Source organism: Pogona vitticeps, chromosome 5 (assembly GCF_051106095.1).
Source record: "Pogona vitticeps strain Pit_001003342236 chromosome 5, PviZW2.1, whole genome shotgun sequence".
NCBI classification, from domain to species: domain Eukaryota; kingdom Metazoa; phylum Chordata; class Lepidosauria; order Squamata; family Agamidae; genus Pogona; species Pogona vitticeps.
This window is the reverse complement of record NC_135787.1, coordinates 131,062,534-131,134,622: the sequence shown is the minus strand read 5'-3', so window position 1 is coordinate 131,134,622 and position 72,089 is coordinate 131,062,534. Positions and strand designations below refer to the sequence as shown.

The 72,089-nt window shown below is 41.5% G+C and overlaps 1 long non-coding RNA gene across 1 annotated transcript; it reads right to left on the bottom strand.

The window, feature by feature from the left end:
- Window positions 1-24,725: 24,725 nt before the first annotated feature.
- On the bottom strand, window positions 24,726-59,580 carry LOC144583254 (uncharacterized). The gene is made up of 2 exons (XR_013536952.1): window positions 56,736-59,580; window positions 24,726-26,617 (listed from the first exon to the last, which is right to left on the bottom strand). It is a non-coding gene; the product is annotated as an uncharacterized LOC144583254 (long non-coding RNA).
- Between the last annotated feature and the right edge of the window lie 12,509 nt (window positions 59,581-72,089).

The following is a 72,089-nucleotide window of genomic DNA, read 5'->3' as shown; positions in this document are numbered from 1 at the left end:
CCGCATGTCATGCCACATTTTGGCCACTAGAAACAGCAGTTCATGCTCTGTGGATATTAGGGGTAGGAACTGCAGGGCAGTTCTAAGGTGAGATGATTCTCTTCCACTGTGTCAAAAGATGGAAATGATTACTTCTTTGGACAACAGTTCCCAGAATGCTCCAACTGGTCCAGCTAGTGGGAACAATAATCTGAAAGAAGTAGTACAAAGAAGAAACTTTCCCTGTCTTTACCATCACATGACACAAAGTATTAGTTGAGCCTAGCTTAGTTGAAAAAAATCTTTGAAGCAGTCCTAGAAGCAGTGAGAATAGCTACCTGTACTAGGCTTTTTATTGTGTAGTGGTTAGTGTTGGCCTAGAATCCAGGAAAATGTAGGTTTAAAATCCTTCACAGCTCTGAAGAGCACAGATTGACCTTAAATCACCTGCTACCTTTCAGCCTAACTTACCTCAAAGGATTATTCTTATTTGCTTTGGGAACCTTGCTTAGCAGAAAGACAATAAAGAAATACGTACTTCAAATACATAAAGGCTAAAAATCAATATTGCGAGGACAGAGTTGGGTGAGGAGGAAGGGCAATGTACATTCCTCTGAGATCCGTTTTCAGATGATTTTGCTTGCCCTCATACAGGAAGTGGTGAAAAGCACCATCATTTTCCACAGTGGCCTCTTCAACATGCCATTTCCCCCCTTTTCAAACTATTAACACTAGAGTAAAGTTTCTACACTCTATACTCCTCCCTTCTTTCAGATTAGCTTCAGGCTCCAGGACACTCTTCACATTTCAGACATTTAAAGCACAAGGGAACTGTTCTGAAATCCTTGAGCATATATGTTCAAGCTTAGGGGTATTCTCTTACTCAGACTGCCATAAATCTCAGGTCAATTCCATTGACATATTCCTCATAAACTCTTCCCATTTCCTCTGAAGTGCAGAGAAATTAAGTCTTACTTGGGTGTTATCCATCTGTTTACAGTTACCACAAATTTTGGGTGTGGGTGTGTAAAGGTAAAGGTTCCCCTTGACATTTTCAGTCCAGTCGTGTCCGACTTTAGGGGGCAGCACTCATCCCGCTTTTCAAGCCATAGAGCCAGCGCCTGTCCAAAGACAGTTTCTGTTGTCACATGGCCAGCATGACTAGGGAATGCCGTTTTACCTTCCAGCCGAGATGGTACCTATTTATCTACTTGCATTTACATGCTTTCGAACTGCTAGGTTGGCGAGGAGCTGGGATGAAGCGACGGGAGCTCACTCTGTCGCATGGATTTGATCTTATGACTGCTGGTCTTCTGACCCTGCAGCACAGAGGCTTCTGCGGTTTAGCCCACAGCGCCAGTAGACAATCAAAGTGACAATGGGTGTGTACTCCACTCCTATTCCCTCTATTTCTGGGGTTCACACTTTCTTAAATATGGAGAGCTACAGATTTGAATGGGAGATCCTCCATTACCCATAGAGGGATGTTTACATGAGCTGGGATCCTGATTTTCTGAGGAGGAAGGAGGGCTAGCAAGGGAAAAAGAGATGAGGGAGGGTTAGAGAATTTCCCTCTAGTGATCATGAGGTGTAAATAGATAATGCAAAGCATATCTATTCAGAAGTGGTTTCCATTGAGCGAAGACAGCTGACTCACAGGTAAATAAGTATGCATAGGACTGCAGCCTGTAATGTTTGGAAATGATTCTGTGGGGGAAAAGGCTTCTTCCTGATTTATGTATAGTTAGTCAAAAGATTCTCCCATCCTTGCAATGTGTGTTCCTAGGACTCTCTGCCATAACCTTCAGACAAAGCAGTCAACGACCATGCATTTTTCTTTGATCGGCACAAGCAAGCTCTCTCCACCAATGGAGCCATGTATCTTCTCCACACTGCATTTCTGAAAATGTTCTTTATGCATTCAGATACATATTTAGAGAGCTCCTACACACAAGAATGTGCCTAATATTAGCATGGCACTACCCTGAGTACAGGAATAATCTGCTTATACATGTGGATGCATAGATAACTCATTCTCATGAGTTTCTCCCATGTGTTCTCTAGGGAGGGTAAGAGATGTTGCAAAGTTCTAGCAGTGATCTGCACATTCTCTCAGCACATAGAAGAGAATTGTGTGTACATCTCCTTAATGGACAAGAGAGTTATATTCCTGGGAAAAGTCTCAGTCTCAGATGCTCTTTCTGATACAGAAGTCCTTCCAGTCATATCTATTCATTCCAATCATAGAACGTACACATTAGTCAGCAGGTAAATGTAGTTGAACTTACTTCTTAAGATCAAGACAGGCCTATCTAACCTTTAACAGGAACTCATCATCCTACTGTAAAGGGGTGTTTGTGGCAGGTACTCTGCTGTTCACTTTCTGGTAGGGATGGGCCTTTTGTGTTTTAATAGGCTTTCTTTGGTTTTTATGTTATTTAGCTGATTCCTGAAACAAAGGTTCTTAAATAAAAATATTTATATTAAGGGTACATGAACATCTAGCTTTTTTCATATTTCCCTCTTTAATATAATCTGTCTTTCACACATCCCCTACCTGGGATTTTTTCTTCTTCTAAGTACATTACAAGGGCTGGTGTCAGCAGACAATCAGAGTGACCCAAGAAAGTGAGAACTTTGAACCTCTCAAAGGGGCTGAATTAACTGGAACCCAGTGAAGAGTGCACCTTTGTTTCACTTGTTGTTCAGGGTGTGATTGTTGCCTGGTGCTGAGCTCATATAGCATGCCATCTTGAATTGTGCTGCCTGCCTGGAGGTAGCTCTTGAATTCAATGAAGAGGATGCAAAAGCAAGCATCAAGTGATGAGGGAGAGAAATCTTTCCATATTTTAGTAGCCTTGATTTGTGAGTGAGGGCATGATATTTGTTTGTTTGTTTGCTTGCTTACTTGCTTGCCTTTCATGCCTGCTTTTTGGGAAATGGGACTGGCTTGTTTTTTTTTTGTTGTTGTTGTTGTTCTGCTATTTTCCCCTGTATGTATGGGTGAGATGTTTTTTTTGTTTTTTTGTTTTTGGTTGGTTGGTCGGTTGGTGGTTTTAAAAAATTGTTCTTGGCTAATTTGCTGCGTACTGATTCTATTAAAGATATACAGTATATTTTGGTTGTTTTGCTTTGGGGATTATTGTGTGTCATTGTTTTGCTTGTCGCTTTGGTGTGTGCCAGGCCTTTTTGTCCTATTGTGCTGCTCATACCCAGAGTATCTATTCTACTGAGTGGGTAGCACTGCCACTCAAATTCATACTACTGTTTTGCCTTTTCTAATTTTTGGATGCTGTACTGCTTTTTGAATTGGAGGGAGGGTGGATGAGGCATTTCTCTGCTCTGTCTGACAATGGTGTTTCTTTCTCATGTATTGCTACCAGCTTTTGGACCAGACCGATTTTCTGTTGCATCACCTTCTTTCCTTTTTTTGGAAATGTTTTCATGTGTTCTGTACTGTTTTTGAAATGCCAGAGAAAGTACCTGAAAGAGGCTTTCCCTTTCATGTTAAACAAGAATACTAGCACACTGTGAAGTGGTATGCCTCAGCCAAAGGGTTGGGGACCACAAAAGACACCCCAATGTCATTCATCATCCCAATGAAGATTCAGGGACAGCAGTTAACTTAAAGAGCAAACATTTATTGAAAGCGATTTATAGCCCATCTTCACCATACTTTTCAGGTTATCCATTTTCGGTGGGAAATTAGCTCCAGTCCTACAAGTCATTTGTAGCAGGGAAATGTGGGATAAAATTCACCCCACTCCACTTGCAAACAGTCCAATAAACAGTCAGGGTTTAAAACTCTCACCCTCCTCCCTTGAATGGTCTTGGCCAGCTGACACAATCACTTAAAATGTCTTTTGTGAAGCAAAACATGTAGCTACATCAGGGTTTCTTCTGTCATTTTTTCAAAGTCCTTCTTCCTACTTTCAAATATGACCCTCAGTCTGTAATTAGCTCTGTCAGATTCCCTAGAATCCCTTAAGGTCAGTCCTTTTAGCAGAAAATGGAGAGGGTGGGGCCCAACAGAGGAATGTCTTTGGACGCTGTGTGTTCTGTGTATTTTGTGCGGTCAGCCTCTTCCTCATTCCTCTGTGGAGCATTGGCTCAATCATCTACATCAGGGGTGTCCAACCTTTCACCTTCCCTGGGCCACATTAGAAGATGAAAATTTGGTTTGGGCCGCACATACATTTGGTTTGGGCTGCATGGGGGGCAGCCTTAGCCGTCCTCCGCAGCCCTGCTCCAAGCGCGCTTAGCGGCAGCGGCGATCTCAGAAAGCAGAGGCTGCCAGCTTCGACGCTGACAGCTTTATGGGGCCGGGAGGGGGTCCACCTATTGACGGGGATGGCGCAATGCAGTGTTGCAGCCCCCCGTCCCCTCCCACTCCTTCCTTCCTTCCCTCTCTCCCCCTCTACTGTTGTGACATGCCCCGGCCACATTCCGGCCGCAAGCACCGGCAGTGTAACTTGAAACTTTGGAATTTCTTTAAAAATAAAAAATTGCACTGGGCTGCATTACGAGCTGACCTGGGCTGCATGCGGCCCTTGGGCCGCGGGTTGGACAAGCCTGATCTACATCATTGTCCTCCCTTTCCTCACCAACTGCTCCAGGTTCCTCCTCTGCATATACTTGTCTTAGTGAGAAAACTTCTTGGTGTCCCCACCCCACACTTTCCTGCTCCTTCTGGTCCATCCTGCCCCTTGGTTCAAGGAGAATGGTCACACTTGTGTAAAGGATCCACCTGGCAAATGATTTCCTTGGCAGGTGGCAATCCCATGGAAGACCAATGAGAGGTTGAGGTAAACCTTTCCTTTATGTCCAGGCTCACTTGCTACACCTGCTCTTATACACAAACCCACACATACACTCACAAACACCCCAAGAGGCACTTCTGAAAGAACCTGGAAAAAGAACCACTTTTTTGCTACATACATCTTTACTTACAGGATTCACCCAGGGTTCTACCTTTACTTAAAGAACCAGACTTGAAACTCCTGTTTATAACCTAATAATATTGTCTAACTCTCAACACTTTAATTCCAGCATTAAACAACAGCCGATTTACAGTTCTCCCTGCTGGTTCTTAAAAAGTATGAAGCTAGAAAGTTCATACAGCTAGCTGACACTGTTTCTGTCCTGTGTATCTCAGGGTGTGGATAGATACTAGCAGTTTTTAGCTTCACACACCCAGTGAGGATGTCAAATTTGACTCACAGCAAATCTGGCTGACTTTCAGGGAGACTCATATTTCAGGCTGATGAGTCTTGTCTCCTAGAAAATTCTGCACTGCCATCTTCCCAACTTGGCTTAGGGTCTTATTTATTTATTTATTTATTTATTTATTTATTTATTTATTTATTTATTTATTTATTTATTTATTTATTTATTTATTTATTTATTTATTTAATACCCCGCCTATCTGGTCATTGCGACCACTCTAGGCAGCTTCTAAACAAATAAAAATAACATATAAATATACCAAGATAGAGAAAAAATTATAAATCAATAAACAGATTATTCAAGATGGAAAAAATTAACATAAGTGAAGAAGGAAAAATTCCTATCCAAGTCCCTCCCTCTATCCCCACCCTTTTTCCTTAATGGATCTGTTTTTGCTGCCATGTAACTTGGTTGGCCTTTATTTCTCACAAATACATCCCCAAATCCATAAACATGCAAATTTTTAGGGCAAAGTCTAAAAAATGCACACTTTCTTTACATCTCATCACAGGATTTGCAGAATGGACACTTTCTTAAGGAATGCAACTCCAGCAATATTCTTTTCTGTCACCTACTCACCAGAAAGGACTTTATTCTGATTATGAAGGCATGTTCACACATTTTTGTGTTCACTACAGCATGAATAAATTACCACACTAATTATCTGTTGCCCATGAGAAGCTATGTGACATTTGGATTTTGACCCTATCAGATCTTGGAAATATTACTTTCTGAAGTACAAGCCATAGAATTCCCTAGCAAGAGGAAAGGGATGTAGTCCAAACACAAAACAAAACAAAAAAGCCCATGTGTTTTCATGCTTTGGGACTAATTTATGCAATTTATTTGGAAATGTACATTTTTAAAACCCTTCTGTTGAATACTTGCACAGTTATTTTCCTCTAACTTTCACACAGTTGTAGAAACAAGCCAAGAATGCCTTCAGGAAGAGATAGAAATAGACACCCTGTCACCATTATTTCTTTTCAAGCTTGAAGCCTAATAGCAAGGTTATTTAACAGCTGGTTGAGTTCTTTAAAGGTATTGTGTCACATTTTCCAAAATAGAGTGAGCCTGGGCCAGATCATTTCGTATGCAAGAACAAGGACATAATCTATGACATTCTAGAGAACACCTGCCACCCCTTTTTCATAACACATCTGTTCTGGGAATGTGTGTTCACCCATCCACCGTCCCTCATATATCTGTCTAGTGCCCCTTCTCCTCCTTTTGCAGAAAACAACACACAGCCTGCAGGTCAGATATGGCCCTTCCAGGAGATTTTTCAGGGCTTACCAATGAACAGCATATAAACATCCCTTTTCTATTTCGCTCTCCTTCAGAAAGGAAAAGGGACCTTCTGCCCAGCCTGGTCATCTGCTTGCCCCCTATACTCTGTGTCAGTGGTTCTTAATGTGGGCGATAATGCCCCCCAGGGGGCGATTTTATTTTTCAAGGGGGCAGTAGAACGAAAAGGGGCGGCGTGGGGGTGCTGGAGCAGAAGGGGGGCGGTAGGTGGGCGCTGGAGCAAACCAAACCTTTGAAGATGGCTGCAGCCTTTTTACAGTGTGCATGAATATATATTTTCCTCCAATTTTAATTTAGTTTCAGACTTTTTGTCTTGAAATTTTTAGTTCCTGCATTTGTATTTATGCCCTTTTTATATTTCTTTTTGCGTCTTAAAATTCACTTGCAACTAAATCATTAAATGTTACTTTTTGGGGGGCATTTCATTTTCTTGGAATTTAATTTTGTTTTCAGGGGTCATTGGATTTAAGTGTCTTAAATAAATAAATAAATAAATAAATAAATAAATAAATAAATAAATAAATAAATAAATAAATAACCGCGGGGAGGGGGGCGATGATAACTTCCTCAATGGCTCAAGGGGGCGTTTCTTTCAAAAAGGTTAAGAACCACTGCTCTGTGGTATATGTGCAAGAAATACACTCTGATTCTGCTGCAACTGGTGCAAAAATAGCATTGACTGACTGAAGTGTACATCATGAATGAAGTATACATCGTGCATGCAAAAGGTACAGCCCTCCAGAACCCCCAGATCAAACCAAGAACAAAAACATCCCCCCCACACACTTCATGTTAATTCTGTTCATAAAATTATAGTTGTACCTCTAGAGGGTTTGCCTCTTCTATAGAACAAAATGTGTCCCCACCTCTTGCTTAGCAAAATATCAATAAGTGATTGTTTTCAAATAATGGAAGGTTGTTCCTCCCCACAACTCATTTAGAGGGGCTGATGTGGACTCTTGTTTGGTTTGACTGCAGAGGGCCTGTGGATAGAGGACTCCAGATTTTGCTCAGCCCTCCTCAATGTGTTGAAGAAACACCAGACCCAATGAACCTGTGGTTGTTGAGCAAGGAGGGGAATGTTATGAGCTGAGCATAGACACATGATTTCTTTTCCTGGTCTGACAGAAAGCCTGCATGCTTGTGACAAGACAGAGAAGGGATTTTAATGCCCTGTGGGTTTTCTTCACGTGGGGACATGATGCCAGTGGGGAAGTTCTGTACTTTCTGTTCACACAAATGCACCTTGTACAGTTCTCAGGTCATGCTGTAAAAATGAAATAAATAATCAGAAGCAATAATACAGAACTACTTTTCAAGACTGTCATTCGGAAACAGGTTTAGCTCTACTGCATGACAGTGCTCCATAAGCAGAACAATTTTTACGAGGTGTCACAAAACTACCAGTATTCTAAACCCCAACAAGTTTGGAAGGCAGGCTAAGCCATTTCTTTCTTTACAGGGAATGCAAAGAGTGTCAATTGCTGTTCCACTTGCTAACAAGGCCTGCTTTTCTTGATTGATTCCCAGGCACAGGTTTGAAATCTCTCTACTCATGTGAATCATCATACTGCACAAGTAGCCTGACTTGAGATGAACAGTGCTCTTCACCATTGTTAAGGTATGCTGATTGTAAACTAGAATATTATTCCAGGGCTATCCCTATAGCAGCATGTTCTAAACTTGTGGTTTTCTAATCTCTGTAGTAGCAGTTTTCTAAACTTCCAGTTATAATTGGAAGCTAGTGTCACTCTTGTACTCAATTGCATGCCTCTATGCATATGCACGCGTGCGCGCACACACACACACACACACACACACATACACGGAGAGGATCAGCACCTACATGAAGGAGAAGACTTAATTTTTTTGCAATGTTAGGAGGGCCAAGTAAACCTTGTTTTCAGTCTTCTGCTGCTAAAGAGCACTTTCCTGGGGGACCTCCTTTGAGGAGCTATAAATCAGTTGTAACAAATCCAATCTTCACCAAACTTAAAGAGGGTGGGGAGAAGAGGCAGCTGAGGATTTGCAGCCAGATTGGCAGCTCTAACATGCACAGGGACCATTCTATTGCTCCCCAAATTCCCAAACATCTTGAACGATAAAACAGTCCACTTTGTCAGAAAGGTTGTAAAAGTTTGTGGTTCCATCACGAGGAACCATGAACCATCACACATGGCCGTTTTCTACTGTTCATACTCATCTCTACCCAGGATGATACTGTGACATGGTGAAGAAGCACTGACCTCAACTAAGTGCTCCTACCATCACTTTGTGAATGGAGGAAGGGTCACCAATGGCTAATGGAAGGAAAACCCCAACAGAAGACCACTAGGGAAATCTGAGCCAGAGTGGGTCTGCCCCCAGATGCCTGACAGTGTCTGTTCCCAATGAGGGGTAGCCTATCACAGTACAGGACTGTAGGTAACAGTGTATTTCAGTATACGTGTGAAGTCCCCAATGATATTTTATACCAGTTTGGCTGTCGCCCAGGTTAACAAAGACTGCTGTTTTGACTTAGCAGGTGAGCTACATTACCCCTGTGAAACAGCTGATGCCATCAAGCAGGAACATAGTCATGCTATTGATGAAGGCCAGTGCCATAAGGCAAGTTTAGATATGAGCAACCTCATCTTCCAGGACCCTGTGCTGGATTGACACAAGCCAGAATTTGCCTTCAGATCCAGGAGTTCCAAAGAAAGAGACCTTGGCACAAGGACAAGGAATATGTATAGCAAGGTACAAGAAATGGATGAAAGAAGATAATGGGGAGATGGTGCTCCTGTTCTTAATATTAATGACTATCAAGACCTAAAAAGAGTGGGATGGAGGCAAAAAGTACATGCAACTTATACAGATGCACACCAAGGCCACACTTTGTTAGAATAGAACATTGCAGGTCATAAGCATATCATATGGAAAAACAGTTACTGTACATCATGCAACTAGAAAGAGAATGCCTAAAAAAGGGAGGCTGAAAAATGTTTATTTGACCAAAAACATTCCCCAGAGGAACACAGCAATCCCTTAAACCATAATAAAAAGTACCCTGAAGCTAATATGGCAGAAATCCCTGAGGTATTTGACAATCCACAAAAAGCAACAGAGAATAAAGAATTTTTATGGAAAGTAAGAGGCATGTTCTATGGCAGCTGTGTGAAATTTGATGGGGTCTCCACAACTCACACACCTCTTCTTCCTAAAATAAATACCATTTGAGCAGTTTATCACAATTTCAAATCTCAATTGGATTGCTAGTACTTTTCTCTGTGAAAGGAATGCTATTCATTCAACTAACTTAGCAGTTTACTGGACCACCATTAGGTTTGTTGACAAATAGAAGTTATGGAATGGAGTGGTTGAAATCCTCAACAACAGTCAATGTGTCAATGTTTTGTTGCAGTTCCCATGGCCCACTGAATTTCTAGGCATCTCATCTTCTCCTTTGGAAGAATGGCATTGGCAAATACATACATAACAAATATATATGCAATTTAGTGCTGCTCTGGGCCCCACGTGCACCCAGCTAGAGTATAACAAGTTACTTTTTTTGGATAACTTCTTCAAGTATTCTTGGATTGCTGGTTCAGGAATTGGAAGTAAAAAATAATAACTGTGGAATGAATCTTGAGTTAGTCTGTGCAATTTTTACACCAAATTATGAAGAGCTCCATCTGAGAATTGCTTTAGAATGGTAAAAATGATGATTTACTAGCTTGTAAAACCATTATTTTGTATTGCCTGAAATCTGTTTGCATTTCACAATAAGTTCAATTCCCAAGAAAAAGACTGTATCCCAAGAAAATGCCATTAAGGTCCCAAAGAGAACTGGATGTATTGCTCGTACAAGGGAAATAATTATTATCAAACATGTAGATTCTACTGAAGCATGACTAATACACTTGGTGAAAGCAGAATGAATAAGCAAGGCTTTCTTATTTGCAAATATTTGTTTCTAACAGTCTATGTCAGGAGGGAAACCAATGAGCTCTGTTTCCATTCGTACCCCAGATTTAAATTAAAAAAAAACCACAATTATAATTTTGCCTAAAGAAAGAAGAGGCTAAGTATTCTTTTCACAATTATACTGTATTTTTCCTGTTGACTCAAGCTGCGAGTTTTGGCTGTTGGTAACACAATTTTGACAGTTCATTACCAGCATGACATTTTATGTATTAGCACCTCTTCTTTCTTTCTTTCTTTCTTTCTTTCTTTCTTTCTTTCTTTCTTTCTTTCTTTCTTTCTTTCTTTCTTTCTTTCTTTCTTTCTTTCTCTTCTTCTTCTTCTTCTTCTTCTTCTTCTTCTTCTTCTTCTGCTAGCTGTAGCATATGTGCACAATCCAACTCAAGCCACTAAAACTTTGTCAATAATAAAAGAAAACTCAGATCCTGCCATTGTGTTGTGCCTGTTCTACAGTAATGATACCGACATGGAATACCCAAATGGCATAAGTAATATTTCATTGTGGTTACATATATCCGAGCTTTCTAAGAAAGATCATGAAATTTAATCTCTGTGGCCAGCCAGAACTGTGTCATTAACTATTCAGTGTTCTGATATGACTGTCTGTGGTTAGAGAACACAAGGTTGGCATTAAGGGCACTATTTTAGCCTTTTGAAGATATTTCATGGGCTTTGAATCCCTACCATTGAGGCATCCTCTTGGGCAAAAGGATGCCAAGGCCTTCACAGCAGCATTGATTGCTGCATTAGTTCTAGCTGGTGAAATCGTGCTAAGTGATACTACTGTTTGATACTTGTACATCAACACAATTGTTTGCAAGGGATACTAATCAAAACCCAAAAAAGTCCCATTTCAGATTTCAAATTTCAGAATCCCTCACTTAGCAGCAAGGTGAAGTTCAAAAAGTCATTTTTCCAAACTTTGATATTTCTAAGCAGAGCTTAAGGAATTATGAGTAACAAAGTTACACCCTTTGGTTACAACATAATCAAGTTGCTTTTTCAGAAGCAACAATGGACTAAAGCCTCTTCCATGTTGTGGTGGTTATGTGCCTCCAAGCTGCCCTTGACTTATGGCAACCCCATTAATGAGCACTCTCCAAAATGTCCTGTCTGCAACTGCTCTGCTCAGCTCTTCTGAACTCAAGCCTGTGGGTTGCTTTATAGAGTCACTCCATCTTATTTTTGGTCTTCTTCTCTGCCTGCTGCCTTCTACCTCTCCTAGCATTCTTGTCGTTTCCAGATGATATGCCCAAGTAGGACAGCCTCAGTTTCAACATTTTTGCCTCCAGAGATAGTTCAGTCTTGATTCGATCTAGGACCCATTTGTTTGTTTTTTCTGGCAGTCCAGGATATTTGCAAAACTCTCATTCAGCACCACATTTCAAATGAATATTTTCTTTTTCCTGTCATCTTTCTTAACTGTCCAGCTTTCACACACATATATGATGATCAGAAAGACTATAGTGTTGATTATCTTGGTCTTGGTCTCCAGTGACATATCCTTACACTTGATGATCTTTTCTAGTTCCTTCCTTCCACATCTTGGTCTTCTGTTTTCTTCACTGAAGTCTCCATTTGGATTGATGATTGAGCAAAGGTATAAAAAAAATCTCTATTTCAATTTTTTCATTGTCAATATTAAAGTTGTGCATTCTTCTGTAGTCATGATTGTCGTCTTAATGTTCAGCTGCAGCCCTCCTTTGGTACTTCCTTCTTTTACTTTCCCTATACCTTGTTTCAAGTCATTGCTGTTTCCTGCCAGCAAGATAGTGTCATTTGTATATCTCAAATTATTGCTGTTTCCTCCACTAATTTTCACTCTTCCTTCATCTGAATCTAGTCCAGCTTTCCGTAAGATATGTTCTGCATACAGATTGAACAGAGAAGGAAATAAAATAAACCCTTAAGACCACCTAGAGTGGTCTTAAGTGACTAGATAGGCGGGATATAAAATAAATAAATAAATTATCTGACATCTTTTACTGGAAGAAACAATTCTCTCTCTCCATATCTTGTCCTAACAGTGGCTTCTTGTCCACAAGATAAGTTACATATTAGGACAATCAAGTGCAGGCACACCCGTTTCTTTCAGAATAACCCATAGTTTCCCATGCTCCACACAGTCAAAGGCTGTCCTATATATAAAGCACACAGTGATCATCTTCTGAAACTCTTTGGTCTGCTTCAGTAGCCAACGTCTTCAATAGCAATGCAAACTGCATAATCTTTGGAGGCAAATTGCCCCTAGTTAAACACACACACACACACACACACACACAGAGAGCAGATGTCATCAGCTGCATGCTGTGTCACACAAACTAGGCTGAAACAGGGATTGATTTCTTCACATAAGGTAATTTTCCTCCAAACATTGTGCTGCTTGTGTTATACCAAGTGGGCAACCAACTGGACAAGACAATTTGATGGGTGCAAAGTACTTTATTTACGTAATGAGTAATGTTTTCTAGTTACTTCTTAAAGTTGGTTTTTAAGGGCTCTTTGAATTTTTCCCCTTTTATGCTATTCTGTTATTGATCCATAGTTGTTGTGGTTTTAAATTAAGGACAAAGAAAAAAGAAAAAGAAAACTGAATAAGGCATCAAGCCGTGCAACAAACTATCTCATTTAACACTGCAACAAGCAATGACAATAAATTATTTTTTTCAAAATACTATATTGAGTAGCAGGAATGACTTATTCTTTAAGAGTAATTTCCCAAACCGTGTCCTTAACATTGCTGAACACTGACAGAGAAGAGTGGAAGGAAGCAGATGACTAGCACATCTGCTGTACAAGAAGAAATGGACCTTTTCAGTCACCTGCTTGTGTAGCAGTGCTACAGCCCTTGAACAATAGCCTCCTAAGGTAGAAAGAAGGAGAATTTAAAGCAGCAGTCAAACCATAGCACCACTGACTGCTGCTTTTGATTCTTATTCTTATATACACATACACATACACATACACATACACATACACATACACATACACATACACATACACATACACACACACAGAGAGAGAGAGAGAGAGAGAGAGAGAGAGAGAGAGAGAGAGAGAGAGAGAGATGACACTGTACCTCCCTGAACACATCGGTGTTTTCTGATTTTGGAAGCTCAGCAAAGGCTGCTCTTCTTTTTCATTGCAGAGTTATACTGTAGGAATACAAGCTACTTACTATGGAAGTCTTCACAACTATATAGATGGGGATGGGGAACATGTGGCCCTCCAGATGTTGCTGGACTGCAACTTCCATCAGCCAGTATAGAGATGTTAGGCAAGTATTTCCCAGCCTCAGGTCCCAGATGTTCTTGTACTACAACTCCCTGAAATTCCTGGCCAGCATAACTAGTAACATATGTTTCTGGAAGTTTTCATCCAAGAACATCTAAGGGCCCAAAGTTGGGAACCACTGTGTTAGGATATCAAGGACATGAAGTGTTGTCACTGAGCTTGATGGCACTACATGGCATCAGGCACTTTTCCCTCCCAATCACCCACAATTTTCTTCTGCACCTATTAAGTGGAAACTCGAATGCAAATATTCTTTTATATGGTTGTTGTGAGTCTTAATCACATACCTCTTTGCCCCTTTGAAGTACCATGTAAGTGATAGTAACATAAATATGTGGAATCACCCTGGGCCTCTTCTTTATTACACATACATCTTCACAAATGAAGGGCCAGAGCATGCAATGGGTACACTGAGGTACAATGAAGCTGAAAGGAAGCAAAGTTTATTTCTGCATGTGGAAGAGCACTTGCTCCATAAGCAGAAAAGCTTTGAAAATTCACTGGCTGGGAATCTGGATGCCGACTAGCTATCAAATGGCCGCTCCATCAGCCACAAATGTCTATGGAGAGAATTAAAAGCCTTACCTACCAAAGTAAGGCTTTGATATCAGAGGAAAAGAAGTAACATTACAAATCTGATTTTAATTGCTGTGGTCAGTATCCTACTGTGTTAGGCAATCACAGAAGGGCAATGCCATCAGTGTTTCCACCGCCCTGGCAGGCTCCCCTTTGCATGCCTGGTCAAATACTGCTTCTGCAACCCCTTGTATGATCAGTTGTGCAAAAGGCATTCTCCAAAGCATGGAAAGGCTTATGGAGTTACCTTTATGCTTTGAATAGGATACTTATCCAAATCTAGGGAGTATATAACAGAAGATAAACACAGGAAACTCCATATTGCAGTTAAACAAAACTTAGAACATTATTTCTTTATTTTTCTTATTTATTTTTTGGACTTATATACTGCCCCATAGCGCTACAAGCACTCGCCGGGCGGTTTACAGTTTAATTATACAGGCTACACATTGCCCTCCCAGCAAGCTGGGTACTCATTTTACCGACCTCGGAAGGATAGAAGGCTGAGTCAACCTTGAGCTGGCTACCTGGGATTTGAAGCCCAGGTCGTGAGCACAGTTTTAGCTGCAGTACAGCGATTTAATCAAGGATAAAGAAGCAGACAAACAAGATAAAGAATATTTTTACAAGGTTTATTTTTTAAAAGTTTACTTACTGTTTATGGCTTCTTTCAAATATGCATTTTATTTTTAATCTTTATGATTATCCTAATGGGTGGCCCCTGCCGGATGCCCAGAGGAAGGCGAAAAACCTCCAGGATCTCAGGCCAATTTGCCCTGGAGGAAAATTCCTTCCCGACCCCAAACGTGGCAATCAGTGCTACCCTGGGCATATCAGCAAAGACCATAAACAATCAAATGGCCACTGGCACTCTACTGGTGAATAGATATGGATATACATGAGGAGCTGAGAACTGCTTTAACTCAGTGGGATTCTAAACTATGCATTTTAGCCTACAACTACCATAATCCTTTAACAAAGCCATGCTGGCTGGAGTGTCTGGGAGTCAGAACACAGGAAAATGGGATGATACTTATTCAGACCCTTGGTCTACCTAGCTTTGTATTGCCTACTCTGGCTGGAGATTTTTCTTTCTTTCCCTTCCTGGATTATTTTCATACTCTTCCTGGAGATCCTAGGTATTTCCTGGTGGTTTTCCATTAAATGTTAACCAGGCTGTTCCAACATAGCTTTCCAAATCAGACAAGGTTTTTTTTTTTCTGGATTGACCATTGGTCACATTTCACATTTATGGATATTTTCTTTCTTCAAACTAAAAGCTAAACTGAACTAAAGTAATGCTCTGTCAAGGTTTCTGAAAAAGGGATCTTATCTCCAGGTGAAAAGTGATCTGTAATATAAAATCCTGATTTAGAGACTTCATTATGTGGGGGCTAGTTCTTCTGGAATTCCACTTAATCCAAGCAGTGAAACCTAAAGAAGAATTGGCAGAGAAATTCCAAAATTAAAATTAGAAGATTAGAAATGTACCACAGAATTCTGCATCCACCATGCTAGGGGAATGTGGAAATTTAAATTGCAAAATATAACAATTCTACTCTGCCTGGAATACTAATCTTCATTATTTTTTCTGAAAAACATTAGTAGATATAAAATGAATTCATTACCTGTTCATTCCTTGAAGGTGATTGAAACAGTTCAAAAATTTCAGCCAACATGTTAATTTCTATTTGAGATTCTTTGAATGCTTCACTCAGCATGTTTTGGCTGGAAACTTCCACATTTCCTAGTGGTCCCCTGAATAATTTGGGGGTCAGGGGAAAAAGCATTTCTTACCTGAAAACAAAAGTGAGTGACTTACCCCAATATGATGCACAAACGTTAGTCTCTCCACCAGTTTGTACCCAGAAACGATACTAGTTCCGTATTACATTCAGGTGTTTTTCAATCTTTCCCTTAGTTTCAATTTTTTCGTTGGAATCTAAGATTTATTTTGATTTAAAAAGATGTGGACCAAGCCTAGTTGAATATACTCACAGCCACTTCCTGATTCTTGAAACACACAAACATTTCAGTCCAATTTGAAATACAGGTTCTAGATTCTTTGTATGTTTTTTTCAGCATCAAAATTAAAACTTAGGAGAAAGGCAACAAAACAATTAAAAACTAGATTCACTGTATGAAATTCAAATAGTATAAAGAGATAAAAAGGTTTACCACAGCTTCTGGAGAGTGAAGGCAACCAGTATGGATGTTAAAAATAGAGTCATGATCCCTTTGGAGCACACTGAAATTAGTTTTCCTCCTAGTTTCTTCTACTCTTGATAGGTTTTGTTTTGCTTTTTTAAAATAATAATAATAATATTCTGTATCCTTCAAGGTTATTGAAATCATGCAAACATTTCAGTCCAATTTGAAAAAAAGATTCTAGATTCTTTGTACGTTTTATTCAGCATGAAAATTACAACTTACCCGTATAAAGAAGCTTCAGGCATCATTATTTGCCACAGGAACAAAAGGTTTTGCTGATGGTCTGGTGCATAATTTGGTGGACAAGGAGAGAGGTATTTTTCTTACCTGATTACAAAAGTGAGTAACTTACCCCGAGATGATTCGTGAATGTTTCTCCCAATACTAGGTTTATGTATTATACTTGGAGAAGATCCGTAGGATTGCAGATTGTACTTGGAGAAGATCTTAGGTCCTTTTCACTTTCAGATGTATTTCAGTGTTTGTCATTTTTTTCCATTTTCAGATTGGAATATAAGGTCTGTTGTCATGTAAAGAGGCATTAAAAAAGCCCAGCTAAATATACTCATAATCACCTCCTGTTTCTTGAATCATTTGGACATTGGGAAGGGGAAGAGACAGATACACTCAAAGAGATGTTGGAACACTTACCTGATTCTTGGTTTGTCCTCAATAATCTAATTTAATTTAGGTTTTGACTTTTCCACTTAGATTAGGAGTTCTCACAAGGCTTCGCCTTGGATCGACCATTGGTCGTATCTCACATCGAAGGATGTCTCCTGATGCATCAAATATTTTCCATTTTCAGACCAAAGGATAAGTTTGTTTAATTTAATGATCAATCATTATTATTCTCAAAGATGTTATTTCTTACCTCAAGTTGAAAAGTGATGTAGTAAAAACCTGTTTTAGATATTTTGAGGCTAATTTGAGGTATAGTTTCTATGTTGCAATGACCAGTAACAGTAAGAATACAGTTATGGGGAGAAATGAAATGAATTAATTCAGCGTGTTTGATATTTTTATATCTCACCTTTTTTTCAAATCATGACCCTCAGGAGAAAGGCAACAAAACAATTAAAAACTAGATTCACTGTATGAAATTCAAATAGTATAAAGAGATAAAAAGGTTTACCTGAGCTTCTGGAGAGTGAAGGCAATCACTATGGATGTTAAAAATAGAGTCATGATACCTTTGGAGCACAATGAAATTAGTTTTCCTCCCAGTTTCTTCTACTCTTGATAGGTTTTGTTTTCCTTTTAAAATAATAATACAGTGGTGCCTCGCTTAACGAGTGCCCCGTTTAACGAAAAAATCGCATAGCGATGGCTTTGTTGCCATCGCATTTGCGATTGCACAACGATCTTGCCTATGGGGAAAAATCGCTTTTTCCCCCAGCTGAGCGGCGGGAGCTTTGAAGCCCCACTGCTCAGCTGGGGGAAAATGTCGGCAGTGGGCTGCAGCCTCGGAAGGACCCCGAAGCCACCGTCCCCTGCCGACAATTCCCTTCCGAGCTCCGGGGACAGGCTGGGGGGTGGACCGGGAGGCTTGAAGCCTCTCCGCGCCGCCTACCCCGGCCGTTCCCGGACTTCCAGAAGTCCGGGAACAGCCTGGGTAAGCAGCGCGGGAAGGCTTCAAGCTTCCCGATTCACCCCCCAGCCTGTCCCCGCCACTTAAAGCCTCCTTGCGCCGCCTACCCAGCCCGTTCTCGGACACCTAGGTGTCCGAGAACAGCCTGGGTAGGCGGCGCGGGGAGGCTACCGGCATCAGAAACAGGCTGGGGGGTGGACCGGGGAGCTTGAAGCCTCTCCGCGCCGCCTACCCCGGCCGTTCCCGGACTTCCAGAAGTCCAGGAACAGCCTGGGTAAGCAGCGCGGGAAGGCTTCAAGCTTCCCGATTCACCCCCAGCCTGTCCCCGCCGCTTAAAGCCTCCTTGTGCCGCCTACCCAGCCCGTTCTCAGACACCTAGGTGTCCGAGAACAGCCTGGGTAGGCAGCGCGGGGAGGCTACCGGCATTGGGGACAGGCTGGGGGGTGGACCGGGGAGCTTGAAGCCTCTCCGCGCCACCTACCCCGGCCGTTCCCGGACTTCCAGAAGTCCGGGAACAGCCTGGGTAAGCAGCGAGGGGAAGGCTTCAAGCTTCCCAATTCACCCCCCAGCCTCTCCCCGCCGCTTAAAGCCTCCTTGCGCCGCCTACCCAGCCCATTCTCAGACACCTAGGTGTCCGAGAACAGCCTGGGTAGGCGGCGTGGGGAGGCTACCGGCATCGGAAACAGGCTGGGGGGTGGACCGGGGAGCTTGAAGCCTCTCCGCGCCGCCTACCCCGACCGTTCCCGGACTTCCAGCAGTCCGGGAACAGCCTGGGTAAGCAGCGCGGGAAGGCTTCAAGCTTCCCGATTCACCCCCCAGCCTGTCCCCGCCGCTTAAAGCCTCCTTGCACCGCCTACCCAGCCCGTTCTCAGACACCTAGCTGTCCGAGAACAGCCTGGGTAGGCAGCGCGGGGAGGCTACCGGCATCGGGGACAGGCTGGGGGGTGGACCGGGGAGCTTGAAGCCTCTCCGCGCCACCTACCCCGGCCATTCCCGGACTTCCAGAAGTCCGGGAACAGCCTGGGTAAGCAGCGCGGGAAGGCTTCAAGCTTCCCAATTCACCCCCCAGCCTGTCCCCGCCGCTTAAAGCCTCCTTGCGCCGCCTACCCAGCCCGTTCTCGGACACCTAGGTGTCCGAGAACAGTCTGGGTAGGCGGCGCGGGGAGGCTACCGTCATCGGGGACAGGCTGGGGGTTGGACCGGGGAGCTTGAAGCCTCTCCGCGCCGCCTACCCTGGCCGTTCCCGGACTTCCAGAAGTCCGGGAACAGCCTGGGTAAGCAGCGCGGGAAGCCTTCAAGCTTCCCGATTCACCCCCCAGCCTGTCCCCGCCGCTTAAAGCCTCCTTGCGCCGCCTACCCAGCCCGTTCTCGGACACCTAGGTGTCTGAGAACAGCCTGGGTAGGCGGCGCGGGGAGGCTACCGGCATCGGAAACAGGCTGGGGGGTGGACCGGGGAGCTTGAAGCCTCTCCGCGCCACCTACCCTGCCCGTTCCCGGACTTCCAGAAGTCCAGGAACAGCCTGGGTAAGCAGAGCGGGAAGGCTTCAAGCTTCCCGATTCACCCCCCAGCCTGTCCCCGCCGCTTAAAGCCTCCTTGCGCCGCCTACCCAGCCCGTTCTCGGACACCTAGGTGTCTGAGAACGGGCTGGGTAGGCGGCGCGGGGAGGCTTCAAGCATCGGGGACAGGCTGGGGGTTGGACCGGGGAGCTTGAAGCCTCTCCACGCCGCCTACCCCGGCCGTTCCCGGACTTCCGGAAGTCTGGGAACAGCCTGGGTAAGCAGCGCGGGAAGGCTTCAAACTCCCCGGTCCACCCCCCAGCCTGTTTCCGATGCCGGTAGCCTCCCCGCCCCGCCTACCCAGGCTGTTCTCGGACAGCTAGGTGTCTGAGAACGGGCTGGGTAGGCAGCGCAAGGAGGCTTTAAGCGGCGGGGACAGGCTGGGGGGTGAATCGGGAAGCTTGAAGCCTTCCCGCGCTGCTTACCCAGGCTGTTCCCGGACTTCTGGAAGTCCGGGAACGGCCGGGGTAGGCGGCGCGGAGAGGCTTCAAGCTCCCCGGTCCACCCCCCAGCCTGTTTCCGATGCCGGTAGCCTCCCCGAGCCGCCTACCCAGGCTGTTCTCGGATACCTAGGTGTCCGAGAATGGGCTGGGTAGGCGGCGCAAGGAGGCTTTAAGCGGCGGGGACAGGCTGGGGGTGAATCGGGAAGCTTGAAGCCTTCCCGCGCCGCTTACCCAGGCCGTTCCCGGACTTCCGGAAGTCCGGGAACATCCTGGGTAAGCAGCGCGGAGAGGCTTCAAGCTCCCCGGTCCACCCCCCAGCCTGTCCCCGATGCCGGTAGCCTCCCCGCGCCGCCTACCCAGGCTGTTCTCGGACACCTAGGTGTCCGAGAACGGGCTGGGTAGGCGGCGCAAGGAGGCTTTAAGCGGCGGGGACAGGCTGGGGGGTGAATCGGGAAGCTTGAAGCCTTCCCGCGCTGCTTACCCAGGCTGTTCCCGGACTTCTGGAAGTCCAGGAGCGTCCGGGGTAGGTGGCGCGGAGAGGCTTCAAGCTCCCCGGTCCACCCCCCAGCCTATCCCCGATGCCGGTAGCCTCCCCGCGCCGCCTACCCAGGCTGTTCTCGGACACCTAGGTGTCCGAGAATGGGCTGGGTAGGCGGCGCAAGGAGGCTTTAAGCGGCGGGGACAGGCTGGGGGTTGGACCGGGGAGCTTGAAGCCTCTCCGCGCCGCCTACCCCGGCCGTTCCCGGACTTCCAGAAGTCCGGGAACAGCCTGGGTAAGCAGCGCGGGAAGGCTTCAAGCTTCCCGATTCACCCCCCAGCCTGTCCCCGCCGCTTAAAGCCTCCTTGCGCCGCCTACCCAGCCCGTTCTCGGACACCTAGGTGTCTGAGAACAGCCTGGGTAGGCGGCGCGGGGAGGCTACCGGCATCGGAAACAGGCTGGGGGGTGGACCGGGGAGCTTGAAGCCTCTCCGCGCCGCCTACCCCGGCCGTTCCCGGACTTCCAGCAGTCCGGGAACAGCCTGGGTAAGCAGCGCGGGAAGGCTTCAAGCTTCCCGATTCACCCCCCAGCCTGTCCCCGCCGCTTAAAGCCTCCTTGCACCGCCTACCCAGCCCGTTCTCAGACACCTAGCTGTCCGAGAACAGCCTGGGTAGGCAGCGCGGGGAGGCTACCGGCATCGGGGACAGGCTGGGGGGTGGACCGGGGAGCTTGAAGCCTCTCCGCGCCACCTACCCCGGCCATTCCCGGACTTCCAGAAGTCCGGGAACAGCCTGGGTAAGCAGCGCGGGAAGGCTTCAAGCTTCCCAATTCACCCCCCAGCCTGTCCCCGCCGCTTAAAGCCTCCTTGCGCCGCCTACCCAGCCCGTTCTCGGACACCTAGGTGTCCGAGAACAGTCTGGGTAGGCGGCGCGGGGAGGCTACCGTCATCGGGGACAGGCTGGGGGTTGGACCGGGGAGCTTGAAGCCTCTCCGCGCCGCCTACCCTGGCCGTTCCCGGACTTCCAGAAGTCCGGGAACAGCCTGGGTAAGCAGCGCGGGAAGCCTTCAAGCTTCCCGATTCACCCCCCAGCCTGTCCCCGCCGCTTAAAGCCTCCTTGCGCCGCCTACCCAGCCCGTTCTCGGACACCTAGGTGTCTGAGAACAGCCTGGGTAGGCGGCGCGGGGAGGCTACCGGCATCGGAAACAGGCTGGGGGGTGGACCGGGGAGCTTGAAGCCTCTCCGCGCCACCTACCCTGCCCGTTCCCGGACTTCCAGAAGTCCAGGAACAGCCTGGGTAAGCAGAGCGGGAAGGCTTCAAGCTTCCCGATTCACCCCCCAGCCTGTCCCCGCCGCTTAAAGCCTCCTTGCGCCGCCTACCCAGCCCGTTCTCGGACACCTAGGTGTCTGAGAACGGGCTGGGTAGGCGGCGCGGGGAGGCTTCAAGCATCGGGGACAGGCTGGGGGTTGGACCGGGGAGCTTGAAGCCTCTCCACGCCGCCTACCCCGGCCGTTCCCGGACTTCCGGAAGTCTGGGAACAGCCTGGGTAAGCAGCGCGGGAAGGCTTCAAACTCCCCGGTCCACCCCCCAGCCTGTTTCCGATGCCGGTAGCCTCCCCGCCCCGCCTACCCAGGCTGTTCTCGGACAGCTAGGTGTCTGAGAACGGGCTGGGTAGGCAGCGCAAGGAGGCTTTAAGCGGCGGGGACAGGCTGGGGGGTGAATCGGGAAGCTTGAAGCCTTCCCGCGCTGCTTACCCAGGCTGTTCCCGGACTTCTGGAAGTCCGGGAACGGCCGGGGTAGGCGGCGCGGAGAGGCTTCAAGCTCCCCGGTCCACCCCCCAGCCTGTTTCCGATGCCGGTAGCCTCCCCGAGCCGCCTACCCAGGCTGTTCTCGGATACCTAGGTGTCCGAGAATGGGCTGGGTAGGCGGCGCAAGGAGGCTTTAAGCGGCGGGGACAGGCTGGGGGTGAATCGGGAAGCTTGAAGCCTTCCCGCGCCGCTTACCCAGGCCGTTCCCGGACTTCCGGAAGTCCGGGAACATCCTGGGTAAGCAGCGCGGAGAGGCTTCAAGCTCCCCGGTCCACCCCCCAGCCTGTCCCCGATGCCGGTAGCCTCCCCGCGCCGCCTACCCAGGCTGTTCTCGGACACCTAGGTGTCCGAGAACGGGCTGGGTAGGCGGCGCAAGGAGGCTTTAAGCGGCGGGGACAGGCTGGGGGGTGAATCGGGAAGCTTGAAGCCTTCCCACGCTGCTTACCCAGGCTGTTCCCGGACTTCTGGAAGTCCAGGAGCGTCCGGGGTAGGTGGCGCGGAGAGGCTTCAAGCTCCCCGGTCCACCCCCCAGCCTATCCCCGATGCCGGTAGCCTCCCCGCGCCGCCTACCCAGGCTGTTCTCGGACACCTAGGTGTCCGAGAATGGGCTGGGTAGGCGGCGCAAGGAGGCTTTAAGCGGCGGGGAGAGGCTGGGGGGTGAATCGGGAAGCTTGAAGCCTTCCCGCGCTGCTTACCCAGGCTGTTCCCGGACTTCTGGAAGTCCGGGAACGGCCGGGGTAGGCGGCGCGGAGAGGCTTCAAGCTCCCCGGTCCAACCCCCAGCCTGTCCCCGATGCCGGTAGCCTCCCCGTGCCGCCTACCCAGGCTGTTCTCGGACACCTAGGTGTCCGAGAACGGGCTGGGTAGGCGGCGCAAGGAGGCTTTAAGCGGCGGGGACAGGCTGGGGGGTGAATCGGGAAGCTTGAAGCCTTCCCGCGCTGCTTACCCAGGCTGTTCCCGGACTTCTGGAAGTCCGGGAACGGCCGGGGTAGGCGGCGCGGAGAGGCTTCAAGCTCCCCGGTCCAACCCCCAGCCTGTTTCCGATGCCGGTAGCCTCCCCGAGCCGCCTACCCAGGCTGTTCTCGGATACATAGGTGTCCGAGAATGGGCTGGGTAGGCGGCGCAAGGAGGCTTTAAGCGGCGGGGACAGGCTGGGGGGTGAATCGGGAAGCTTGAAGCCTTCCCGCGCTGCTTACCCAGGCTGTTCCCGGACTTCTGGAAGTCCGGGAACGGCCGGGGTAGGCGGCGCAGAGAGGCTTCAAGCTCCCCGGTCCACCCCCCAGCCTGTCCCCGATGCCGGTAGCCTCCCCGCCCCGCCTACCCAGGCTGTTCTCGGACACCTAGGTATCCGAGAACGGGCTGGGTAGGCGGCGCAAGGAGGCTTTAAGCGGCGGGGACAGGCTGGGGGGTGAATCGGGAAGCTTGAAGCCTTCCCGCGCTGCTTACCCAGGCTGTTCCCGGACTGCTGGAAGTCCGGGAGCGGCCGGGGTAGGCGGCGCGGAGAGGCTTCAAGCTCCCCGGTCCACCCCCCCCAGCCTGTCCCCGATGCCAGTAGCCTCCCCGCGCCGCCTACCCAGGCTGTTCTCGGACACCTAGGTGTCCGAGAATGGGCTGGGTAGGCGGCGCAAGGAGGCTTTAAGCGGCGGGGACAGGCTGGGGGGTGAATCGGGAAGCTTGAAGCCCTCCCGCGCTGCTTACCCAGGCTGTTCCCGGACTTCTGGAAGTCTGGGAACGGCTGGGGTAGGCGGCGCGGAGAGGCTTCAAGCTCCCCGGTCCACCCCCAGCCTGTTTCCGATGCCGGTAGCCTCCCCGCGCCGCCTACCCAGGCTGTTCTCGGACACCTAGGTGTCCGAGAACGGGCTGGGTAGGCGGCGCAAGGAGGCTTTAAGCGGCGGGGACAGGCTGGGGGGTGAATCGGGAAGCTTGAAGCCTTCCCGTGCTGCTTACCCAGGCTGTTCCCGGACTTCTGGAAGTCCGGGAACGGCCGGGGTAGGCGGCGCGGAGAGGCTTCAAGCTCCCCGGTCCACCCCCCAGCCTGTCTCCGCCGCTTAAAGGGTAACCGGCGGTTGGTGGGATCCAAGCCCGGGATGCCTGAAAGGCATCCCAATCCCACCACCTTCCCCCCGCAGCTTGGATCCGAGCCATGGCGGCTACCCCAGCCATGGCCGGACTCTAGGGTGTCCAGCCATGGCTGAGGTAGCTGCCGTGGGTCAGATCCAAGCCGCACGGGGAGAGAGAAAACCGGATAATCCGTTCCAATTGGAACGGATTAACCGGTTTTCAATGCATTCCTATGGGAAATGGTGCTTCACATAACGATGTTTTCACATAACTTTTTTTTTCTGGAACCAATTAACATCGTTATGCGAGGCACCACTGTAATAATAATATTCTGTATCCTTCAAGGTGATTGAAATCATGCAAACATTTCAGTCCGATTTGAAATACAGATTGTAGATTCATTGTATGTTTTTCTTTTGAGCATGAAAATTACAACTTACCCGTTTAAAGAAGCTTCAGGCATCATTATTTGCCACCGGAACAAAAGGTTTTGCTGATGGTCTGGTGGATAAATTGGTGGACAAGGAGAGAAGTATTTTTCTTACCTGATTACAAAAGTGAGTAACTTACGCCAAGATGATGCATGAATGTTTCTCCCACTACTAGGTTTATAGATTATACTTGGAGAAGATTCTTAGGTTCCTAGATTGTACTTGGAGAAGATCTTAGGTCCCTTTCAGTTTCAGATGTATTTCCGTGTTTGCCATTTGTTTCCATTTTTAGATTGGAATATAAGGTCTGTTGTCATGTAAAGAGGCATTAAACAAGCCCAGCTAAAAGTACTCATAACCACCTCCTGCTTCTTGAATCATTTGGACATGAGGAGGGGGGAGGCACGGATACACTCAAAGAGATGCTGGAAGACTTACCTGATTCTTGGTTTGTCCTCATTAACCTAATTTAATTTAGGTTTCCACTTTTCCACTTAGGTTCAGAGTTCTCACAAGGCTTCGCCTTGGATTGGCCATTTGTCGTTTTTCACATTGATGGCTGTCTCCTGATGCATTGAATATTTTCCATTTTCAGACCAAAGGATAAGTTTGTTTAATTTAATGATCAATCATTATTCTTCTCAAAGATGTTATTTTTTACCTCAAGTTGAAATGTGATCTATGTAGTAAAAACCTGTTTCAGATATTTTGAGGCTAATTCACGGTCTAGTTTCTATGTTGCAATGACCAGTAACAGTAAGAATACAGTTATGGGTGGGAAATGAAATGAATTAATACATCATGATTAATGTTTTTGTATATCACATTTTTTTCAAATCATGGCCCTCAGGAGAAAGGCAATAAAACAATTTTTCTTACCTGATTGCAAAAGTGAGTAACTTACACGAAGATGATACCTAAATGTAAATTCCTCTACTAGATTTGTAGATTGTACTTGGAGAAGATCCGGAGGTTCCTAGATTGTATTTGGAGAATATCTTTCATATGTACTTCAGTGTTTGCCATTTGTTTCTATTTTTAGATTGAAATATAAAAATGGGGGGGGCGGGAGGCACAGATACACTCAAGGAGATCAGCAACTATAAGAATTTAGTCATAGAGGAAAGGAAATAATTAATGGTTAATATTTTTAATATGTTGCATTTTTTTTCATATTACAAAACCAAACAATTAAAAACCAGCAGCAACGTATGACATTCAAATGGCATATATAAATATATTTACCTCATTTTTTGGAGAGTGAAGACACACTGTATGAATGCTAAAAATAGAGTTATTAATCCTTTCAAGCATGCTAAAAATTACCTTCCCCACATTTCTTCCTTTCTTGAGCATTTTTGTTTTGCTGGGCGTGGCTAGTATTATGTATTTGGTTGTTAATATCTTGATGGAGGCAATTTGCCATAGCTATTCCACTGGGAAAAATAAATTTCATTATTGTGGCAACAAGGAACATTCAATCAACTGATAATCCAGAAACAGTTTGGCTGACTTCTTCCTCCTTGGAAACACAAGGCAAGATGTGTTGCTTACCTTTTGGAAACTGTGTTGTTTAATGTGTGTCTTGTGGTACTTTCCTTCTATGTTACTGAAGCCTTCTCATTTCCCCCAGGTCAACTAGGGACCAGGCCTTGTCCTCTTCTCTCTCCTTGACCATGAGTTTCACTTACCTCTACATCCCAAGAAAATGGACCAGTAAGTTTTGCTGCCCTGCCCCCACCCAGAACAATAAGCGCATCATAATAGAGAACCTCAGCATGCATCAGAATCACTGTATTGTGATGATGAAGGGGAGGGGGTATCTGTGTTAGTGAAACCAGTAGTCAGCCACCAAAAAACATACTTGCAAAACCACAATCGGTTAAGAGGATGTTGACAGATCATCCTTCTCAGTCTTTCCATGGTTTTTTGACCTTATCTCTATAACACCTGAAAAATTATCATCACTCCAGTCCACACACATTTAAATCACTCCAGACCACACACTTATAAATATATTTCTTTGCTTTTAAGGGTCAAGAAGCTACCATCACATTCTTTGCCCTGGTGTGCCCAGAACTGCTGGTGTAACTACACAGGTGGTTCAATGCATTCCCATTTTACCAATTCTTGATAGCGCAAATCACTGTGATACCTATCAGTAGATCTAAATCTAGCTGATCCCCTGGTCTAATAACCTCATTATATTACTCTTTCCTGACTGATAAATTTTATGCCTATATTATAAGATTCATTCAGTTACCTCCATTTTGTGCCAAACATATATACAGAAGAGCCAAGAATACTTCATAGGAAAAGGCAGCTTTAAAGGGCACAACAATTCCACTTCAAAAAGCTCCGAATGGGACGCACAACTCCTCTTTGGTCATTCTTGCCGAAGTAATGTAATATATGTTCTTGAGAGATGTGGTTGCGAATTCACTCCGCCTGATTGCTAATATTTGGTCTTATTTTTACATTGACGATATTTCAGGACCCATTTTCAAATGCCGCTCAGTGTTTGTGCATAATCTGTAAAACGTGAAGAACTGCAACAGAGGTGTCCCTTGTTCTTCTTAATCAAAATTCACATCATGATCAGAAATATGGAGAAGCTGTCTTTCCAACATGTGGGTCAAAATTGGTGCTGTGCAGAACGTTTCTCCCTAGAGAATTTTGACCACTCTCATTCCATTTGATAAAAGAGAAATTCACTTAGGACTTTTTTATAAAATGAGAAATTTCAGCGAAATTCTCATGGTTGATATTCAGAATTTTTGCACTTTGCCTTGCTTACGAGTTAACTGAAGACTGTGTGTCTTTAATTTTTACTCTCATCTCTGTGGCAACCAGCAGCCTCCCCAGTTTCTCACTTTTGAATGAAGATTCAATGCCTGGGTTTTTTTTTTCAGTTGCAGCGGAAATTGAAGGACAAATTAAGACACAGCTTTAGTTGCCCCTTTTTGTCAGAGTTGGGTCAACACTACCTTCCCTTAGACATGTGACAAAGCAGTAAAAATATTAGAAGGACATGTTGTAGAGATCGACAGTGATCCTTCCAAAACATTATGTTTGAAAGGCCTGAGGAAGCCTGAAGAAGACAGGTCCTGATTGATTGATTGATCGATCTCACAGTTGATCCAGCAACTGAGCGGTTGATTGATCGATTTGAATATTACCACTACCGACTAGAAACCACCATTCACAGAAACCTGTCTCCAACCATTTCAACCTACCAGAACACAAGATTTGACAGCTGCTATTCTGGAAACGAAACACTAGAGAACAAGAATACAACTGAGATATAATTTATACGCATGAAGGAACCCCATATAAATGGACTGAATCGAAGTCAAAATCTCTGGGGACATTTTTTTAAACATTTTTTTATTATATAAATCTATCCATACTGATTTAACATTGTGTCACCAGGGTACAGCTTATAATCATTTGTAAAACAACTACTACACACATTACACTCCTAATCTATACAACATCCTTCTAACCATTGATAGAATAAGTCCCATGTTTGATAATATTTTGTATCTTCTTTTCCTTTGATTTTCAATGTTAGCCTGTCCATTTCTGCACAGTCCAATATCTTTTTATTTATTTCTTGATCTATAGGTGTTCCTTCATTTTTCCAGTACTGTGCATAAATAATCCTCACCGCTGTTAGAATATGCATTATTAAATATACATTCTGTCTATCAACACTTTCTGGTATTATACCTAACAGAAAGAGCTCTGGCCTAAAATCTACATGTTTTTTGATTATTTTAACAAGCCATGTATTAGTGTATAATATGCAAAAATATCAACAAAAGTGTATCAGCAGCTTATATAAAACCATCAGACAATATATGTTAACAATGTTTGGTCTGATACTAAGCAAATTATTATTATTATTATTATTATTATCATCATCATCATCATCATCATCATCATCATCATCATCATTGTTAATTCTATTTATATCCCGCCTATCTGGTCAATTACAACCACTCTATATGATAAACTTTTCCAGTATAAATATGTGCAGTCCAGTGTTCCTACTCATAAAAGATCAAAGTCTAAGGTCTGGAAGTGTTGAGTAAAAAGTCCATTCAAATGTGGTCTAATACCACAAAACGAGTGCAGTGGGCAATTATTTATGCTCGGAGCTCACCAGTTACCCCAAGGATCCAAGACTTTGACTACATTTTATTTATTTGCTTAGTTGTTGATACACTTTTGTTGATATTTTGCATATTATACACTAATGTTCTAAGTTTTGTTTAACTTCAATTCGGAGTTTCCTGTGCTTGTTTACCTTGAATAGGATACTGGCTTTTCTCCTTAATCATATTTGATTGTGTGAAAATAACTAGATACCTTCAGGTCAAGAAATGCTTTTTCTCTCATTTTGTATTCAGATTCACAGCATGGAAGTTATCTAATATCTAACAGCTGCTATTTCATACTGTTGGTTAAAGCCATTAAAATCTAGAGTGCCCTGTGTTAGCTGTTCCTGTCCCTATCAGCCAAGAGTGGAAATATCAGAGCTTTAAAAACATTTTACAGCTCCCCAAACTTCCCAGCCAGTATAGCTAGTGGAGATTTCTCAGAATTGTACTCACACACACACACACACACACACACACACACACACACACACACACACACACACACACACACACACATACACACACACACACACACACACACACAGAGAGAGAGAGAGAGAGAGAGAGAGAGAGAGAGAGAGAGAGAGAGAGGCAAAATATTTCCCATTTCTAATACTATATAGCAATGATGCAATTAATGATCTAAGTACTACAGGCTTTCCTTTTTCCACCACTGTAATTAATATTCTGTTGTGATTTTGCATGCTTGAGTGCAACTGTAGTTGATTTGAATTAACCTAAATACTTCTTATAAAAGATAATTACTTAAAATGATTGGCTCCTTACTATGAAAATGAAATCACGTAAATGTAATTGTGCCAAGTAGATTTTCTACAGCATTCATCTAGAAGTCAAAGAACATGACCATGTCATCTCTTGGATGCAGTAAAGAATTCTGGTTCTTAGTCATTATCAAGAGGGATGATAGAGAGCAGAGCCTTGTTTAGGCTGCAGTAACCTAGTCAGAGTGTGATCAGATGGCTGCAATGCCACATGTCTGATTGCATCAGAAAGGTGATCTGGCTTAAAGGTAGCCCCTCATTCTGCCCTGGAATTACTCCAGTCCAACCCTCAAAAGCAATAGCCCTACAGCTGGACCAAAAAGGTCCTGCTTGGTCAGAGATTGGAGTCAGGCTGGAGCGCATCTCCCCACATGTTGTGTGATTGCCAGGAAATAGATTGTATGAGATTGCTCCCCAAGTGGTTCAAATTATGATCTGTTTCCCCATGCAATCACATCCTCAGTTATCTGGAAAAAGCCCCATTCAGTTCAGTTGGGCATGCTCCAAAGTAAACATTAACTGAACCCGGACAAGACGGAGGTCTTGAGGGTGGGTGGTCCTTCCATCAGCAGCATGGGTGACTCCCTCTCTTTTGGGGGGTCAACCCTCACCACAAAGAGTGAGGTTCACAGGTTGGGGATACACCTGGACCCGGTGCTTACCATGGAAACCCAGGTAGCGTCCATGGTCCGTTCTGCCTATTTCCACCTGTGGCAGATTGCCCAGCTGCGACCATATCTTGATGGGGGGCCCCTCACTACTCTTGTCCACGCGCTCGTAATCTCGAGATTAGACCACTGTAATGCACTCTACGTGGGGCTGCCTTTAGAATTGATGCTGAAACTTCAAATGGTGCAAAATGCGGCAGCCAGGCTCCTTAGTGGGGTGAGGAAATATCAGCATATCTCCTCCACCCTGGCTGCTCTGCATTGGTTGCCCATTCATTTCCACATTGATTTCAAAGTTTTAATGATGACGTATAAAGCCCTAAACGGTTTGGGACCTCGATACCTGGCAGATCGCCTTCTCCCACCTAGGTCTACGCGAATCACCCGACAAAGCTAGCAGGGATGGCCTGGCTCCCTCGCTGGGTGTTTTTAAAAGCCATTTAAAAACCTGGCTCTTCAGGCAGGCCTTCCCTCCAGTCAATTAACTGTTTTGTTTCTTTAATTTCCCATCTTGATAATGTAAATATCCACTAGTTAGTTGCTTCTATTATTAAGTCTTAATAACTATATTATTTTATTGTATTTTATCATTTTTTGTAAGCCGCCCCAAGTAGACTTTGTCTAGAGGGGTGGGGTATAAATCTAAATAAAGTAAAATAAAGTAACCATTCAGTCTCTGCATACCTTGAACCATTAATTTAGCAGTTTCTCTGACTATACATTCAGATTCTGGGTGATGCTTGGTAGACAAGAAGTGTATTCTGAGTGTGAGTCAGATTGGGTATGCTTTGTGGTAGAAATGATGGACATGTCTTAGCTGAAAATTATTGGCAAGACCGCTGCTACAATTCCCAGACTAAAACTGGACCCCAAACCACTCATAAAGGACACAGAAACCTTCCTTTTTCATTATGATATATGTTTATCTGTAAGATTAGTGCTCCTTTCAAGGCTGTGCTCAATTACATCTTTGGTACATTAGTCAACTGAGCATCTTCCCATTTGGGCTGTTATGTGGCTTCACAGCTGTGCAGGTCATAATTAAACCTCTTAGTCAATTATTTCCTGTCAAACTGTATTCTATAGCACTGGGAGGAGGCTTTTCAGCTTTCAAAATTTTGGACTATTTTCCTTTCAGCCTCACCGGCATGACCCGGTGAGGCCTTTGTCCATCTTGCTTAGCACATCTATCGGTTCCGGAGGCCTGGAACTAGGATAGAGCAACTGGGATGTTGTTCTGAGGAACCAAAATTTAGAGGACATCAACATCTAGAGGTGAGATTATTGATGAATGTTAGGAAAAACCACTTTTTAAAAAATCATCATCACCATCTCTCTTTCCTTTTGGGGAGCACAACACTCTCGTCCTTCTTTTTCTGGATGTGGGTATCCCAGGCCCCACAGATTCCACTCTGGCACTCTACCCCCCCTTTCTCCTGAGCATGTGTGAGCCCTGGATGGAACAAACTGTAATACTGGCTGCAGAACCCACCAGCTTCCAGCATGCCAGTCCAGCTATGACTCGGCTGTGGCTACTAGGAAAAATCCACAAATCTGTGCAATTTGACAAAGCACACCAGACTTACTGCCACCACCCACATTTAACACCCAAAATTACTCCACCATCAGTCCAAGGGCAAGAATGGATTTAGCAGCAGGGGGCCCAAGTCAATGACCAGGGCATAATGTAAAGAAGATCTTGTATTTATTAAAGAAAAGGCAAAAATCATTATGAGAAACCATTTTAGGAAAAACTAGATCACATGACAACAATAAAATTAACTCGCCATGTAATGAATACTGTATATTCCAGCATAGAATTCAGTGTAGCTTCAGAGCATACACAGAGTGCATCCCAGAATAACAACACAACAGAATAGCAACTGAGCATAGTACCCTCCTAAAACATAAACTAAGCCAACTAATATAATTTCTAATTCCCTTTTATGCATTAAAGTCCATTTCCAGACTCTTCCACACACTTCACCAGTCAGGTTTCATCCTTATTCAAAGGTTCAGAAAGATAGATGGGGTTTCTTGCACCATCAAGCCAGCTAAAACCAGTTCTCTAATTAGCACTGCGCTAAACTGACCTTGAAGACAGGACATATGTTTTCTCCTTCTATTTGCTGGACAAAATTCTAACTACCACAGTAAGGACCTAATTTGCTCCAAACTCAGGCCTAATTCAAAATGGACTCCATATAATAAACTCCTCTGAATCTGTTTCTTGACAAAGGTGGTTTTTGGAGATTATTTCAACCTTGCATGCTGCCTCTAGCTTGTTTGACTGGGAGGGACCTTTCTAGCCAGGGAGAAACTGTCAGTCTGTGCAGCATTAACCAATAGTTCCTTCTTGTGTTCTAAATTAAAAGAGAACCCCACCTCTCTGCTGAGGGCTTTTCCTCAGACAATCTGTTGATAGTGGTTGGTAGGAAATGTCTGTAAAATATATTGAAGCAGAGTTGTTCAAAGCCATCATGTTGTTAGTTAGTATACTGTTGATATATTCACAATTTTAAAGTCAAACCAAATTTTTCTTCTTCTTTAGTGACTATAGTGAATAGTAGATTATTGGAGAATTTGAAGCTACTTTACTCTTTGAGTGCTTGCACTTCTGCTGTGTGGTTGAGGAAAATTTCAAAACTCTGCAACAGGGTTTGTGTCCATGAGTCAGAGCATAGTGGGTGGGTTGGGAATGAACTAACTCAATTGCTCCACATGCTAAAATTGCTAATTACAGCAGCTCTAAAGATTTGAAGCAATTCCTTCCCACCGCCTGGCCGCTGATCTTTAAAGCTGCAGACGTGGGGGACCAAATGTGGTATATTTTATATACTAAAATGTGCTTTAACACTGTTAGGTTGTTGTTGTTTTTTTGTAAAATAGGCAGCTATAGTGCCTTTTCAATTAATTAATCATTTCAGAATTAATTCTAGGCCCTGTTCTGCTGATATGGTACTTGTTTTACAGTGACTCCTCATAACTTTGCAACACAGAAAGGTTAATTTTTCAAGATTCTTTAACTACCTCATTGTTTCATGAGAGATGGCTTCAAATTATTTTCTAGTTCTCCAGAGCATTATCACAATGCCTTATTAGCCAGATGTTTTTTACTCTATACTGTGGTGCCTCGCTTAACGGGCACTCCGTTTAGCGACGAAACCGCATAGCGACGAAGATTTTGCGATCGCAAAAGCGATTGCATTGCGATGTTTTAAAATTTATTTTTTTTTGCTTTGCGATGATCGGGTCCCTGTTTCGCTTACCGATAATCGCAAAACGATGATTTTTTAACAGCTGATCGGCGGTTCCAAAATGGCCACCAGGTAAAAAAATGGCCGCCCGCTGTGTTTAGGGACAGATTCCTCAAGAGGCAGCGAAAATGGTCGCCATATGGAGGATCTTCACTTTAAAATCAGTTTTTTGCCCATAGGAACGCATTAAACAGGTTTTAATGCGTTTTTATGGGCTTTTTAAAATCGCATAGTGACGAAATCGCTTAGCAGCGATTTTTGCTGCACGGATTTTTGCACCACTGTATATTTTTCTCACAGTTATTATCATGGCTACATCTACCTTCCCAAAATCTTTCAGAGAGCAGATGTTCCCTTCCCCTTTTTTGCTTCACTATAATATAGGTACTCAGATTATTAAAGGGGAAATGGCTGAAAGATGTAAGCCATAATGGCTCCATATTAAGTCATCTTGTAAAAATCGCCTGTGGAACATATTTTTCCTCTTTTACTGTGCACTGGAAACCATGGACTTTCTGAGTTACTTTATAAATTGTTCTTGACAAAGTGAAATTTGGGCTTAGAATAACAGTAAATGCAGTAATTGTTCATTATCCCATTACTAGGGATTGTTAATCTTGTCAGGTTTGCTTTCTGAGACATCCAAATATTTTAAAATCTTTGATTCTTTCCATCCAGTCTATTAGGAAACTGTAGTGAGGGCTTAACTGGAAACAAAGCAAACAAAATTATCTACTATCTTCACTGGACAAATTCAAACTTTGCACCCACTATATTAGAAAAGACCCTGACATGTAGCTGTAAAAGATGAGCAGCCTTTTACAGCAGCTGTAAAAGATGAGCTGACCAAATTATCATCCTCCCCACTCCTTGTTTTCATCATTTCTCCTATCATCTTTCCAGCACTCTTAATGCTAGGGGTATTTTAAAGTTTTGCACAAAGGTTGTGCACAAGCACATATTCTATTAGCATAAATCTGGTTAAATATATGTATCCTGTTAAGGAACTGATATGCAGTCTGCTAAGGAACACATAAAATATCACCTGCAGAAAGAATACAAAAATGTTCGTTTTCCTATCTCCCTCTCTGACTTTTTCTCTCATTTTCTGTTACTTTGTTTTGGGATACAGTTCAAAGCAAGCAAAAAGATAATGAAAGAGAACCAGAGCGAGGTTTGGTTACAGGAATGTCATCCTCTGATCTCATGACAACCACAATAGAATGATAATTCTGGAAAGAAGCAGAATGGAGTGGGGAGAGAGTCTATAGGAAGAATAATGTGCAAAATTCTAAAGATAAATATAATTACATAGGGGAGAGTGGAAGAATGGAATCTACTTGTTAGAATAAAATTAGAACAGGAAGAAGATGGGAGCAAACACAGGACGCTGAAACCTTTAGTGAAAATGGAGAACCATTTTCATTCCATGTTCAGCTTTAGCTGATGACTCCTAAACTCCAGTACCATTTCATTTTAAACACGGGAACACTTTGAATTCATTCTTGTGGCAATACCCAAGTGAAAAACATGCTTACGCAAATGGTCAAACACGTTAGGGATGATGAGAAACCAGTCTTCCATCTCTCTTTCCTGTCTCTGACTAGTGGCTTATGCATCCTCATTTACAATGCTTTGGTCCAAAATGCTGTGTTTTCTCCTCTCGATTCACAATAAAATGCAGCTTATACTATTGCTCATTTCCACTTTTCTAGTTGGTTTCAAGACATCCTGGCTATGCTCATTTGTAAGCAGTAGGACGTGAACATTTCTGCACACCACGCATTTGGAATAAAGTATAAAATCAGTAAAGAATGTCCACTGCCCTTGAGCACTTAATCTACTGCCTTTCACATTTACCTGCTTGACCTGTTGCCTTGTGACTTAATTCCCAGAACTACTGCATCTGGAAGGTGATGTTTCCTGGAAACATATTTCAGGGCAGAGCAAATCAATGGCTTGATAGCTGAAATCTAATTTCAGATATTATAATATTTCATTCCAGAAACCATATGTCCATGAATGATAATGCAGCATCACAGGGAGCACATGCTATTTTCAGGCAGATATGAAAAAACTGGATATTTACCCCAAACTCAGCTTCCACTACTTCTTTTTCCCCCCATCCTGCCAAGTTGCATGTACCAATAAGATATCTCATTCATGATAAGACATTTGAAAAGTTGCCATGGGTATTGATTAGGGAGACTCAATAATACAAGACTGATTATCTGACATCATTTACTGGACTAAATTATGCTGACAATGGAGAATGCCAGCCTTCCAGTTATGCAGATGTCTTAATCAAATGGAATGCACTTAATGCTGTTTACAACATGGCAATACACTAAATAATTTGGGTTCTATGAAGATTATTTAAGCAAGATCACTCAGGTTCCTAGCCAAAATCAGCTAGCTCCTGATGTGTTTTGCTACCTTATCTGTGACAGCTCAGAGAAAGCACAACAACCACTGAGTAAGTATACTCCCTTTGAAATCACACTGATTCCAAAGGGAGTACAATACAGTGGTGCCTCACATAGCGATGTTAATTGGTTCAAAAAAACACATCGCTATGTGAAACCATCGCTATGCGAAACACCATTTCCCATAGGAATGCATTGGAAACCGGTTAATCCGTTCCAATTGGAACGGATTGCCGTCTTTAAGAGAAAAAACCCATAGGAAACATCGTTAAACGATACAATGTTTCCTCCATTGGAATGTATTGAAGCTGACTCAATGCATTTCAATGGCTTTGCAAAGTCAATTTTTTGCAAAATTAAGTGTGTCATAAAAGGGTCAAAATGGTTTTAAATGCTTGGATTAGCTTCTGCACCCTCTAAAACGGATGCAAAAGTTAATTTGGCTTTGATCTGACTTTTTGTTAATTTATGGTGAATTTCCCCCCCCCCCAGCTTTTGACAGCTGTCAAAATCTGACAGCTCCATTATTTCCTATGGGGGAAGAAAAAATTCACAAAAAATTAACGAAGAATCAGCAACTGTTCTAAATGCTTGGGTACGTTAGAGGACCCCCTAAGTCATGTGCAAACCTGATTTGGCTTTGATCTGAGCTTTCGTTAATTTATGGTGAATTGTTTTCTTCCCCCATAGGAAAGCATGGCGCTGTCAGATTTTGACAGGTCCATTGGTTCCTATGGGCCAAAAAAAAAAAATTCACCATAAATTAACGAAAAGTCAGATCAAAGCCAAATCAGGTTTGCACATGACTTAGGGGGTCCTCTAACGAATCCAAGCATTTAGAACCGTTTTTGACCCTTCTAAGACACTTTTTAATTGAAAAAAGAAACATCGTTAAGTGAAGCAGGGGACCTAAAATTGCATTCGTTATGCGAAGCATGGTCCCAAACTTCGCTAAGCGAAAATCGCCCATAGGAAACATCGTTATGCGATGCATATTATTTTCTAAAAAAACACATCGCTATGCGAATTCATCGCTAAACGAGGCAATCGTTAAGCGAGGCACCACTGTACTAGGAAAGTCCATCACTGTTGAGAGGGCCTAGCCAGTTTTCAGTGATTTTCAAGCATAAATCATGTAGGAGAATCTGCAGCCGTGCAGAAGAAGAAGAAATCCATGCCAACCATCCCAAAAGAAAAGAAAAGATGTTGTTGGACCTTATTTCAGATGTCATTCAGGATAGGATTAGAAACCCACCCACCCTACCAATTCCTTTTCCTGTTCCATCACTGAGAAAGTAGGAAGTTGTCAATAATATATGATCTTGTTGTTGCTCATTCTTTTCACTGGGACAGGCCATTTACATTCTGTAGTGTAGCAACAGATAGCACCAAAGCTCATTAGAACAGTCCCCATAGACATTTCTCCCTTGCGGAGTCCCAAAATAGAGGCAGCTCTATAAATCTATAGGTATTTGTGGGTGAGTGTGGGCACACACATACACAGAGAGAGAGAGAGAGGAGAGAGAGAGAGAGAGAGAGAGCAGCAGTATACAAAAGAATTCTCAATTTATTAAAATCAGCTGAGTGTGTCAAAAGATGTATGGTGGTTAGACAATAGATACTGCAACACAAGGAGGATAAATTATGCCTACCCATTAATCAACGATTGAGGGTCTTACAATTCTTTCATCATTCCAACATATGGCATACCAACAACAACTTTGCATGGAGACTTACCTATACATTTGGCCAGGTTTCATTGACATTTACATTCTGATTTATGCTGGAGTCTGGACTGAGGTTTTGTGGTTGCTGATGATGCTTTATTTGCCTTTTCTTTTCCTTTCAGAACAAGGCATTTGGTGGTTTTTCTGTTGTCATTGTTTTTCTTTGTTTATATGCCCAATAAAAATAAATTCATAGAACAGTGAGCTGAGGTTAGTATGCGGGACATTAGCTGAAAAGACTGAGACTTCCTGCAGAAGAGAAAGGGGGACATCGAACATGTCCACAAACTGATACACTGATTCAGAAGTTCCTTGGTGTTTCTTTTCTACAGCACCAAGAAAAAAAAGATTCTCCCCCCCCCCAACATTCAACAAAGTAGTTCTAGCAGTGTTCCTGTCCACTAGGAGCAAGGTTGTTTGTTTGTAATCAGTCTTATTTGTCCAGACAAGACTAAGCCATCCTAAATTGCGCCATATTAGTGCCAGGATAGCTCACAGCAGTATAGTGTTGCTGGGAAATTCATTCCCTGCCCCCAGCAACTGTGAAGGTTGCATTTGAACTCAGTGGGAACAAAGAATTTGGGAGGGGTGGCAGGTGGCTGGACAGCCTCTGCTCATCAAAAGTCCAAGCACTCCGAGCCCTGACTCCACTATTCCACAGTTTATAATACTCCAGCTGCCATTCATGCAAATGTATGAGTAAGAGGCATGATAAAGGTTGCTGCAGTTGCCCTAACCTCTGAACCAGTAAAACCCCTGTGGTAGTCCAGGTAGATTAATTATTTCTACAATAGGTTGACAGACATTCTTATGTTTTCACCCATAGAATTTGTGCCATTCTAAAACTCTCAGGGCTTGCTGCTATGCATTTCATATTTTTTGTTGGAGTCTCTCTGACTATATCCTGGTATCAATAGCAACTGTAGGAATTATGGTTTGTATTGCTGACTCCCATCTATGCATTCATTTTCCAGGGGCTGGCAATTCCCCTGGTGAACCTGGAAAGGCAATGCAATGACATTGCCATGGAGTCATGGTCCTTGAAAGCACAAAGAAAGCCTACCGTTGGGTGGCAAGGAAAGTTGTGGACAATTTCTGTTATACATCCAGCAATCCTTTATTATGCAAAGCGGTATGTGGTGCTGTCATATCAAGAACCCTCCTATCAGGCAGAGAAAGGCAGCTACCTTGGGCAGCAGTTGTGTAGAAACAGCTGCAAGATTCTGAAAAGTCGAGCTGTTGATGCCATTTGTGCAGCTCTGCTCAATGTTTTTCAGATTCACTCTTTCCCTTTCCATGTTGGCTGAAGAATTGTTGAGAGCTGTTGAGGAAAAACAACTATTATCAATACTGAAATAAGATTCACCTGGCAGCTTTAGGTGTAATTGGGAGTGGTGCCACGTTGTCTTCTATCTTACACAGCCCAAGATTTGGGGCCTAGTTGTATCCCACATAGAGCCTTCTGCTGCAGAGAATGTCAACAAGAAAACCCAACAGTTGATAGCAACCTTCATAATAACACGGTCAACTTTCATTTGGGAAAGTTCTGCTTCTTTGATTGTCATTTTTCATGTTTAACTGTATTTCACTTAATATTTTTTAGAATATTTACATAATATGCTAAGGCTCTTTTTCCCCCAGAAAAGTAAAAGTAATAATAGTATATACTAATTTGTATTTGGGTTAAGTTTTTGTGGGTTCAAAATACTAAAACTGAATCAATTTTGATGTGTATTCAACTATACAATAAAACAACACCCCTTTTCTACTTATCGTACGTAGCTATAAACTTCATAAGTCATGGCAAAGATGCATAAAAGGAAAATATCTTTGACCCAAGGAGCAGCTCAAATAGAGCAATAATCTTCAGGTGGGACAATGTTTCTTAGAAGAAAGAGAAAGAAAGGGATGAGAAATAATACCATTTTTCAAGGAAGTATAGGAAGTATTATTACATTTTTCAACAGTACTGTATTATAGCACTTGGGTACTTAAAATAGTGCAACAGGCATCATTCCAAGAAAATGAGAATTCAATATTTTGGAACCATCATTCCAAGATGTGGTGGGGCACTCTGGATACAATCTCTAGCACTGCTTTTGCCTCACAAATTGTCCTTCACTGTTCACATGCAAGAGGAATTTTATCGCAAAATCTCTTTCCCTCAACCTACAGCAACATATTCATTTAGAATATCCTCTTAGAGCATCCTGTTCAAATCAACAGGGCAGGTTATTTCATGAAGACTGAGGATCAGTTTCTGGAGCAGGATCTTTGTAATTAATTCAGGGGGGTTCCCCCCTTTCTGAGCACTCAATATTGCAAAAACAAACAAAAACAGGTTTGAAAATCTAGAAAGGCTTTGGTAACCTACAGTTATTCACTTCCTTAGAGCCAGAGAAAAAAGCAGTTTGATAAATTTGTAAGCATTGCTCATTCAGAGTACATTTAGAGTTCATTAATGACACGAAGCCCAATTTCCATCCTTTCTGTAAGGCGAGTGAATATCTCTGAGAATTGCAATATCCCTTTTCCCTCACATGTAAATATTATTTAGCTATTCACAAGCATAAACACTATCATTTCAAATCTCATTTCCATACATTGCTTTATGAAAGACTGCTACATTGCAATATTTTACATTCAAGTGCTCCATGACAAAGTTCATATAATATATAGATTCCTTTTAACCTCTAGCCTTCAGTGTTGACAACAAGCCTGGAGGAGAGATCATCAATATTTTCATTAAAGTGAAAGGTACACAGTTTTGATAATTTTGGGTTAGAACTGTTTCATTTCACGTGTGAAATGTTTACACGCCATTCCACATAGCCTCAATTTGAACTTGGCAATGTTAAAATGACTGAATTTTGTTGATACAAATTGAGTACAATTTCAGTACAGTACATTCTTTTACAAAATTACCAAAGCCCACAAATTACTCATTTTGGGGAGCAGGAAATACTTGAAGTTTAAAAAACATATGTGGGGAAAAAAAGCAAAACTGATAGGATTTGCCATTCCTGTCACAAAAAGGTTCTGCATTGTAGTTTTGCTAACTCCAGTTAAATTATCAGTCATATGATTTCTTTCTACCCAAACCTGAACTTAAAATAAAATGTTCTTCAGAGCACTGATCATGAACTTCAGTCCTGCAAGAAAATGATTTGTTAATGAAAATGAAATGTCCACAGACATTAAGAGTCATTAACAACTCAGGAATTGGAATTTTAGGGCCTAACAGGTGACTCATAATAATAGGCCATTCATTGAAGTCTAGATAGCCAAACTTACATCATTCATATAAAACTGCCACTACAGACAGTATTTTACAGAGTTTCAGAAGTAAAAAATAAAAAAGATGGCTGTGCTAACCGTATTAAGTTAAACTTGTTGGTGGGAAACACAGAAAAGGGGGAGAACTGAAAGACAAGATGGAAAAGAGATGTACAGTATATATGAGTGAATGTGGCTAAGGATATGGGTTGTACAATCCAAACTCAAACACAACCTTTAGTGAGTTTGGAATAGGCAGAAACCTCTTGTGCTGGCACAACATTCCCTGTGCCAGGACAACCTCTTCACACTGGCTGGTATCAGGCCTACCAGCACAACTTGGTCTGCTGGTACATCTTTCATGATGGCTGAGGTCTGTCAGTAGAAACACCAAAAAAAAAAGTGTGGAGAAAAGGAGGTGTGACAGAGGAGTAATAGATGGGATTAAGAATTACAAAGACAAGCCAACTTTTTGGGTTTCAGTGAGATCTATGTCTTATAGGAACTCCTGCTGGAGCATTGTTACACAGCAGACTGATCTCTACTGAACATGAGATAGTGACTTACCATATATCAGGATAGAGTATAAGGCTATCTATGTTGAGGGATTCTGTCTGGATAAAACAGTTCAACGTTTGGGAGGGGAGCGGAAACCTGCTGAAGATTCCGTTTGCCTTTGGAAAATCTCTCAGCACATAGAGCCCTAGGTAGATGTTGACAAATGTCTGTACACTATGTGACCATGGAAACAGCTCTTGCAGACTATTTTAGCTGGGAAAGTAATCAACAAAGATTCTTAAGCCAATTTCACTGGATTTAGTCTTCTATCAAATGACTTGACCTGTAAATAGTACAAAGAGCTAATAAACAGTGACTAAGTACAGATATATTACTGTTACAATTATCCTTGCCAGGTTCACCATCCCACACAGCTTTCATGCAATATTGCAAACATGTGTTGGCACTTTGTGTGCAATCCTTCAAGCCTTTGTCCTGCCACAATCCATTACAGACACCATTTGTACTGCAACCCCATAGAAATGCATTTGGTCTCTCTTGAGTAGCCATTCACAACCTTTGATTTTACACACTATCAGCTTTAGATCAGACATATTTTCCTCAGCCTATGGCTGCATTTGTGATAGATAACTCCTGCCTTGGCAAACCTTTCCCCCTGAATCAAAGTCTGACAGCTGGATTGGGGCCAGTTCCCATTTCCTGCAGTCATTTTGGAAGACGTTCACGGTCACTTATAAGGCTGCCTTTCTTTGGGGGGTGAAGAGTGGCTGACCACACTCTTACTGCTAAAATGAATTATTTAAATCCATTTAATGCAGATGGTGAGACATAACATCATAGATGAAAGACCACGTAGGTGGTTCCACTAGAATAAAAACTGCTTTGAAGAGCAATATACAGTAGGTTTCAAGTAAAAGATTTAGTTAGAAAAACATAAGAGATGAATGTTTTAATTTCAGTTATTATAAGATACTCTGGACATTGGCCTAAATTTTGCAGTCTCTCTCTCTCTCTCTCCAAAACCAATTAGTTCACTCATATAATCTTTTAAAAATGAAGAAACAAAACGATATTATAATTAACTACTTATTTGAGAAAACCTGCTCCATTGTTAAGCAAACTGAGGCAGCAGATGCTGGGTGGCAAAAATGGGTGGCAAATGGTTAATTATTAGCTTTATTATTGTACTCTTCTAGCAAGAGATAGATAAATTCTTGGCAGGTTGTCTGCCACCGGTGTTAAAATAATTTGGCCGGCTTTGGATACTAGGTCCCTTAACTTTGTTTGGGGAGAGGGCGCTGTTTGCTACCCCACCTCAGAGGCCAAAATATTTTAGGCCAGCCCTGAGGTGGTCCCTTAACCTACAATGGAGGATGGGTACTGGAGGCACAGAAGTGTAGGGTTCCCAGTAAACTGCATTCAAAGAGTGCTGTTGTTCAGTCTAATAAGTGTGTGTTATATGGCTTCTTTTCCCCCCAGTAAATGAGGCTTCATTAGAGTTTCTTCCCTGATGCTGCTATTCTAATGGAGAAAAAATCCTGTGAAACAGGATTCTGGAGTAAAAACCAAGAGACCCTAAGAGATGGTTCATGCTGGTTCGGATGACAGCCTTACAGATGCTCTGCCGTTCGGCACCCGGCACCCTCCGGCAGGTGCCCACTCAAAGGCAGCACCTGGAGGAGGTGAGGCAGGGAAGCCAGGATGCTGCTTCCAAGTCAGCATCCACCAGAGGAGGCAGTGCACTGAACCACGAAACACCTGTTGGGCCATCATCCAAACAGGCATGAACTGCCAGACCAGGAGTTCTTGTCCATCTCTAAACCTAACCATTAATATTTCACTGGATAAAGCAGCATTCCATAAAGTGATTTCACACTTGGTTGCACTTACTTCTGTGAGTCACCTGAAAGATTTTTCTCTTAGCTGGCCATTCTTCAGATTCTTTCTGGCTTGAGGAAAAAGCTCTCACTTCAGTTGTAGAATTTGTTCAGTATGCTATAGGTTCAAAATTCGGCGTCTCAAATTTTAAAGGAAAAGCACAACGGCCGGGCCTCATTCGGTAGAAGGCAGTTTCATGTTTTTCTCTCTCTCATGAGCTGAGCCAGCAAGTTGTGGTAGGGAGATAGAGGGGAAGCAAAGCTGCTTTTATGCCACCCCATAGCACTTGAAGGTGGTTCACAATTATGCACGCGACACATTGCTGCCGCCTCCCCCCTCCTCAGCGAGCTGCGTACTCATTTTACCAGCCTCACAAGAATGAAAGGCTGAGTGAACTTTAAAATGGCTACCTGGGATTGAACCCCAGGTTGTGGGCACAGTTTTGGCTGCAGTACAGCGGTTTAACCACTGCGCCACGAGGCTCTTAAACGAATTATTTTAGATGACCAGAATTATATAATTAATCAAGATCATTTGAGGAGGAGGTTGCAAACCATGTTTAAGCATCAGATCATAATTAGATATCAACCCAAAAATGCAGGTATAGATTATAGTTTAAATGATGAAGGGGGAAACTATACTGTACAGAAAATACTAGGGTGGACACTTGAAAATTCTGTTAATCCAACTGTGTCCAAATGAGATTTTTTTAAAAAGTAGACTTCACCTGTCTTGGCATACCAAAGTTTTGGTCTATAACTCAGTAGTAAGGTACATGCTTTGCATGCTGAAAATCCCATGATTAGTCCTTGGTATCTCTGAATAAACAGCTCAGCCTTGCTTGATCTGATTGCTAACAACTTTCAGATGTCTTAGGGACAAGTTCTTCTTTTTTAGCTGCTACCAAATTATTGCTTAATTACATTCAAGGCCAAAGCAATTCAACTGAGCTGTTTTGGCTCTTATTTGCAGTAGCACATTGGGCATCCCCACTCAATAATCAAAATTTTGAAAAGACACTCTAGAAGGCAACAGGAAACAAGGCAGACTGAAGATGATATGGAGTGGTTCTATAAAAGAAGCCATAGCCTTGATTTTGCAAGACCTGAGTAGCAGGGTGGTTAATGATGGATGGGGCTTTCTAAAGGTCACTAATTCCTAGGATCGCCATGTCTTGAAAGACACTTAATGACACATAACAACATAACAGCAAAAGAAGAAATAAAGCATTCGCCACCTCAATTGTGGCTTCTGCTAATGAAGTTTTGAAGGCATTCAGCTATTCCAAGCCATTAATTTTTAGAGTATTTTAATTGTATTTTAATTGTTTTATCTTTTATTGTATTTGAATTGAATTTTAATTGTTGTAAGCCGCCCAGAGACCTTTGGGTAGAGTGGGTGGCACATAAGTTAAATAAATAAATAAATAAATAAATAAATAAATAAATAAATAAATAAATAAATAAATAATTCGTTGTACAAATTTAAAATAGGCGTTGTCAATAGTTGAAAACTTTATTTTTACCTACCTTCCCATTTAAAAGGGCAACATTTTTTTTATACCACTTTACACTGAATGTAAATTGTTCCATGGCAGATGGCAGAAAAGAATGTGCATGTTAAAATAATATAGAAATGGGGAACTATGAACTTGCATATTTCATGTACTGTATTTTTGCATTCAGAGACATTTATGTAGCTTTTCCACACATTTATTCATGCAGGGAGTCAAAGAATGGAGCAGAAGGTGATGCAAGCGCTCTGGGAAATGAAGACATATGGTTTGACTCTTCCTGTGGAGTGATTGTCCATGTGGACAGATGTCTCTCTCTTGTGTGTGTGTTTTTTTTTAAACCCTAAAGGATAGGACTTCGAAAATACGAAAAAGCTCTACTCTTTAATGCTATTTTTAACACAGAAGAATAAAGTTATAAAGGTAGTATTAAGAGCAAAGAGGCTGTACTATTCTGTGTCAGTGTATTATAATACATTGTAAAAGATGAATCTATCTCAACAAGGCCACAGAAGCAGGAATAGACAAGATTTTATTTCATGGACAGGCCTGCCCATGGCTGTGATTTCCAATATCTGCCACAATAATAGCTGCTAAGAGGTATGTAGAATCAGGCTTCCAAAACTTGTTTTTGCTACATACTTTGCCCTCTTTGGTTTTGTTGATTCTGACTGAATCTGATCATATCTATAATTTGTTTTAAAGAAGAAGCAGGCTTCCCATTGGGCAATAGCAAAACTGTTTCTGCATGCCTCTGACCAATTGGAGTGAAAGGAGGGTGAATCTCAGCAAGGAGTCCCACCAGTAGAAACTCTGGAGTTGCCTGCAGTTGAACTACTTCCTTTTGGTGGTTGAAACAAAGCTGCACTGACTGTTCTGTTTGTCTAGAGCTGAAATGCACCTCATCTTAAAATCCCCTTTGTTCCTTTCCTGAGTGCCTATCCTTTGGATGCAATGAAGGCCAAGAAGAACAAATATGACTTTCTAAGCCTTGATGCCCTCCTGATGTGTTCGATCACAGAACCCTTCATGCCCAGACACTATTGCCCTAGTTCGAAGCCTGACCCATCAGAACAGAAGATGTTCTATTTTATACTGTTCCTCTGTGATCCAATTTTCTCTGTGACCTAATATTTGCATTCAGAAACCTAGTCAAGTGCAATGCAGTCTTCGTCTGCATTAAAATAGTTATACCTGTTGAATATTTTTGTGTGTGAGTTGGCAGGATATTGAGGTTTAAAATATTTGAATGCAGGACAAAGCAAAACTGATGGCTTCTCTCATCTCTATCTTTGACTAGAGGAAGACAGAGGTGATTGTTGATTGGAACAGTCATTCTCAGCCAGCAAAATGCATAGCACCAGTGGGAGACAGACATAGTCTAGACAAGATGTAGGGTTTTCACAGCAATCACTAATTGGTTTCCTTTAATCCCCATTCCCCCTGTAAATGTGGCACTGACAGGGTACTCTACTTTCCACAGATTATCCATCTGTCACATTTTGGTTATAGAGTGTATCAACTTTAGCCAAAGAGCAGTAGATTTGACCTGTCTGTTCTTCTGAATTCACCCTTCCCACAGTCCACCAGCTTTGTCTTTTACAGTAATGGTAGGGGTAGAATTTATATTCAACAGTTTCATTTCATTTTTTGTTTTCGAAAGATGGGGTTGTTGTTTTTCTGTATTCCCAGAAACACTATTTTTAAAATGCTGCCAGAATTTACTGTAACAGAGTGCTGGTAAAGATAAAAATGTTCTCCTTTGAAAAAGTAGGAGGTTTGTTTATTCTATGGTGGTATCCAGGTTCTGAGTCAACTTCATCACTGCACTTTAGAATCATCTGCTTTCTTCAAACATTTCTCATGCTTTAAGAAACCTGGTGACCTTACAACCATGGTAAAACAGGATTGAAAGACTACTTGGTGGGTGGGTGAGGAGATAGTTACAGACTACGATTACTTTTAAACAGATTATTAGGATTAATTTTTTTGTCATGGGTTGGTAAAGAGCACAGAGTGTGATAGATATTTCTTAGCCTTTAAATTTAAAATATTCTGGTCTCTGCGTTGTGAGGAAAGGTAGACAGTATTTTACAGTAACAGCTGTTTTAGTGCCTAGCATCTGTGAATATTGACAATAATCTTACCCAGGAGAGCTTGTATCATAGCAGTTAACATTGAGAATATTTTAAGCATTCCGTGAACCTGGTGTGCTGAAAAGCTCAATTTGGTGAGACGGCTGGAACATCCTGTTTGCGTGTGTGAAACTGACTTTCAAAATCTGTACTCAGTCCTAAAACTTATCAGTGAAATTTTGGGGAAATCACCATTCCTCAGCCTTGTCTACCTCACAGGGGTGCTGTGTGTATATTGAAAGCAATGCTATAGAAGTAGTTAAGGATAAGGCAGCATTGTGTGTGTTACATTCATAATATTCATAAGAGATTTCTGCAATTTTGCCTAAAGGGCTGATGGAAAAATATTAGATTCCTGAATGAAAGAGTTATATCTGAACTTGTTAGTTTCTGATTATATCAGATATCATTCCAGCAGTAGGCAGGTGACTGCATCAGTGCCTACAGACTCTATTCATAATAAAAAACACAAGTAGAACTTCTGCTAGTCTCCTTTCAATGAGTCAGAGTAACTAGAATCACTGAAGCTGCACTGAAGTCCACAAAAGCTGATGCCAAGTACAACTTGGTTGTTGTGGGTTTTTCAGGTTGTTTGACCATGTTCTGGAGGTTTTTCTTCCTAATGTTTCACCAGTCTCTGTGGCTGGCATCTTCAGAGGACAGGAGCTAGAATTCTGTCTGTGTTCTGGTGTAGTGTGTGGTTTTGTTGAGTATTTATAGCTGTGGGATCAGCTTTTTGTCCTTTTCAGGAGACTGGGTGATTATGTTGATCAGACTTTTTTTTATTATGGGTGTATTGTTGTGATAAGTGAGGGGAGATGATGTGTCACTGTGATTAATATGGTGTCTATGGCTAGTCTTTTGTGTGCAGTGATCACCAGTCCTTGTGGCTGGGTAGAGTTCATTGACCTTTTTGCAGGCTGTATATTTCAATGTTGGGAGCAAGACTTTGTTGATTTTTAAACTTTTTTCTTTTTGTTGAAGCTGTGCTGGTGTTTGTGGATTTCAACGACTTCCCTGTGTAGTCTAACATAATGATTGCTGGTGTTGTCCAGTACTTCTGTGTTTGAAATAGGATTCCATGCCCAACTTCTTTCAGGGCGTGTTCTGCTACTGCCAATTTTTCCGGTTGTTTTAATCTGCAGTATCTTTCACATTCTTTGATTCTGATCTGGATGCTATGTTTTGTGCGCCCAATATATACCTGGCCACAACTGCAAGATATCCAATATACTCCTGCAGTGGTGAACGGATTCCTTTTGTCCTTTGTTGACTGCAACATTTGTTGTATTTTTGTGGTGGGCCTGAATACTGTTTGTAGGTGGTGTTTTTTTCAACAGTTTCCCCATGCAGTCCATGACCCCTTTGATGTATGGCAGAAATACTTTATTTGTGGAGGGGGGCTGTTTTTCTTCTTCAATTTGGTGTTGTTTTCTTGGTTTGATGGCTCTTTTTATTTCATTCTTGGAATAGCCATTTGCCTGTAGGACTTAATTCAGGTGGTTGAGTTCTGTGCTAAGAAATTGAGCTTCACAGTTTCAATTTGCATGGTCTACCTGCGCTTTGATTATGCCTTTTTTTGGTCATACCACTTGTTTGTTCAAGGTGCTACAAACTAAGATGGTTGTCATGTTCCTGCCTGTCCCTTTGTTGTTTCACCAAGCAAAGGGGACAAGCTAAGTGTCATGTCGCTGCCACCAGTTGATTACATCAACACAATGTATTATTAATAATAGAAGTCCAGGCAATGTGTCATTTAAAAAAGAACCAAATAGAAGTTGTTTATTGTTACATTACTGTTACATTACTAAGGATACATACTCAAAATCAAGTTTATTGTATTAGCTAAAAGCCATCACAATTGTTTAAAATACAAATATGATCAAATAAAATCATGATAAAATCACAGACATATAAAATAATAAGAGACCCTTCATATCTGTTCTCCTGCACAATTGATTGCAATGACTAAGGATACATTACTTGCCTTATGTTCAGCATAAATGGATCTATTAATTTTTCCCTCAGAACTATTTGATTTGAGGGGACTTTGCTCTCAGAATGAGGGTTTCGTTTTAAAATGGCTTCCCTTAGCTTGAGTCTGACTGAGGTAATTTTTACCAGATTGGGATTTCTTACTGTCATCCCACACTTTTCTACCTCTTTTTACCTCAGAAACTTGAGGATCTCTGATACCACAAATACGTAGAATCAGCATATTCAGACACTTTACACATTTTAGGATCCTTGTCCTTGACCAGATAATGCAATCCCCTTGGCAAAATTGAATAAAATTATTCTAGTCCAAACACATTTTTCATTTGTTCTCAGGAAGTGGTATGTTCGCGCTCTAACCACCTATTAAGAAATTGAATCAACTTTGCCCCAAGCTGAGCAAAAGACTCCTCAGATTTCTTTGTAATTGATCCAAATTTTCTTCTGAGTGCTTTGAATTAAACCCAAATCTGAAATACACCAGCTTTCTATAAGCCTCAAAATCTCTAGCTTGTTAAAAAGGCATCTGTGAATAGATCACAGATAAAACTCCCTCTATCTGTGACCTTAAAATTATCATCCTCTCATCATCTTTAACCCCAAAGTCCTAACAAGCTCCCTCGAAAGAAATCAGGAAAGATTCAGGACAATCTCCATTCTGATACTGGGGAAATTTATTTAGGTCTATCTCAGGGATTTACCACTCTGGAATTATTATTATTTTGAGCAGCTAATGCCAGTTTCTTCATATCTATTTGGAACTGCATTTCTCTTTGCCTGTTTCCTCACTCAAATTCCCTTTGCCTGGTTTCTTGCTCAAAGGTTCCAGCCACTGGACGGTCTACTGACCTGGAACAGCGTAGCTGGCTTTTGCCCACTATCCTGAATGATATGAGACTGTCCTGTTTCACATGACTGGTGACTGTGTGGGGGGCGTGATTATTTAAAGGAGCACTCCCCCTTGATTCACCCTCTTTCCTGTTTCGGGCACCCACCCACCTTCCCTATTTCTAGTGTGATTTTTTATGGTCGCCTTTTAGGGGCCGGATAGGAATTTTTGACCTTCGTCCTGATTGGCCTTTGGATGGGGGGATTTTTTCACCTATTCCACACTGGAGAAGGGTTGTTGGCAATTTGGTAGTATTTTATGGTCACACTGGCAGGTAGTGTGGAAAAACAGGTATTTTCGGTGTGTCCCAATGGTAATTTCAGGTAAGCCAACAGCACATCCGACCTCCCGGCTCTGCGGATCGTGCAATTACAGGGCTGGTGGTGGGAAAATGCGCTGGGCCACTTCTGGACCAAAAGTCATCAAATAAAGATGTCTTGAGGTCTGGGGGTGTTTAATTAGCGGTAGGCCGGGTTCCTGCTGCCTTTAAGACCACTGGAACCAGGGGCTGGGGACTCACCCATTTATTGATCAGGGGGTATGTGGATACCCCTACCTTTCACCTGTTTCCACACTACAGCAGGCCCCCTCCTTTGCCAAGTTGGCAAATACAAATATAATTTTGATATTGATTCAATAAAGTGTGGCCCGCATTTAATCCATATTACTGTCTTGCGTCTTTATTCCAGGATTGGGTGGGCAATTGGTTTTTCATAGCTAACTCCTTTAGTTTAAATTCTTGTTCGAGCTTCCATTTTTCAAAATATTGGGAGCTTTGGATATTTTCTCCCTCTGAGGCAATTATTGTTGCACCCTCAGTTTCTTCTTCACTTTAAATTTGAGGGTTCCCATTTCCCTCACACCCTGAGGCTCAACTAGTGCCTCCATAACCAACTTTTTACTTCATTTGGGTGGTATTAAAACACAACTCCTTATTACTAGACTGGTTCTTTTCCTTCACCAGAGCCAAAATGACCTTTCTTCCAGTGGCTTTCCTTATAACTAGGTTGCACTTTTCTCAGCAGCTCGCCTCAGCTACTCCCAAGCCCACAACCCTTGCCACAATATTTCCCTGTCTGGGCGATTCTTGTCTCCAGATACAAGAACAACTTTCTGCTTAGCTTTTATTTACTTTTAGCTTTTATTTTCACCTCAGATCTATTCTGACTTAGGCTTCTACTCCAACCGCTATTGCTCTTTACCCTCAGAACCACAGATTTTGGGCTAGCCACTTGGTCTTGTAAATCCTGAGGTAAATGGTTTCTCTTGAGTAGGTATTTTCCCTATCTTAGGATTCTCCAGATCTGGGTTCAGAAGCCCCCAAACTAAGTTTTCCACAAGACTCTAATGGGTAACCACTTCTTGCCACAGATCTTAACCCCTCCTAGCTAGGGATATCTTCCAACTCAAGCCCATTCAATTTTTCACTGGATTGTTTCGTATTCCAGCACTGTGCCACCAATTTGTCACGTTCCCACCTGTCCCTTGGTTGTGTCATCAAGCAAAGAGCACAAGCTACGTGTCATGCTGCTGCCACCAGTTGATTACATCAACATTATGTATTATTAATAATAGAAGTCCAGGCAATGTTTCATTTTTAAAAGAACCAAATAAAAGTTGTTTATTGTTACAGGTAATGAAGGTACAATCAATGTCTTTAACTCTTAACCAAACATCCCACTTCATCCACTCTCAACCGCCAACACTCTCTCCTCCAAACCTCTCCCACTCTCAAACCCTAAAACTCCAATCTTCTCTCCTCCTCTTCCTGCAGAGAATCTTATATCTCATCACTCTCCAGCACTCTCATTAGTCCATGCATATACCACATTCATATTCCTGACCTGGGCAGATGCCACAATGGTTAAGTCTCTACTAAGTAAGTAAGTAAGTAAGTAAGTAAGTAAGTAAGTAAGTAAGTAAGTAAGTAAGTAAGTAAGTAAGTAAGTAAGTAAGTAAGTAAGTAAGTAAGTAAGTAAGTAAGAAATAAATAAATAAATAAATAAATAAATAAAATAAAATAAAATAAAATAAAATAAAATAAAATAAAATAAAATCACTTCATGCCAATACATCCCTTTTAGCAGCCTAATTTAACACAGTAAGGAAGACTTTTTTGTAGTTGCTGTTCTTAAATGATCAGAAACCATACAGCCTTGCTAGTCTACTGTAAGTCATCCAGAGATCCAGTAGGTACCAGTCCCCCTTCTTCCTAGTTTTGGTGTATATAGTTGCATTTGACACAGAGTCAAAATCATCACATATTACATTAAGCCACTTTGTTGTTGCTTTCATAAATTGCTACAGCTATTTTCTAATCTACAGCCTGTGGGGAATGGCTGTTATGTCTTTATTTTGGCATTTAGGGTGCTTTATTATTTCAATTAAGCCTTTTTTTTCGTGTACATTTTATTGAAACAACAAAACCATTTCAAGAGAGAAAAATGAGGCTTTTGATCATTTAATCTGAGTGGTTTTTTTCAATTAACATGTTTCTTAACAGCAAAAGGCAGCATGATACCAGCAGGAGATTTGTTTGGGTGAAAGAAAAAGAAGGTGGAAAAACTGCACATTAAAAGGAGTCTTCTAAAATAAACGAGTATCACATACTGACAGAATAAAATGAAGGAGCTCCAAGAGCAGGAACTACGTGCCACACCTCAAAAACTCTCATCCCACCATCTGTTAAACACCTAACTAGCCATCTAGTCTATTTTGATGACTATTCACTAGGAATGTGACAAGCACTCATAAAGCTTCTCATATTTTGTTGTGATTTTCTGCCATGTTGAATCTCCCTGAGAGACACTATGACAGAGAAGGTCTTCTTCTTTGTTGGATGGTTTAAGTGGCTTTTTTCCCTGGATGGAATAAGGACCTCCTTCTGTAAATAAACATTCTGGTTGGAATTCATGTTGACTTCTTTAAAATCTCAGGGTACTTGGGCTGTGATTATACACAACTTTATGTTGGAGATAGTCAAATGAAACTTTCAGTCTTGTAATCAGGTTCTGGAAAACATGTGCACCACCCTATAAGGAACTGTGTTTCAACCGGATTTTTAAAAATGTGCATTTAACTTGTAGCATGAGAAGCACTGATATAATCCATTAAAGATTTGCAGCTTGCTTTAAGAGTAGGAACAATTGGAAAAGAGGCCCTTTGGAAAATTCAGTGACTGCACCCAGACAAATGCACAATCTGGAAGAGCCACCAAATGTCTGCTCATTCAAATCTTTCCCTGATTGAAGGCAGATTTTTCACGATCACAAGTAGCCCTAATTACTTAAATCATCGGGGGAAGGGACATGGCAGCCTAAACAGTAATATGACCCTTGAAGGGTTAAATATGAAAACTCTGTGTTTGAGGCCACACAACACCCCTTGGCACTTTGTTATTCTGTTTCAGGTCCAACTGTGTTTTCTATCAGAATCATTTCTGTTTGCATGCAGAAAGAAGTAAGATTTTGGTCAGTCTGCAATTATTAAGGTTAGTATAGCAGAACTGGATGCTTACTGGTAAAGGATGACATAAAACGATGACTTATGATCTGCAGAGAAAATCTACACAAAGTTACCCTTACCTAATTAGTGATGTGCGGTTAAGCTGGAACTGACTTACAACAACTCAAACCGGATTTTCAGAGGAAGCAACAGAGTTTCACTCTCCCACTGAGTTTCCATGGCCAAGATTTGAAAACAAGTTCCCAGAGTCCTAGTCTGTCACTTTATCCACTATCTAACACTGGGTTCAAGTTACACTTAACTCAAGTCATACTGGCTTTTTTCTTCTTCTTCTTCTGCTTCTTCTTGACTATTCAATAGCAAAGGATGAAAACAGCTCTAAAAGAACAGAAGCATTGCTATGCATGCTACAGTTAGTGGCTGGCCAGCCACCTAGGCTGTAAGTCAGGTTTCACAAACATGTCACATCCATCATCTATATTTCAACAATGTCTATGTAGCATTAAAAAAAGAAGGAAAGCAATCTCTCTGTCCACTTTAATAAATAGAAGCATTCAGTTCCAGCAGATTTGGGTAGCTGGTTCAATGTTGATTTAGCTCTCCATCCTTCTGAGGTCAGTAAATTCAGTACCCAACTCACTGGGGGCAGGGGGAGCAATATGTACCCTAAATAATTAAATTATAATCTGCTCAGAGAGTGCTTTAATCAAGTTTATAAGCAGAACTTTTGCTTTTGCACTCCACTACATTGTTATCCTCTTCGCTTTCTTTTGTAATATAATTCCTTCATATTTCATAAATTTCCTACATTGACCTTTTCTCTGCACCCAGTTCTTTGTTCTAGCTGAATAATATTGTACCAAATTACTTTATCTATACTTCTCATTTATTTGTTCTTTATTCTTTATTTTTTTTTCTAACCAATCTTTTATTGTAATAACTTGTCTCTTTATCAATAAATTCCCAATCAATCCTTTTAGGTTTCCTGGGAATTTTTCAAATTCTATCACCAGATGTAGTGGGAAAACTGGAGGGATAAGCATTTTTCTATATCTCTTCTAAATTAGAAACATAGTTTTAAGGAAGGGATTTTCTATATATTTTTCGTTATATTTTCATTATCTTGGATGAAGATAATATTTATTGCATTCAGGCACAATTCTTGTGTTCCATATTCCATCAAATTAGTTTATTGGGCTGAGATATAATATCTGATACATGTCTTAATTGTATCACAATATAATATAGCTTTAAATTGGGATGTCCCTGTCTTAGCTATACTTTTTCCTAATCTATCACTCACACTCCCATTCTAACTTTATGTTCTAACTACTGATATATCTTTAAGGGCAATCTCCCACTGAACTCCTGCCTTTTGAAAATCTTCCACATGCCCTCTAATTCTCTAAGTTATTTAAAATTTAACTCATTTCTATGCAAGTGTCTTGCTTTCTCCTCCTTAGCTCGCTTTATATGGAGTTACTTGTTGTGACATTCACCTCTATGAAGCACCTACTTTTTGTGCCCTCACAAAGGTCCCAGTCTTTGTTTCCCTCACTGACACCAGTGGATTACCTATGTCCACAATATAAAAGAGGTTTGTCCAAACACTTGTCTGGTAAATGCAAACACAACTTATTTATTGAAGTGTAGCAAAGTTAATAATAATCACATATGTTCTTCAGTTGTTCATTGTACACAATCAAATCATTCACAGGTCTTTCTATACATACTTTCTTCTTGCCATATAATTAATTACTGCCTTTTCTATCTATTTAACCAGCTTAGCTCTATTAATATCTATTCCTTCTCTCTCTGACTCTCTGACTCTGACTAACTCACTCTCTCACTCCTGACTGACTCTTGATTGACTCTTGACTGTCTCTCAGGCTCTGCCTTTTAACCTCTCTCTCAGGTCCGCCTCTCCACCACATTTGCCTAGTACATGAATAATACATGACTTGTTTTGCATAACAAGGGGGGAACACTACACTTGTACCCTTACATTTGCATGTTCCCCTTATCTAATCTCTTGCCTCTCCCCTCCTTTTATGGGTAGAAGAAGTTATATTTAACAATTCTCATCCCTTCCCCTTTCTTCTATTTACTTTTAAATATTGTTTCTCCTAGGAATTCCTGTTACGATTATTTATGAACAAACAATTATTCAGATTTGTACCTCACCATATGACCGTAAAACCAATCAGAATAGTGTCTATATTGCATCTTCTTTCAATCTTCTTCACAGCAATGTCAAAATTAACTTTTCTTCCCTAAACCATGAACCCTTTTTCATAGCACATGTTATCCCAGAAAAGTAGTCCTAGAGAAACCAATCTCAGTTGGTTCTAAAATAAATTTTCTTTATATTCTCTTGACCTCCTGGACACTTCCAAAGTTCAGTTGTCTCTCCCTCTTAAGATAGTAGTCTGACTAAACAGTTTATATCGGTTCAGCTCCCTCTTGCTCCACTTGGGTTTCTCCACCCAATGTAGTAGACTGATCCAATAGCTGTTCATCCATTTTAGGTTTCTCTTGTTCCTATTGTTGCTCATCCAGCAAACACGACCCATGAAGAGAATTTAAAGCTCCCTCTAATGATGTTATGTTGTGAAATTTTCCAGCATGTAAAACTCTCAAGAAAACTGGGTAGTCCCTCCCTGAATATTTATATTATTCTTCATGAACATTGTGGCAACCAGCTCTATATTTCTTCTCCAAGCCATCCTTTGGTGAAACAGATCAGAATACTTCTGGAACAATGCACCATTGTACAACAACTGTCTAGGCTTTTCTCTCACTGCTTTCATAAACATTTCTTTCTATAGAAGTTTTCAAAATGGACCATGATGTCTCAGGGGGCATCTCCCCCCATATTTTGGTCCCACTCTATGCTATCTCTCCAAATCTTCTTTCACACAACCCAATATTGGGGCCACTTTATCAATCCATTGTGGTGCTGCATCTCTCTAAGTTTTAGTCTGTCTTCAGCTTTGCCTTCTCAAAATTCACGCAGTTTCACACTTTTTCTCCACCCTCTAGCCTCCAAATCAATTAATGTTATCAATTTTGGTGAGCTTATCTTCAACTCTTTTTTAATTGTTGTAGTACTTACCTGCCTTGTTTTCTCTGTTTCTATTTTAATTTCCAATGCAATGTTCTCTTTCTTTCTTTCTTTCTTTCTTTCTTTCTTTCTTTCTTTCTTTCTTTCTTTCTTTCTTTCTTTCTTTCTTTCTTTCTTTCTTTCTTTCTTTCTTTCTTTCTTTCTTTTTCTTTCTTTCTTTCTTTCTTTCTTTCTTTCTTTCAAATTTCAGTTAGTACGTAATACACCCTCTTCGTTTCCCATTTTCCTTTTAGGAATAGCTCCAAACTTTTCATTCTAAGCCAACCCTTTACTATCAGAGTCAACACTTCCTCCTTCCAGCAGTGGCATTCTGTCCTTGAGTTTATCAACAAGTTCAGCGAGTTTCACTTCCTCCCTGAACTTATCTAAGCTATAAATCTTGGAGCACATTTCAGAAACTTCAAAGGCTTCAGCAACTTCAGCTCTCTACAGCCTTGCTGAGCTAAATACTAAATGCTCTGGAGTTTGGCAAATAGGGTGAGATTTATCACATATCCAGGCTTTTCCTTCTCTCCCCCCCTTATTCTTCTGCCATTTTGGCATTCCTGCTAATATCAATGAACTTCCTCGTGCAGGGGGAGCATTCAGTGAGTATCTTCACCCCTTGCTTAACAGTTGTTAATATACTAGATCTCTTCCTCTTTCCAAAAAAAGAAAAAAGAAAAAAGAAAGAATGATACTCACTATTAGAGATGGCCATGAATCAGAAAAATGGTGATTCATTTTGATTTGTGATTTGTCAAGGTCAACAAATCACAAATTATTAATTTTTGATTTTTTTCTGATGAACTGACAAATCGATTTAATGCATTTTTTAATTCTAAAACCCTATGAAGTGCCCTCCCAAGTACCTAGTGACACTAGATTTGCAGGAAAGCTTCCCTTGACTCTCCTCTACAAGCCCTGCAACTTTGATGAAGTTTGGATTTTGGAAGTCTGTGTTATACATCCAAAGGTGGATTTTTATTTTTATTTTTGCCATACAAAACTCGCTTTTCCTTAGGACTGCTGTTTCTAGCAAGCAAGGTGGATTTACCTACTCAAAACTTAAGTCATCAACAAGCAACCTAGTGAAAATGTTTCACAAGGAAAGAGAAGTCTTGATCTGAATAGAAATTTGCAGCTTTTCCATGCTTTTTTTTTAAAAGTACAGCACATTGCTTAAAATACTGCTAGCTAGATTTTGCATCATCCACAGTTTTTGCGACAACCAGGTGGGAACAGCAACTACAGCAATGGACATATGGGATCTGTCCTTGACACCTTTGTTAAACTCAGGCTTTCAATTCTCCCTTTGTTGCATCATTAAGTTGGGTTAACAACTTCGATTGTTTGCTTCAAATACCTTTAGTGGCAGCTCTATGAAGCATCAGCAGTTGTGGTGGTTGATATGCATAACCAAGATTCAGTGGATTGGCCATTGTTCACATATCAGATTCCTACAGCAACCATTTCACTATTGTTTCTGGTTGTGGTAGAATCACCTAGAAAAGCACAGACTCAGACATCTAAAGCAATTTTATTTAGTAGAACCATGTCCTCTCAAATGTCTTATGACATGATTATATTCAGTATATCTGGAGACTAATAACTTCTATTCCCTAGAATATATTTGCTAACGTTTGCTAATTTTCCTTTTTTCTTTTTTTTTTTTTTGGGGGGGGGACATATTCAAATATATTTCTAAATAATTTGTGCTTCCCTCACCATGCCGATGTAATTTTTCCCCACATATCAGCCTCACTAATTAATGAAAACTGAAGAACAGCAGCAACTAATTTTAAATATTACACGTTGCCTTCAAGAACAGTAAGTAAATTTTGTAATATATTACTGGAGGCAGAAGATCAGAACTCACTTAAATCATTAAGGGGATGCAATATGGGAGAAGAAATAATGGAGAGATATATGGAAAATTAGAATATTGAAATCTATATCAACAAGACAAAAGAAAAATATTATAGCTTACTGTGGAGATGGTATTTAACTCCAATAAAATTAAATCAAATAGATGATAATTATTTCAATATCGTATGGAGAAGATGCTAGAAGGTAGGTACTTATTTTCCTGTGCAGTAGGAGTGTGAGAATCTATTGAAATTTTAGCAATTGGATTTTAAGGAGAAGAAATGTGCAAGTTCAAATTAGCTGTTTCTCCTAAAATAGTGCTTTTATCAATATTTGAAAAGAAAATAGATAATTGGACAACTAAATAATTATTTCCCAGTTTGTCAACAGCGATGAGATTGATTATTGACTGGAAAACAACTTAAACTTTCCAGTTAAGTGAATGTTATAGGACAGCTGGGGATATAGCTATTAATGATAAACTTACATGCAATATAAAAGTTAAGATTGGGTAACTGGCAGAAATGTATTTATAAATATATGGGGACAATCTATCAGTTTTGTCCTAATAAAAGGAAAGGGGCAAAATTTAACACAAGAGTCAGTGCAAGGAAGATGGAACTCCACAATGGTACAGGTGCTTACTCTTAAATGGTCCCAGTGGCAGAAAGCACTGTATATTTATATATTTCTTTATTAGAAGTTTTTTCCCTTCTCTTTGTTTTTGAAAAAATAAATAAATTTTAAAAAGATATTATATTGGAAACATCAGTTATGATTGCTTTCATTAAATCATATTGTTGTTGCAAAACTAACTGACTAGCTGAGTTAAGGCTATTATGGCAGGCATTGGGTTTTGCTTGCTTTTGAGAACTTATTGCATATCAGGAATGTTTGATTGCCTCTGTAGGATTATTTGGCATTGACAGTTGCTTTCATAGAAACAATAAATATTTTCACTTCTTCCCTTTCACAGTGCCCTGTCTCTTCTCCCCTCCTACTCCTGTTTTCATAAGTGCCACATTCACATAAGTTAACTTGACAATCTTGTGTGTACTTGTAACCCATTCAAGCAGCATTTCTTCTTTATATGCTTATTTAAAACATGTTTAAAACACCATTTATCCTTATGAATAGCAGGACACTGTACAACAGGCATAGTTCAAATTAAATGTTGGTATAAGTTGTACCTCGCTGAGAAAAGGTACTCAATAACTGGACTGTGGAGCACCACATCCACTCCTGCATCCTGATTATTTTCTTTTAAAATGGGCTTTTAAAACTCCAGAAGTCCTCTTAGACCACCTACCAGCCCAATTGTTTTAGAATGTTTTAAAAAAGTGGTGCAGGGGTGCTTGAAGTCCTCAAAACATGATAAAATTGCTCCCCCCCCCCAAATGGTCCATCAAGGGCACAAGAGGATTTTTAAGGCAAACTTTAAAAAAAAATTTGGGCATCTGCTAGGTGTCCCCAGGTTGCTGAGGGATTGCCATGTTGTCCAGCCCTGTTGTATGGCAGGCTTCCCTAATGAAGATTCATGGAGAAGAGCCTCAGCTGAAGTTCTTAGGTCATGGGCTGGTTGATGCAGAGCAGGGGTGAACAGCTTGGAGCCCTCCTAATTTTACTGCATTGCAGTCCCCATAATCCCTCACCAGTGCTCCTTCTAGTATTTGTATCCCATGTTTAGAAGCAAATATGATGCATCAAAAGAGAAACTCAACCCAAATGTAAATATGAGATATTTAAGCAGTGGTTTTACCAGTGCACCTACCTTCCCTAGTGAGTTTCCATGGCCAAGAGAGGATTTGAACTCAAGATTCTTTAGCCCATCACTCTATCTACTATCTCACAGGGGCTTGGAAGTGGATGTGACTTAAAAATTTATTCTACTTACTTAGTTCAACAAAATCTGATTGATGGTGTTGTCATGAAATAATTGCTCTACTGAAAGTAGATGTCACTACTGTATGGGAGGAGGAAATCAGAGAACATGCCATTTGCAGGAGTTTGACTTCAACATCACACATTTATTCTTCACTACTTGCTGAGACATATTGCCAATTGGGAAGTGAATCTCGAGAACTCCATTCTAGACAGTTTCCAGTATTTTATTTGGAATAAGTAGACTCTTTTTTTTAATATAGTGGCTTTATTTCAAGGCTTGCTTTCAACAGTCAGATTCAGATGATATTCAGTTAACATAACACCTGTTAGAATTGTGCATATGATATATTTCTCCGCTCTGGTTGATTGGGGGAGGCAAGTCTCATTGGAATTCATGACACATGAACATACGAAGATAAGACAAGACTCTGTGGGGAGATACAGTATCCTAGGTCGCTGAGCAGACAACTGAGCCTAATCCAAGGTAAACACTATCAATGTTCCTGAGCTCTATTTCGGGAAAGAATTCAATCACTCGCTTTTTAAAGGAGGGTTGGGAATTGTTTGACCTCTGGGCTCCCTACAGCATCTTATGACCATTTATTTATTTATTTATTTATTTATTTATTTATTTATTTATTTATTTATTTATTTATTTATTTATTTATTTAGTTAGTTAGTTAGTTAGTTAGTTAGTTAGTTAGTTAGTTAGTTAGTTAGTTAGTTAGTTAGTTAGTTAGTTAGTTAGTTAAGTTAGTTTTGTTTTGTTTTGTTTTGTTGGTTTCCAGTTCCCTCCAAGACCACCTGAACCTCTTCTGTGAGGAACCCTTCTCAAGGGGGGGGGGCGCGGAACCTTCATCCTCAAGATTTTTAAACAAGATGTAGCCACTTCCTCTCATTGAAGGAGATCTCTGCACTCCCAGCAGGTCCTGGGAATAGGAAATGTGGTCCTAGCTCTCCTGGCTCTTGTGTGCCCTCGCTTTAAAGGGGTGGTATACCTGTGCCCATGGGATATATCCTTACTAGGAAAATTTACTACTGGGTGATATGTGTCAAGAAAACATTGCCAGATCTGATGTCTTCTATATATAAGGATGGTGTCATTTCATCTCTCATATAACACAAAAGGCACTTAGCACATTCCTGGACTGCCCCATCTCCAGCTGTCATTCTGCATAGACACTCTTCATCCTGCTAGATAATAGAATAAAAAGGTGTGAGTTGCACCATGTCTTTCTGCACTTCAGAGTTTCATCTAAAAGGTACATCCCCTTGAATAAAATACACATCACTCTGTGGCCACAATTCTATTCTGTTTTCTTTGTAGAAGATCCAGCAGCGTGCAAAGTGAAAGCACAAGCCAAGCACGCTTCATTGTCTTCTCAACATTACTTATTTTCATGCCCAGAGCTGCTCTTAAGAGCCTATTTTTTAAAATTAATGGGTACTTACTCAGCACTTAAGCCCAGTGCATTCATTACTTACCCACTTCTCAGCAGCATGCTTAGAGAGGAGTGCACAGCCCCGCTCTTCTCCTTTGTCACTTTTTCCCCAGGGAGAGTGATGGGTCTGAAAAGAATAAAGATCTTATATGGGCGCTCCCTGAGCAAAAGCCCCTATTTCCAGAGTTCTTTCTCATATGTCAAGTCTGCACACAAACAAGACCTTTCACATCTTCTCACATGTCATTGCCTATGTGGAGAAAACAGTGATGGAATATGAAGGACAAGGTGCTCCTCTACATATGTCTTGTCGAGAACTGCATCAATTGCAACTGAGTAGTGCTTCTCTATGCACGTGAAATGGTTCCACAATATTTGTTCAAGGTTACTTTGAATGATAGCTGCTGCTTCCACAGATACCAAGTACCAAGCCAGATCAAGCCATTTCTGACTGAAGTTTAATACAACTATGTCATGCAAAAATGTAACATTATCCCCTCTTAGAATTTTGTATCATTAGTGAAAAGAATAAACATATTCACTAATTCATGAGATTTACAGCCCACAGGCATAGACAAGGTCATCTATAGGTTAGTAACTTGATGAAAGATTGACTGGGGAAAAAAAACCCAGAATATTCCTAATAAAATTTACACTTCAGTCCAAAATGAGAAAGCAAAAAAAAAATTCACAGCTTATTAAAATAATGTTCTTCTGGATGTTTCTTATTTTACGTTCTTGTATTACTTCAGGCAGTTGTGCTTATCTCGTGCATGGTATAATCCTTTAGTGGATTACTATGGAGCTGTAAGCACATCTCTCCATTCATAGTTTCATAAATATGTTCAAATACCAAAAGCGCTTTTCATTTTAAGTGGAATGAATACTGTATCCCACTGGAAGCCATTAGATATTCTCTATGGTGCACCAAAGCGAAAGACTGTAGCATCTTTGAAATGTAAAGCACCTTCTTTCAGCAGATGCGTTTCTCTTACGGGGCATTTTTAAAAAATCTGGCATTCAGAAGTTTTAAAACAATGAATCTTCCTCCTCTTTCCTGGTAATAAAGAACAGACAGGGAGATCAGAGTCACTGATGCCTGTGTTTGTGGTGGTAGCAAAATATTGATGCAAGTTTGTCACTTTCATAAATCCATCAAGTGTTCATAATATTCTCTTGGGCTTTGTCTTCATGTCAAGATGATCTAACTGGCAATTCTGTATATGAATACAGAGAAATCTTGTGTGTGTGTGTGTGTGTGTGTTTTCTGTGCCATTAAGTCAGAATCAACTTATAGCAACCCCAATAGGCTTTTCAAGGTAGGTGAGATATTTAAGTGCACATTATTAGGTACACATCCCCAATGAGTTTCCATGGCCAAGGGGGGATTCGAACCCTGTTCTCCAGAATCCTAGTCCATCACTCTATCCACTACACCACACAAGAAATCTTAGGTTTGCCTAATAACCCAGTTTTATTTTGTAAAATGGGTTAGCCATTAGCTTTCAGCCTCAGCCCACCACATGTAAAATCTATGTACAATATCTCCTTCTCTCACAGATATGCTTGATGAAGAATTGCACAAAGTTTGTAGAGACAGCTGCAGCACTTGCTACCTGGATTCTCTGCTCATTCCAACAGGGACATAAAGCATTCTCAGAAGTGGGCTTCCCTACAAGGACAGGCTACATGGAGGAACGTAGATTCTCCATTATCCCATCTTTGCACATAAAAGACAGAAAAAACACAATTGTTTTTCTCATTAGCATTTTGTGGCATTCTCAACAAGAAAAAAAAGAGCATTCTTTCTCTCTGTTTAATCCCAATTCAAGCAAAATTGTGCAAATAAGCAAAATAATGCTTTAATGCAACTAATGCAAAGTGGAGAAAAATATGATGGTTGCCGCTTCAGGGTATGGATTTTTAAGGATTATGAGCACTGGAGAGATTATTTCTGTCATTCAGTCAATTGTGGCTCACTCGGGGTGTCTGTCTGTTTTGCTTCTTGAAAGGAAAGAACTCGTTTTGAACAAAGACAATTCATGCAAATCATGAAGATTTGATGAGCATAAAAAGTACTGCTAGTCTCGCTTTCCCCTAGAGGAAAGGAATCCCATAGGGCTCAAATATCCCTAGTGACAGTGTCTCATTGAGAGAACTTACAATGATTGGAACAATTAATTTAATATGTTTTATTTATATCTTTGGCCCACATGTCCATCAGTTCATAGATATGTAGACAGGAATAACTCTCATGAGCTGTGGAATTCTATGTGAATGTTGTGTGAGAAGGGATGTGAAAATCCCTCAGTTCCATTTTTGATGAGTTTTTCAGAATCTGTCCCAATATCCCATCCGAGTTTCAAATCAGGTTGCAATATTTCTCTCCCCCCCCCCCCGACCCTGGTGGAATTTTGTATAAGTTTAATGTGTTTATTTTTCCCTAAGGTACTGTACTAATGTTTACATGTTTTCCCCACCAATGAGAGGATGTTTGTCTCCGTGTACTTGACATGGCTTTCTGCAAATTAACTCATGGTTTGTACACATCTTTGTTCACCAAAATGGACCACAAACTTCAGAGACATCTATATATTTCTAGTATCAAGTGCCTGTTGTCAAGATTTCTGTGGTTTAGACTTGTGTATTAATGACACACATTGCTTTTTATTAAGAAGAAAGGGGAACATTATCTTTCCTTCCTTGATAGCATTCATTGCTATCTTTATTGTGAGATATAAATATGTGACTATAAAAAATGATCTCACAAGGTACAGAACTGCTGCAATTGAGTGATAAATAGAATATAAGAATGGGGCTTTAGGACTTTTTGAGTATGAATATCCATGCAATCCTGCCCAAAATCCATTCAAGACTTAGTCTGGTAAAATATGCAAAGGGGCTACTTTACAAAAAGGCAGTCATTGGATCAGGCATGGAGATCACTACTTTATAGATCTTCCCTAAAATCCTTATTTCTGGTTTAGACTAAAGACAAAAGGCATAGGCATATCACCCATAAGCCAAATGTTGACGCTTACTGGCTTCTTTGTTGCTGAAAAGCAAATGTGATTTTGCAGAAAACAAAGAGTTATAGCCCCAAGTTGACGGTGAAGGTTTATAGTTTCAAAATGGAAAAACAAACTTCACACTTCCTTTTCATCACATCTCAAACAAACATGCAGGAAACGTGACTTAGAAGATCTGTTTCCCCTCACTTTTCCTTCCAGCATCTCATGTTCATTCTGATTTATAGGTTTACTACAGATGAATGGATGGATGCTTTTTTTAAATCACAGGTAAGGAATGGAGGGACAAAGAAGAGCACACAACAGAATTATAAGGCTCCATACATTCATGGATAATATGACAACACAAGCTTATTTGGCACGCTGTCCAGCAGGCTTACAGCAATGAAGAGCATAAAGGGTTCTCAGAGCCTTTGAATGAGCAGAGGCAGACTAATTTACATTGCCAATCAACACATTTCTTTCTCCTATGCTGATGATGACATGTTGCCTAAAGTTGGACATCAGGTGAGGATTCTTTAGAAGGAAAATCAACATAACAAAGAAGGAATCACAAGTCCACCATCAAATCCCTCCAAATGCTGCTACCATATTTGGTTTTGGCTTACTATATGTATGTGTCAATATCCATATACATGTAAACAGAAAATGATAGGGAACTTAACTTACACTATTTCTGGTTTATGCAAACAACACAGTATAATCCACAGGTAAAGCTCTCTAATAAAGATTTGCCTAAGGGTAAACCTTCAGAGTCAAGGAATTCTTGAAATGATCCTTCTTGGGACAAAGGGCTGGTCCATTCTGTTCAGAGACTCTTTCGTTTTGAAACAACATTGGTCACATTGTTTTATTTAGTGACTTCAGGCTTGATGTGGTGGCACTGTGGATGAAACCACAGAAGCCTCTGTGCTGCAAGGTCAGAAGACCTGCAGTCGTAAGATCAAATCCACGTGACGGAGTGAGCCCCTGTCACTTGTACCAGCTCCTGCCAACCTATCAGTTCAAATGCATGCAAAATGCAAGTACATAAATAAGTACCACCACGTGACCATGGAACAAATGCTAGCTCTATGGGTTGGAAATGGAGATGAGCACTGCCCCCTAGACTTGGACACGACTGGACAAATTGTCAAGGGGAACCTTTACCTTTACCTTAGCTTGATGAAGATATCTGAAGATCTTGAAAGCCTACGTACGTTTGTGTTCCATTCTGATTGACTTCTGGAAATTCTGGTTTAGTGTTCTAGGGCTAAACCTGCACGACAGAAGCTGAATTCTACTCAGTAATATTTGTACAGCAGGTACTGTGGGTACTAAATCAGACCGAATTTCTGGTATCAGTGAGCACGGCAAACCATGTATGTTCTCTGTATACTATGCAATTACCCTTTATTGACTAGGTGCAGATGTTTCTTGTTAAGAAGCAGAAATTTGATCTTGGCAGGTAAAAAGAAAGAAACAGAGGCCCCGCAACACTCTTGTCCAGGGCTTCCTTTATGATTGAGTTCACCACAGGAAGCATTGAATAAAAGGAGATTTGTCAAATAGGAGAGTAGCAGAATGGAATCCTGTGCCATAGCTGACAAGAAAGGAAGCCATTTAGTGCTGAAAAGGTCAAGGAAATGATCAAGGTGAGAAGCAAATATTGACTAAATACTTCACATCTGATGTAAATGTCACAAGCAGGTAGCAGCCAGAGACACATATGTTGAATTAGCTCTTGGCAATGTTTCTTGTCTTATTTTACCAGTCCATCACATGCATAATCAAGAAACAGCATCTCATGTGACAAGTGTCTCATGTACATTATGTTCCAGCACGTCTCTGAAGGACAGCATTAAGAGATTCTGCCAGGATACATTATTTCTGTCTATTTGCCTTTGCTCTGGAATAAATGAGGGAAAAAAATACAAACTGTTGTGAAGCTTAAATGACCTCTGAAGGATATGTGAAATTTTTATAGTCCAGAAGAATCCAGATTGATAAGGACTGAAAGATAGAGGACTGCTGGAGATAAATGGTTCCAGAATCTCATTAATCCTCACAAAATATACTGTATTGAAACAAAGATTGCTATTATGACAACAAAAACTATTAGAAGCTGAAGTGCATGAACTGTTTTGATTACAAAACAGTCTAATAACAATAAAACTCTCTCTTTCTCTTTCTTTCTCCCCCCCCTCTCTCTCTGTGTGTGTGTGTGTGTGTGTGTGTGTGTGTGTGTGTGTGTGTGTGCGCGCGCGCGCGCGCATTATAGATCAAAGAAATGGTAAAATGAAAGCTAGCCAAATGAAAGTTGATACATTCTAGAGGTATTTCTGGATTTTAAATGATAAATTAATTTTAGTTAACTAATTAATTTAGTTAATCAATTTTAACTGTTCTATAGCCTTCATTAACTTCTTCAGTCAATTGAGGACACACTTCTATGTGTTTTCTAATGAAGAAACTGCTGCCAGGCTTGGAATATTCATTTCTCCACACAGCTCTAATGATGTTTGCCTCTGCAAATCATACAAATTCTTCAACAAATTGGGTGAGGCAATATAATTCTTTTTTTAAAAATGTATTCTCTGAAAATTATTTGTTCAGAAATTTCCGTTCCATCATACCCCCAGAGACAGATCATGTACTAATGGCTCTATTCTTGCTTCTTCTCCCATGTTATATACCATGGTTGTCTACTTTCTGTGAGCACTTTGCTGTTTCTTATGTTTTAGCTGAGGCACATTTCATCTAGATACAGGGAATTAATCTAAAATATGGAATTTAGAGTATTGAAACAAGGAGAATTCTGCCGGGAGAAATGATTGGGCTTTGATTATTATTATTTTTTTACTCTTTTCTATTGTGCTATCATTAAAAAAAATCTCACACTGTCCTAAACAGTCTGACAGTGAAGGCTACTGGGTGTTAATTTTCCATTTATTGTGACCAGGTGACACTTAGGTTTCATAAAAGCTAAATGAACTGAATCTGACCTGAACACTAGCTACAAGTTTCCATTCTGAGCTAATGGGTTTGTTAAATGAAGTGCTCTGTCCTCCAGCTTGCATTTGCTGAGCACACATACACAGAGGCAAAAGGGAAGTAATTTTCTCCTTCCTGCGTGAGTATTCTATTCTAAAACCACAATAGCCCTCCTATTTTGGAGCACGATCAAATAGCAGTATTAATAGCACCAAAATGAAACCCATTACTTAGCTAGTTCTCTAGCTACAGTCCAATTTGCATTATCCATGTCACCCAAATAAATTTTGTCCATTTCATTTGACAACTTCCTGAATGTCTCCCCTTCTCTTTATTTCATCAGGGATCCTTTTTAGAAAAGCACCATTATACATTTTCAGAAGGAAAACACAAACCGCTGATTATGGAAGAATACATAGTATATGTCCCCAAATTATTATTGCAAAGCTGGTTCATGGTTCCGCTCCTTCATTCTTCAGGGACTTATGGTTGGTTTCATACCAATTTGCACAAACTCTTACAACCCTTCTACTTTATTCTGTATTTTTTTTCTGACAACGGAGCTCTCTTCACTACTACCTTATTATAGTAACATGGATATAATCCAGCCAGAGTTACTCATCCTTAAGAGCTGCAGTGCTGGTTCATTTTGTGTAAGATAAAGCCTCACCAAACTCATGGCTCTTAATGTAAGCCTCATTCATTTCACAGGAAGAAATATAAATTAGAGTGGAGATTTTTTTTCAATTACAATTCTTAGACACCCCCCTCCCTCAACCAGCATGGTCACTGGCCATACTGGCCAGGAGATTCTGGCAATTACAGTCCAAAAGTAACCTTTGAAGGCTTTATTTCAGTAGCCGCTGTTTCACTGAAATCAAGAGGATGAGAAACTGCTTAGCGTTGGTTGCAATGTTTTCTTCATTACCTCACTTCTTGTAGGAGTAGTGCTGTACCATTCTCGGACATAAAGTTTTTGAGGAAAACTGCACTGGAACATTTTTGCAATCATCTTGGAAAATGTCATATGGGAATTAGCAGGCGGCAGCATGTTGCTCAAGCAATTGAGCAGCTAGGCTTATTAGTGGGGTGAGAAAATTTCAGCATATCTCCCCCACTCTGGCTGCGCTGCACTGGTTACCTATTCGTTTCCGCATCAACTTCAAAGTGTTAATGATCACATATAAAGCCCTAAACAGTTTGGGACCTCAATATTTGGCAGATTGCCTCCTCCCGCCCAGGTCTACCCGAATCACCCGACAAAGCCAGCAGGGGCGGCTGAGGGGACTGACGCCGAGGGAGGCCCGGAAGGAGAAAACAAGAAACTGGGCCTTCTCGGCGGTCGCCCCTCGGCTGTGGAACACACTCCCCACTGAAATTCGGCTGGCACCCTCGCTGGGTGTTTTCAAAACTCAACTAAAAACCTGGTTATTCAAACAGGCCTTCCCCCCAGTCAACTAAGTAATTTTTTCTTTTTCTTTTTTTTCCCCTCTTGTTTTTTGACTTTTGCCATTTTGTACTATATATATTACTTATACTGTATGCTGTTTTAATGTGTTTTAAATTATGTAAGCCACCCCGAGTAGACGTTGTCTAGAGGGGCGGGGTAAAAATAAATAAATAAATAAATAAATAAATAATCTCATGTACTCTTAATATCTGGTCCCTACTAAACTCCAGAAATGTGGATAAGGGACATCCACATTTCTAAAACATATTCAAGGCATCCTACAGTTGCAACATACATTAAAAATAAAAAGCATATATAAAACACACACACCCTTCCACTGAGAGAAATGACAGAGATAATCACTTGACACAAAGACAGTATACAAAAAATTGCCAATTATATTCTATCAAATTCTTACGTATAGAGAAACACTTAAGCCTGATTCTGAAAAAAAATGGTCATAGAGTCCAAACAGGTTTCCTTGATGATCTGTGACAGAGGTGCGGCGTTACCAGACTACGCCAGGGGGCGCTATGGTGAAATGAACTGCTCAGAGATGAAACCAAACAGACACTGTTGTAGTGTTGATAGAATTATTTACATTAAAGTTCATATATACAGGTACAAATACAACTTCTCTTGGTCTTTACACAGTCCTGGTCTTTCACAGTAGTTCTTCAGTTTGCAATAGTAAATTACAGGTTCAGTATCCAAAGATTGTTACCAATATAAATAGTCCAGCATCCACGAAGTCTTCTCCTCTCACCACGGAGATAGTCTTCCTCCAGGATCTTCCTCTTGCAATGTAGCAAGTCTTCATCCAGGGATGCAGCATAAATTTCTTTCAAATTTACAGCTCTCAACTACACAACCACCAACTACCCAACAACTTGTGTCTGCAAGCTTGGCTAGATTTATTCTTGGTTGCTCCAATCAACTTGGTTGTCCCACAGCTGTCTCAATTAACCCAGCTGTGTTATTTTGGTACATGTTGCTCACTAAATTCTGATCCTGTTGTGACTTATCTACTGAATTGCAATGAACAATTCCTAAAGGTTGACTTGAGACCTGTCAATCTGCAACTGTACAGGTACAGGAGTGGAGCAACTGAGTGAAATACATCTCCTTGTTACAAACAGAATAAGTGTTTCAGCATAAGTTTGCCTCATGTATCAAAAGTAAGTATTGTGAATGGCCAATTGTTATTATTAGGTTTTGTGTGTGTGTGTGAAGTTCTGTTAAATGTCCGTGCAGCAGAACAAACACAATACAATGCTATACAAACACTAGAAATATTCCCCTATTTAAATTTTGAAGGAAGCTTTTCACAAAACAATGCAAATGAATTGAAGATTAATGGTCATAATCAGTGCTGACAAATTTGCACTTTAGAAAATTGCCTGGTCCCAGCCATCAAGTCGTTATGGCTGATAATTGTTTGCCATGTTATGTACCCTGTAGAAATAAATGGTGTTGAGCACAAAAGATGAGCTCTGCTCTTGGATTCTCAGTTCCTTTTCGTTTGCCTCAGATTAAGCCCGTTATGCATAACAGAACTTCCCACCACCATCAAATACAGATCAGCTTGGTGGAACAGTAAAGATTATATTACTGTGAATAGGACTGCACTGCATATTTGCTGTTTTAAGATGACATGATGAAAGCCTCTGGTTGATTTCAATATGCTAGCAAAAATTACCATATAATAAGCTACTAGGTAATCTAAATCAAGAAATACAAGGGTTGGCAATACAGGAAAACATTCTTAGTAGGGGCATAACTCTCTCAGGGTCTCATTCTCAGCATGAAAATGAGTGTGGAGTCCTTTCTGTAGTGAGATCTCTGTGTAATAGCTTTGGAGGGCGAACACATTTTTATGGACTTTCGCACAATTTTTGCACATTTTTAATCCAGAAAATGAAAGTATGTGCATAGTCAAGGGTTTTTTTGTGTCTTTAAAACAACATATTTCATGCACAAAACTCTAGTGTGATATTTTGTGCAGGATGGAGCATTTACCCTTGTGCAAAACAGTTTGAACTACAGAAAAACAGAACGGCTTTCTCACATTAAAGCTGTAGAAATGTGGTTTTTAAAAAAAATTAGGTTGGAATGCTCTTAAGTAACATTAGGAATTTGTAGAATAGGGACTTTCTTCACCAATGCTGCCAAACCCTACCACAATTCTCCTCAAAGTGTTGTTCAGTATTGTTCTGCCATCAAGTCACCTCCAACCTATGGCAACCCAGTGAATCAGCAATCATCATTCAATAGTACCTATAATAGGCACATGGTTATTCGATTGTATTCTTTGTGGGAAAAGAGTTCTGTCCCATGCAGGATACTTTTCTATTTTCAGCAGGTTAGAAAAGAAGGTGTTTGGAAGCTCCGCTGATTTTTTTTCTTTAGCACAGGAAATCCCTCACTGTTTCTATCAAATCCTACCAAAGTTCACCCAGCCACAAGGACCAGGGATCATTGCACAAAAGAGACCAGCTAAAGACACCCATCAACCACAGTGACAGATAATCTCTCCCACTTATCACAACAATACATCCACAACAAAAACACACTGATCACCCTATCTCCTGAAAAGGACAAAAGCTGTTCCCATGGCTATAAATACTCAACTGTCCAACAAACAGTAACAGAGCATGGACAGAGTTCCTGCTCCAGTCCTCTGAAGATGCCGGCCACAGAGACTGGCAAAATGTCAGGA